General features: G+C 36.5%; 2 protein-coding genes and 1 pseudogene across 2 annotated transcripts; 1 reads left to right on the forward strand and 2 right to left on the reverse strand.

Annotated features, from left to right (window-relative positions):
• LOC115991217 overlaps positions 1-2,375 on the reverse strand; it is a 5,474-nt pseudogene extending 3,099 nt beyond the window's left edge.
• A 19,092-nt stretch (positions 2,376-21,467) lies between these two features.
• Positions 21,468-24,125, forward strand: LOC115988503 (F-box protein CPR1-like). Its single transcript, XM_031112078.1, has 2 exons — positions 21,468-22,638; positions 23,822-24,125. Exon 1 carries the CDS (start codon positions 21,471-21,473, stop codon positions 22,596-22,598), a length of 1,128 nt encoding a protein of 375 aa, XP_030967938.1. The 5' UTR covers positions 21,468-21,470; the 3' UTR covers positions 22,599-22,638; positions 23,822-24,125.
• A 4,589-nt stretch (positions 24,126-28,714) lies between these two features.
• On the reverse strand, positions 28,715-47,203 carry LOC115991219 (G-type lectin S-receptor-like serine/threonine-protein kinase RKS1). Its single transcript, XM_031114958.1, has 14 exons — positions 47,091-47,203; positions 45,724-47,006; positions 43,661-43,854; positions 42,930-43,140; positions 42,529-42,766; positions 42,243-42,330; positions 42,100-42,159; positions 34,003-35,341; positions 33,703-33,828; positions 30,865-31,064; positions 30,443-30,653; positions 30,108-30,345; positions 29,250-29,400; positions 28,715-29,170 (listed from the first exon to the last, which is right to left on the reverse strand). The coding sequence occupies exons 1-14, from the start codon at positions 47,201-47,203 to the stop codon at positions 28,868-28,870; spliced, it is 4,755 nt and encodes a 1,584-aa protein (XP_030970818.1). The 3' UTR covers positions 28,715-28,867.
• Between the last annotated feature and the right edge of the window lie 24,886 nt (positions 47,204-72,089).

Raw genomic sequence — 72,089 nt, forward strand, 5'->3', positions numbered from 1 at the left:
TGCACATGGATGATCTCTTAAATTGTTACATCATGGTCATGGGTTGAAGCAAAATAGCTCCAAACATGTTTGGCGCCAAACTTTTTCCTTTCAAAATTGCCTTGGTTGCTTCTTTATACCATCTACTTAGATGCAATACACTAGGTTTCCAATTAAATTCAAACACATGATTGCATTAACTAATAAAACACAAACAATGCTATCTTTTCCAAGAACATCTAATTTTAATGCAGCTATATGTTTGGATTTAATTGGGGAGTCCAATGTACATTATCTAAGTTTTCCCCCAGAAGTTCTACTAAGAAAAAAAAAAGAAAAAGAAAAAGGAATCATCCAAAATTGGAATTTATAGCTGGTTCATTAGATTCATCGCTGCTTCTTGTAAAAATTTGAAGAATTCAATACAAAAATGGAATTTATATAATCATTTAAGTGTGTTTCTCTGTTATTAAGAGTGCTATGTGGTCTGTTAGTTGACACTTTGAAAGATGTTTATACTTTGTACAACTTTATCTGGCTTATGTTTTGATTTGCATTGTTGCATTGATGGTCTGTATTGTTCTGTTTTTTGCAATGCAAAACGCTCCTTCATAAATAATTAGTACAACTTTATCTAGCTTATGTTTTGATTTGCATTGATGGTATGTATTGTTCTATTTTTTGCAATGCAAAACACTCCTTCATAAATAATTAAAAAACAGAAGAATATTAAAGCCCATGTAATAATGCATTTTGTAGCTTTCAAGGGAAAAGAATGTTTTTATAATTTCAGTGATGTTTGTTAAATATTCTTTGTAGTAGACTATATGAAGACATTTTCCTTAACTTTTTCAAATACCCAGGTACACCAACCTCTCGCTCTCTCTCCCTCTAGAATGCTCATTCCATTACATTATCTCCTAAGTGTTTTAGAACACTTATTCCTTTAATGAAATGGAAATAATATATTGATATTATCTATATCTTGAAAAAAGCAAACAAAAGATAAAGCATATTCATACTAGTAAAATTTTAAATTTCTTTCTATTTTTTCATTCATTCTTTTACAAACTCTTATACTGAAGGAAAAAAAAAAACACAAACTAGCATCAGGCATTATTGCTGGGGTAGGTATTTGGCAATGTCACATATTTGGTAAATTCAAAAACATTATATGAAGTCAAAAGGACCAAAAGATGAAGCTTTGTAAAAGAATAAAATATACCTAGTACAACAGCATCCACTCATATGTATAAATCTTGTCCTACATTAGAAAATGTTCTTGTATCCACCAACTCCCCATGCCATCTCAAGCATCCAATCCCTTCACTCTCACATGTGCTCGAGTAAGCCGTACACGAACAATTCCTCAAGCACTCTCGCTCACACTCTTCCAAACTTAAACTCATGTTTGCAAGTGCTTTTGAAGTGTCAGGCACCTTCACATGTGCCAACTTTACGAATCCTTCTCCATTATTGCAAGTGGACACTCCTTGCTTCCTCACGCACCCATGTGACCCATCTCTTAAGAACCAATCACGGGGCGACTTGGGTTCAAACCCAGGTAAGCACATGCACACAAACTTGTCGACATTATAAGGGTCACAGTAACCATTTGGACCACAAAACAAATACTTATCACATAATGCGACTGTGAAAAGGATCCCCAGCCATCTACTCTCAGACCAGGTGAGGAATTGCAATGTTCCTAATTCATGCAAAACAAATCTAGTTTTAACAAATCTAGTTTTAGGGAGAGCTTTGAGATCAGTTATATTATACATGAGGGTGATCTCATCTTGATAATTCACAAAGATAAAATTGAAGGTGAAATTAAAAAATTTAGGTGTCAATTCGGGTACACTGCCCAATCCTTGGCCGGTCCAAGATCTGATTTGCCATAATGGAACCCGATCCATGTAGAAGAAAAACTGGGGATACCCACTTGGATCCAACCCAAACGAGTAATTTCTGGTTCCCATGTCATCTTTGGATTTCCATGATGTTAGGTACTTGTTTAGCCCGATCCTCCGGTTCAACCCCAATTTCATAAGTGGAAGCATAGTATTGGTGCGATAATCGAAGCTTTGCCATAATTTCACCCTTTGGTTGTCTTGTTGAACCAAAACAAGGTTTCCTGAATCTAAGAGCTGAACCATAGAATTATTTGTGGGTGAGACTGAAACAGAAACATTACCGAACCAAATGGGAATGATTTAGTTTTGGAAGTGGAGTACAAGGTTTCCCTGATCGTTGATGGAGAGAACTCCAGAGGTATCATTTAGAGGATTTTCTTTGTTTGCAACCCACACAATAGTTTGTTCGGTAATTTGGTAATACCAAATTCCAATGTAGCGGTGGTTGGAATTGTCAAGGCTGAAAAATCCAAGTGCAAAGGTTTTTTGGTTTGAGAGTAGAGTTTAACCATCCTTGAAGTTACATGCACACACATTCACATGCCCTCCTTTCGGACTTTCATGTTCTATATAGTATATGAGTAATATTAATTGGAAAAACCATGATCAAAACAAGTTATTTAATCGTGTTTAGACTTGCTCAAAATTGTGTAATTTATGTAAAGTTGGATTTAAGTTGTTCCAGAATTAATAGTGCAATTTGGCTTAGTTCTATTGATCGAAGCTTAGGTTCGATCAATCAAAATTCGGGCAAAATGTGTTTTTCTGTAGAATTCCAACTCAGCCCTAGTTCATTTAAAATGTTTAGGGTTTTGTGTTTTTGCCCTAGGTATATAAGGCAAACCCTAGCCACGTTTTAGTGTGGCTCAAATTGTTATTTGTGTAAATCTTTTGCGAAATCTGTGAGCTTTCTTTTACACAAGCTTAGAATTATCAAGAGGAGATTCGTTCATGAACTTGATGATAATTCAATTGCTGCCATAAGAACTTAAAGAAACACAAGCGGGTGTTCTTGTACTTGCTGGAGAATCCAAGAAAGAAGGAGTCTGTGGTCTTAGAGCTTGCACGTGGTCGTGTCAATAAGTTTCTACTTGTGGGTAGCAATAGGATGTTAGCGGTCTAAGTCCTATTGTAAAACTTTGATTCTTTCATAGTGAATTTAGGTTTACCTTAAGGATAGCTAGGTTAAATCTTCCCCAGGTTTTTACCGGTTTGGTTTCCTGGGTGATCATATCATTGTGTTATTTATCTTTCCGCTGTTTTATATGATATGATTGTTTGATTGTGATAACCTAGATTTGGAATTTGGACTAAGTAATAACTTGGCTAATTAACTAGGTTAATCCAATTATGTTTTAAAGGGTCTAAAAACTATCAAGTGGTATCAGAGCAGGTTGCTCTCTTGTTGTTAATTTTTTGATCTCTGAGCTGATCCTTGACCCATATTGTCATGGAACACGGACATTCTCTTGTTATTTCTCCTCACTTTGATGAGAATAATTATGCTTATTGGAAAGTAAGGATGAAAGCATTCCTGAAATCAATTGATGAGAAAGTCTGGAACTCCATCGAATACGGATAGGAGAAGCCCACTTCTCCTGTTAGTGAGTGGCAAACTTCTCAAAAAGAAGCAGCTGCGTTCAATAACAAAGTTATGAATGCTATTTTTAACGTTGTTTCTATGGAGAAATTTAAGAGAATCTCTACTGTTGAGGTTGCTTATATTGCTTGGAATATCCTCCAAACTGTGCATAAAGGCATAAAGGCTGTCAAAATCAATAAATTGCAGTAGTTAACTTCTAAATTTTAAAGCATTAGGATGTCTGATGATGAATCTTTTGATGAATTCTATACTAAACTTAATGATATTGTAAATTCTGCATATAACTTGGGTGAAATCTATGATCAACCTAAAATTGTTAGGAAAATTCTTAGATCTTTAACTGAAGATTTTAGACCCAAGGTGACTGCCATCACTGAGAGCAAGGATGTGGACTCCTCCCTATTGATGAACTTGTAGGATCTCTTCAATCCTATGAGTTGGACCTACCTAAGACTAGCAAATCCAAATCAATGACTCTTAAGTCAGTTGATGATGTTGATGTTGGTGGATTTGATGATGAGTTCTCTGCTACAGAGATTGCTTACTTTGCCAAGAACTTTAGGAATTTCCTTAGAAACAACAACAGAAGGGCAAGAGATAAGAACACTACTGAACTTAGAAACTTTAGGAAGAATGATCCCAATAAGGTTAACAACACTGATAAACCTAGAGAAAAAGTAGGTCAATCTTCTAATAATTCTATGGGTCCTTAGTGTTTTGGATGTTAAGGGTACGGTCACATGAAATTTGAATGTCCTACTTACTTGATGTCTTACTTACTTGATGTCTAAGGGTAAGGCTACGGCTGTAACCCTTAGTGATGGTGAAGTTTCTGATGATGAGTCTGGTTGTGACGAGGATGGAAACTTCATTGCTTTCACTGCTACTGCTGTAGTCAATGAAAGTGTATTTGCTGAAGAGAACCCTTCTGATGGGGAACTCTCTGAGGATGTAGATCTTTAAGAAGCCTACAATAAACTTTGCAAAGTTGCTACAAAGGATGCTATGAATGTTGAATTAGGCTTGAAGAAAATTGCATCTCTTGAGCTTGATAAGAAAATTTTGCTTGTTAAACTGTTTGATGCTACTGAACTTTTGAATAATGTGAAGACTAAGAAGATGCTTTTACTTAATAAAGTTAAGAATTTGGAACATAAGCTTTCTATTGCTAGAGAACAATCTAATAGGTCTGCTAGTTCCAAACTTGATCATATGCTTAGTGTTCAAAAGTCTCCTTCTAACAAAACTAGGCTAGGTTTTGTAGAAAGCATCAATGTATCTGCACCTAATTCCACTATCTTTGTTCCTTCATCTTCTTCTGAACCTCCTTTGAGTGAGGTTGTGAGTGAGGTTGTCAAACCCTTATAAGTTATACCTCCTAGGAAGATTAGGGTTGATTTGAAAGAGTCTAAACCTAAGCAGCCTACCCTTTCTAAGGACAAGTCACATGATAAGCCTGCATCGGTTTGTCATTTTTGTGAAAAGTCTGGACACATTAGTCCAAATTGTTACAAGCTACAAGCTGCTAAGAAAGCAAACAAACCAAAAGTACTTATGCCTCAAACACAAGATCCTATGGTACTCATTGGTGAATTGGTAAAGGCTCTAAACCTTTATTCCAATCCTGGAGTTGGAAATCATACACATGTGAATAAGAACTCCAATGCTAGTGGTGCATCTAAAAAGTTTTGGATGCAAAAGGTTCAATCTAATTGAGTCCTTCTGACATGGTCTTTGTGCTTCATTGCTATTCTTTATGACCATTGTTCTTTGGTTTTTCGTTTTCTCTATTTCTAGGACTTGCATTGCATAACATTCATACATTTCATTCTAGGTTGTTTTTGTTTATTTTTTTCAAAATAAAGAAAAAAGAAGAAAAAGGAAGCAAGTTGTGTTTTGCACTATTTTCTTGGTTTTTGAAAACAAGGTTGGTCAACTTATTTTCACATAACATGTCTTTTGTACTTTGTTTAGCTTTGATGAGCTTACTTATTGCACTTTACTAGTTGAAGCTTTGTAGTGCATGTTGTGTGAAAAAGATGTTTATGGTTTTGATCACTTTGTCTTGATCTTGAAGTCACATGTCTTTGACTGTCAAACTTGAACCTTTAGAGAAATGCATAAATAACTATCTCACCACTATTCACTAGCCAATAATGAACACCTTAATGCATATCGTAAGATTTTGTGCTCGAGAAAGTATAGCACATGCACAAAAAGATCATAAGGTGTAGCCTCGGTTTAATTGCTAAAATTGGTGTGTACATTATTGGACTTAAAGCTAAATCAAATAATTGCTAAAATTGGTTTATACATTATCCCAGCTATTTTAATAAGTTTCTGAATAATTTAAAATTTGTGTGTACAATATGAGGCAAAATCAAGAAACTTACATGATTGCAAGCTTATGATCTAGAAGATGTGGGAGTTATATGATGTAACTCTTTTGGTAATAGTCTCTTTCAAATTCTATGTAATGAATTTTGTAAACTTTGTGTTTAAATTGCTATACACATATCACCTCACATGTATCTCAAACTTTTGCTAGTTGCACACATTACACAAGTTACTCTTTGCTAAACATTGTACATGTTATTGTGTGTGTCTTTGGTCTGACCAACCAAGTTTGCAAATACCTTAAGCTTTTTTGCAAAACAGATTTGATGCTTGAGAATTTATGGTAAATGCTTGAAAATCTTAATTTTGGGAAACTGGGTTTAAAACTTTGTTTTCGAAAATACATTTCATCACATACTCATGCATTTTGTTCATCTATTTCAATGCTTTGAGGTGTTTCTGAAATGTGTCTTTATTATTTTCAAAAACTGTGTTTTTTCTCAAAAAAAATTGTGAGTCTCTGTCTGTTTCAATTGATCCATTCTGTTTTTCGATCAATCGAAATTGTTTTAAAATTGTTTAAGGAAGTCTCTTTTTGCTTCGATTGATCCAAACTGATTTTTGATCAATCGAAATTGTTTTGAAATTATTTAAATTTTTAAAGAAGCCTCTGTCTGTTTCAATCAATTGAAATTGAAACTGATTTTCGATCAATCAAAAATCATGAATCAGGTTTTTAAAAAATCAGATTTGACTTGTTCAAACTTACTTTTCAAAAGGGGTTTTCAAACTTTTCTCTCTCTCCAAATTGGACAAGGCTGGCCCACAAATTTTTTGTCGTTTTCCTTCGGATTTTTTGCAAGGTTTTCCTCTCTATAAGCCGGTAAGTCCTTTATGCCCTTCCTTTTACATTTTATTTCATGTTTTCATGCATTTCATTAGGTATTTTCGACACTTTTCAAATTGGGATTTTTGATGTTTCAAGCCTCTTTTTCTGAAATTGATCATAGGGTTTTGTTCCTATAATGATATAATCATGATCTATGATGCTTAATTTGATCAATTTGTTGTTTTGTGAGAAATGAAAATTCTAGGGTTTGTATTTATCCGAATTTGGGGATTTTGTTCAAATTTATTTCAATTGATGAAATTGGCTTGTTGAATTGATGTAATTGATCATTATTTTATATAATCTATCTTGTGTGATGATCAATTGGTCAATTTTTTACAAATTGAACAAGTGGTTTTTCAAAATTTTGGGGTTTTTTGTTAGAAACTCTATGCTCAAGCCAATTTTGTGAACTTGAATTTAATTTGAACTTAATTGCACTGCATTAGAGCATGCATCATGACATTTAAACTATTCATGCATCATATAGATTTTTGTTATATATTTTTTTTTGTGCTAACTTGCAGTCTGCCCTTGGTTTTTTGTTCTTTTTCTGCTTGGTGTCTTTGTCCTTTTCCTAGCACCATGCCTAGGAAGACTAGAGCCCATAGGACCCCCTCCACTTCCTCTGAGTCTCTCTCTAGGAGTGAGTTGTTTAGGAATGACAAAAGTAGTGAGGGCTATGAGAAACTGAACTGTAAGCAAAAGATTTAGGCTGAGCGTTTTGTTGTGTTAGATGAGGTAGATCCTGCCATTAGGGCAAACCTTGAGAGTAGAGGTTGGTTGTCCTTGTTAGAGGTAGATCATCCACCCCCGACCGCCCTGATTAAAGAGTTCTTCTCAAATCTCTCTTGCCACGTCTATGATTCCAACACCCTTATTAGGAGTTGAATATGAGGTGTTAAGTTCACCATTAACCCTCAGATAGTGGCTGAAGCTCTTGGGGTTCCGATCGTTAGGGAGCTTGTCTATCCTTATGAGGAGTCTCCACCCCTAGATGATGTTATGTCTTATATCACTGGGTCTTCTATCCAGTGGGGTTCTAATCCTCGGATCATGTCTGCTGAGCTTACTAAGACTACCTATCTTTTCTTTAGGATATCATGTCATTCTTTGTGGCCTATTTTTCATCTCCACACCATCCCTCTTAAGCGATGTATGTTTTTGTACGCTTTTGTTTCCGGTGTGTCTATTAGCTTTCCTCATTTGTTTCTTCGTTCTTTGAATGAAGTTCATAGGAGTTCTGCCATAGCTCATGCTCTTATCCATCTTATTTTTATTCATAGGATTTTGTTGTCATAGCTCCCATAGGTGCCACCTTCCTTAGGCAGAGGGCTGCTCACTTAAGGGTTGGCTCTACGTGTCTTAGAGGTGGGTCATCTGGTGTTGTTCCCCCTCCTCCCTCTTCTACAGGTGCTGATACGGCTAAGGCATCTGGTGGTGCTGCTACTGATGCTGATGTTCCTCCACCGACTACTTCGGATGATTCAGACATTTGACGTACGTTGGATCATGTCTTGACTGTTCAGGCAGCTCATGGATAGATTTTGGTGGATGTGCTTGATGAGGTTCGAGCTTTGCAGAGCTGGCACAGTTTCAATGATCCTCACCGTCACCTCCTTTTGATGATGGATTTTGATTGCCCTTTGGCATTTCGTCACAAAAAGGGGGAGTATATTTTGGTTATTTGAGCACTTGTAGAGTTTTTGTTTTCAGGGGGAGAGCATTTTTGTCTGTTGGAGCTTGTGGAGATTAGATTGTATCTAGGTGCTTCACTTTGTATTTACCTTTTTAGCTCGTTTTTGTTTTGATTGGGCTATTCATGATAGGGGGAGATACATTTATTGTTTTATATGTTTCTTATTTCAACTGCTTATTGATTTATATTTATGAGTTATTCATTGAACTATGTCTTTATTGTGTGGTGGTTGAAATCAAGAATTTATTTTGTTTACTTGTATTTTCCACACATGTAGTTATACATTTTGTTTAGTGTTTCAAGAAATATACAGGTTGATTCAATTAAGCTGCTGTCTACACTTGCAACTGATGGATAGTAGTTAGGATTGAATTTGTTTTTATGAGCATTTTTTTGTAAAGGACTTTTCTCGTAAACTTTGAGCTTTTAGTTGTGTTTTGTCACGGATTGCCAAAGGGGGAGTTTGTTAGGTTCTAAAGACTTAGGAACTTATGTATTTAGAACTCTAATGTGTATTGTTGGCAAACCATGATCAAAACAAGTTTTTTAGTCGTGTTTAGACTTGCTCAAAGTTGTGTCATTTATGTAAAGTTGGATTTAAGTTGTTGCAGAATTAATAGTGCAATTCGGCCTGGTTCGATCGATAGAAGCTTAGGCTCGATCAATTGAAATTCGGGCAGAATGCATTTTTCTACAGAATTCTAACTCAGCCCTAGTTCATTTAAAACATTTAGGGTTTTGTGTTTTTGCCCTATGTATATAAGGCAAACCCTAGCCACGTTTTAGTGTGGCTTATATTGCTGTTTGTGTAAACCTCTTGTGAGATCTGTGAGGAGCTTTCCTTTACACAAGCTTAGGATTATCAAGAGGAGATTCATTCAAGAACTTGATGATCATTTAGTTGCTGCCATAAGAACTTAAAGAAACACAAGCGAGTGTGCTTGTACTTGCTGGAGAATCCAAGAAAAAAGGAGTCCGTGGTCTCGGAGCTTGCACGTGGTTGTGTCAGTAAGTTTCTACTGGTGGGTAGCAATAGGATGTTAACGGTCTAAGTCCTATTGTAAAACTTCGATTCTTTCATAGTGGATTCAGGTTTACCTTGAAGATAGCTAGGTTAAATCCTCCCCAGGTTTTTAATTGTTTGGTTTCCTGGGTGATCATATCATTGTGTTATTTATCTTTCTGTTACTTTACATGATATGATTGTTTGATTGTGATAACCTAGATCTGGAATTTGGACTAAGCAATAACTTGGCTAATTAACTAGGTTAATCCAATTGTGTTTTAAGGGGTCTAAAAACCATCACGTATAATCGGTGATTTGATAACAAAAATGAAAAGAAATCTAATATGAGGAATTATTTTAGTGTTTACTAGGCAAGTATTGATTAGATAATATTTCAAAAGCCCTTGGATCCTCGCATTTTTGGCAGGTTGAAAGGAGTTGCAAGGGAGGGTGCTAGCAGAGGCCATTAGGGCGATAGTGTCGAAATTACATGAATTTTGGCAGGTTGAAAGGAAACTGCATTTTGATTCAAACTCAAGATGTGTCAAGTGTCACCTAAATTTAGGCAAATTCCTTCGTTAAGGCCCCGAAAACAGTGTTTTTACTATTTATAGTAATAATTGTTTTTCCTTAATAATTTTTATTTTAAAAGTCAAAATAAAGTCCCGTTTATTTTGGGACGGCCTTTTTTTTTTTTTTTTTTTGAGAAAGATTTTGGGACGACCCTTAATTTCAATAGTTTATGATTTTGAATTTAACTCAATTTAACTATTTTTGGTGAAATTCGATATTTTGCCACCTAATCTCGTAATTAGTGTGAATTAGGGTTTTTATCCTAACCTCCCTAGGGTTTCTTTTACTATATAAACATATTGTAGCCTTCAAGGCAATTCAGTTTTCAGATTTTGTAAAAATACAGACTTTGTCTATCTCTCTTTAGTGGATTCTAGAACCCTATCAATTTGTGGAAAGGGACCCCTCGTGGATTTGAGGTTCTTTTTTTTTTTCATTCAAAAAGCAACATGTTTATTTTCTTGTAGCTTTCATGACATCAGTCACCCATGATAAATGAATCCCGCGAACCTCCCACGACTGATGAAGAGAGAGAACAAAGAGGAGAGAGAGTGCTAGGTGCGAGAAGAGTGATTAAAAAATTAGAAAAAATAAATATCTATATATAGATCTTATTGTAGCAAGTTGTAAATTTTTTTAAATTTTCTATTATTGGATGTGGGGGGGTAATTTTGTGTGTTTGGAAATGTATTTTGCATTTAGTTGGGTTTTGGATTCCTGAATGGGATTGCTCTCAAGTCTTGGAGGTAGCCATGGTTTTTCAATTAGTAAGGTCAAACCGGGGACTTGGAAACAAAAACCTTGACAAATATGCACGACTTTCAACTTAACTAGTCACTAACCCGTGCATCGTGCGATGCACGGGAAAACTATTGGAAAATAATAAAGCATGCATATATTAAAAGACAATTTAAGTTCATGTATGCTTGCAAGGGATACATACCTAAATAGTTCTTGCGGTAGAAATAGAAGTCTTATCTTTAAGATAAAGAACCGATGTAATGCTAGTGAGATCCACTATATGGCCAAACCTATAATCCAAAACAAAGAAATGGCTAAATTTGAGACCAAAAGTTCATATAAAAGAAAAAAAAAGTTGAGACAAATCCCAGTTCTTTCAAAAGCGATTTAAAATCTACTATTGAGTATATAGAATATTATTGAAGTAGTGATCTCACAACTCATAGTGTCCGTAGCAATAAGCTCTTGATTATTTATTATCTATGAGTTTTATTGTTGAATTTTAATTGTTTAGTACTTGATAATTGATATCCAAACCTCAAGAATAAATAACAAAGAAGCAATTGAAACATACAATAGTCACTAACCCGTGCTATGCACGGGAACCTACCTATTTGTGAGGTAAACTAAAATAATTTTATAAAATCTTAAATTGATTAAGAAACTACACCATTGCATGATTTACTCTTTTATGACTTCAATTTGTGTTACAATTTGATGAAGAAGCCATTGATTGAACTTGTAATGGCTTACAAAAAATTTGTTTGTCAGACGGTTTCAGATACTGCAAAAAAATAACTCAAAAATTCAGATATTAAAACTTTTGAAAGACCAAAAAATATTTAAGAATTAAATGATTCACTGCTTAGAAATTATTGAAACAAAACAAAATATGTGTGACTAAATAATGGAGAAATATGAGAGAAAGATGGATTACATTAAAAAGAATAATCCATGACTATAACTATTGAAAGGAATCAAAAGATTCAAAGCCTATACACACACACACACACACACACACACACACACACACAACAGAGAAATATAAGAGAAAGATGTGTTACCATCAAAATAATAATTCAAATGTTAAAACTTTTAAAAGACTAAAAAATATTAAAGAATCATAAGATTTACTTCCTATAAATTTTTGAAACAAAAAAAAGTATATGATTACACAATAGAGAAATATAAAAGAAAAATTACCTTCAAAAGAATAATACATGATATAGTCATTGAAATCTGTTAAACATGTTCAAATATTGCAAAAACTAACACAAATTCAGATGTTAAACTTCCAAAATGTCAAAAAAAGATATATAATTAAAGAGTAAGTTATTGAAACAATTGAAAAGAGAAATATAAGAAAAAGAAAAAAGTATACAAACCCATAAAACAATAAGTTTTAAATTTTAATGGGTCTAAACTTTAAACGATGAAAAACCATAAAATAATTTTTTTATAAACAAAGTAGAGGAGAAGAAAATAAAAGAAGAAGAGCTCATACCAATACTCAGCTTTAAAAAAATATATATATTGGGGTTTGCACAGCTTTTATAGTGTTCATAATTAACCTTGTAAATTTGGAGATAAATGATCAACTTTTGAGTTTGAATTTAAGTTTGACTCTCTCTCTCTCTCTCTCTCTCTTATGTATTTGTGTATAAAAGAATACACAAATTTGTATGATTCAAGGAAAAGATGTAGATTACAAAGAAAGTATCAAATTATTCTCACAAAACCCAAACTCTAAAGAGCTCTTTCACCACAAGGAGAAACCTTAATTTTCCTAAAGTAAATTGCCTCAACTTGAACTCTATTACATTACAAAACCAATGTTGAGGCACAAAACATGTGTGTGTGTGTGTGTGTGTGTGTGTATCCGTGGAGCATAATTATGGAATCCAAGTAGGACTTTTTTGATAAGCATCCAATTAGGACTTGGATTGCTTAAGTCAGCAAAAGTATTTAATATGGATTTCTAATCTCTCTCTCTCTCTCTCTCTCTCTCTCTCTCTATATATATATATATATATATATATAACCAAAGCCGTATGATGCACCGTATAGTTAACAAATGTTAAATATTTTCACTTTATTCAATGTTACAATGAGTTAAAAAAAAAAAAAAAAATCAGAGGATCCAAAGTTAGAAATTAATGAAACAAAACAAAAATATATATAACCATACAATAGAAATATATAAAAGAAAGATGGGCTACCCTAAAAAAAAGTTACATGGCTATACTCTATAGTTGTTGAAATCTGCCAAATAGTTTTAGATATTGCAAAAAATAATCCAAAAATTTAAAAGTTTAAACTTTTGAAAGGCCAAAAAATTTAAAGATTCATAAGCAAATCTAAATATCGCCCAAAAGAATGTATTAATTCTCAAAAAGATGCCAACACCAGCAAAAAAAGGACAGAAACTTCAATTCGAAAAGGAATTTTAATTGGAAGAAATTTGTAATGATATGGGAGGAAATTATGGAAAATAAATAAAAGCCATATGCTAACCTCCATGACTATCATAGACACCAAAGAAAGGTGGAACTGTCCAAATTTGGATAAGCTGCATGCTACAAAAGAAAAAAGAAAAAAGAAAAAAAAAACACAGTAAAATAGCATAATCTATAGAAAATCATTGAGATTATGAGTCCTCTCAATAGACCCATTGAAAAGTCGATCCAAAGAAGTCATTGAAAAATACAAAACAGATTTTGGCAAGCAGTGTTTACGAAATAGAAGCAAAACAAACAAAATATAAAAAATTTCAAACTCAAGCACTTAACAATTGATCACAGTTATTTAGAAATTAGAACACCCAAAGTCCTTTTCATATAATCACAAAAATCAGTATCTATGTGAAGAGAGGCCAACCCCATCACCATGAATCTGAAAAGCACTGATTAAAAAGAGAAAATTATAGAGACATTGATTATCATTGTTGACTTATAAATACTTGTAATCATATTCATGGTTGAGTGTTAGTATGTAGAAAGCAATAAGACTGACCATGGGGAAAAGGCTAGGAGTTAAGGATGAATCCATATACCAAGCTTGATTAATTGTACAAAATAATGATTAAACCATATAATTGTTAACACATAGATTGAAGCCTTGAATCTCACGCAGACCATGTTAAAATTCACAGTTTTATGCGCCTTCTCTTGCTTCCCTGATGTATTTGGTTTATGGAACATTTGCAAAGCAGGATCCAAGTCATGGAATGCCAACAAAATTGATTGGGGAGAGAAGTTCAAAAGTATATATATTTCATGAATTGGTAAGTTAAACAATGTTTCTCAACCATTTAGCAATATCATGACTCATGTCTTACTTTGCTAGAGTTTTTCCCCTCACTTTGATGTTTGCTTTCTATGTTGCCTTAGTCCTTACGTTTAGGTTTAGGTTTTAAGAGATTTATATATAACTACTTAGTGGCTGAATTTCCCGTGCATTAGATTATTATTATTATTATTATTATTAATTTTTTTTTTTTTTCAGGAAACATCTTTGTTACTTGTTTGAATGAGTGACAGGGGTGGAACTGTGTGTATAACAGGGGGGCTATGGCCCCTACAAATATGTCTTTTTTTTTTATGAGTTGGTCCTCCATCAAGGAAATTGCTTGCCCCGCCTCCCTTACAGCATGGCCCTACCTGTCCATGTCCCTTTCAAACCTCAGAGATGTTATCTTATGAGATGGGCATATGCGCCTGTCTCACCCAAGATTTTTTCAAGCGTCAAAATTGCTTTCCCAAACACATATAGCCACTACACTTGGCTAGCAAATCAACACTTCCTTTTTATTTTTTATATTTTCTTTTTACTATCTTCTTTTTCATTCAACTCTAGTAATTAATTTCCATTTCTCAATACTTTACTTTTCAGCCATCAACCACTCAATTCTAAAAAAGTCTCATCTTGGTGCAATTTTTCTAGTCTCACTCTTCATTGACTTCAAACAATTTAGTAATCTCATAGTCACATTCTTATTCAATTACTTTCTGGTTTTTTTTTTAATAAATTTTTTTCTTAATTGAACTTAAGGGAAAATAGTTTTAAATCTTGAGAGGCACAAAAATTTTCTTATATTTTTATTATGATTTATATTTCAGTTCAATTTCCATTTATTTTATCTTGTAGCTTATGATTTTAGTTTTTTTTTTCTTTTTAATTTATAAAGCCAATTGATTATCCATTGATGAATACATTTTCTTGTTATATTGGTATGTTTAGTCATTCAATTATTTAAAGAGGAGCTAAATTTGATGCCAAATGTTTTACTCGTGTGGCATAATGCCATATTGCCACTTTAAGGTCAAGATGCTAAGCTCTTTTTTTGAATATTTTGTTAGGTTCTAAATGTTTAGAACAATTGGAAAATCGTGAACACAAACTTGTCTAGATATAGATCTTAGAGTCTATAGGTTTTATTAGACAATGCTCAATGTAATTCAAGTCAAGATTCAAGAACATACAAGCTGCAAAAAGAAGACTTCATATTCTACCTGGTTTGATCGATCGAAAGACAGGCTCAATCGATCGAAAGTCGTATCTGCAGAATTTTAATTAAGCCCAAACAGTAGTTCAAGCCCATTAAGGATTAGGGTTTCTAATCTACTTCTCCCAGTATATAAAGGAAACCCTAAGCACGTTTTTATGTGGCTTTTCAGAGAGAAAAGAGTGTGCCTCTTTTGTATTTAGGGTTTTGTTCCTAAAAAGCTCTCTTATGTCTTCTACCGGTGCTATTCCTTGAAGAATCTCAAGATCCGGTATTGTAGAAGTTGCTGCCTTCTCTTGTCATCAAAGGTGTTGATGATCTAAACCTTCAAGGGTGGTCTTGGAGTCACAAACAGGAGAGTTTGTATTGCTAAACCTTTGAGTGGGATCTCAAAGTCACAAACGGGGATGTTTGTGTTTTGCAAAGGCTAAAGAAAGAAGGAGTCCGTGGATTCGGAGCTTGCACGTGGTCGTGTTAGTAAGTTCTACTGGTTGGTAGCAATAAGAAGTCGAGCGTGGGGGCTTGTAAGTCTCATTGTATGAACTTCGATTCTTTCTAGTGGATTTGCTTTTTACCTTGAGGATAGATAGGTTAAATCATCCCCAGGTTTTTTACCGGTTTGGTTTTCCTGAGTTATCATATCGTTGTGTTATTTATTTTTCCGCTACTATACATTGATATGATATATTTGTGTTAACCTAGATCTGTTAATTTGACTAAGTAATCACTTGGCTAATTACCTAGGTTTAATCAATTGTTTAAGGGGTCTAAAAACCAACATATTTTTTATACTTGTGTATTGCAAACTAAAAAAAATTTGTATTATCGAAAGGATTTAGAAAGATATAATGCTCTTGTAGTGCTTTGAGTTTTTACTTGAATGTTGATTCAAAATAATAGTTTAGTCTTGTCCCCAAGCAAAAATTCCTAGTTCTGCCCCTGATGAGTGATTTGGTGTATTGGCTAAATTTTTCTTTTTTAGCTTTTTGCCTTTTTTTTTTTTTTTTTTTTGAGAGAGAGAGAGAGAGAGAGTTTTAACCTATGGTATTTGCTGTTGTGAAATTTTAAAGTACTCACAAGTGTACGAACCGTACCAAAGTATAGTTTGATAAGAACTAGGTTGAACCCACAAGGACTTGAATGAACGTAGGAAAATTAATTAAACCTTAACCAAATTAATCCTAATCTAGTTTAATAAAAATTGGTTGTTTTGAAATTAAATAAACTAAAGAAATAATTAAATTAAGCAAAGATATAATATAAGCAGTAAAGAGATGTAAACAACTAGAGACAGGAATTAAGGTTTTAGAATCTACCTTGTAAGTCATATCAGCGTATATTTATGATCATTAATTTTTCCCAATTGCTGTATGATAATCTAGAAATCAATCTTGCTATCATGAAAAATATTATCATTAAAACTTCTATTTAAATTTCTAAAGCATGCTCTTCTTCTTTTCCTAGGTATAAAATCAAATTATCAATTGTATCCGTAGCCAAACAAATCACAAGAGATATCCAATTTTAAAATCAAGAAATAATAAACTAAGCATTCAATTAACTAAGAAAAATCCTAAATCATGAGAAAAACATAATTAAACTCATATCTAGAATCTCATCTTAGTCAAATGATATGAAGCAAAAACAATTTAAATCATTAAAGAATAACTATTGCGGGGAAAACAAATCACATAAATATTACTGATAATCCTTAACAAGGTTTCATTCTCACCCTAATTATAAATTTAGCTACTGATGATAATTGAAATAAAATACAAAAATAAAATACTAAACATTAAACTAGAAAAATAATTAAAACTAACTGTCATGGAAGAGGTAACAGCTCTCTATATATTCGGCCGTCACAGTCTCTCTTACACAAATTGACCTAGAGGCTTTTTTTGAGAAGCAACCTAGAGGCTTATATATGAAAATAGTCTTCTTACCCAATATATATGCTATAATCCTAATACAATCAGAATAAGGAATTCATATTAATTTCCAAGCCACGCACATGCAAGGGACTTCGTGGCCTAGCTTTACACGCTGACTTGTATTTCTTTTGTGATACGGACACCTCATTGCTTGATTGTAAGAGTTTCTTTCTTAGCAAAATTCATCCATGTTGGATTGCATCTTGGGCTTCTTCTTGAATTCACACCTGGGCTGGATGCTCTACTTCTTTGAGCTGAATCTTTACTTCATTACAAGCTCTCTTCTCTTGAGTTGGCTTTATAATCGACCTAGCCCACCTCGCATTCAACTTCTGACTTGTTCAGCCTCTCAACGTGAATAGCCTTCTAACACAAAGGTATATCACAACTCCACTCAAAAGTGTGTGTTTGTTTCTAAAAAAAAAACATGAATAACCTTTATTTTCCATAATACAAATATAATATATAATTAGCCACAAAATAATATAAAAGTAAGGTTAACTATACAAATCTGATGGTACTTTATTGTATATATTTCATGCACATTGTTTGCTCCTAATGATAACTATTTATCATCAGATCAAAATACTAGTAATTTTTTGATGTAGGCAGGGATTGAACCCTAGATATCTTAATTAACCATTATAAACTTTACTGTTGAGCTAATTGGAATCCGAAATCTCTTAACTTTTTGAACATGGTTTGAAGTTAGTTGGTGAAATATAGAAAGTAGCACATTACCAAAGTTTAGAAATTTATTATTACTAGTCGCAAACCCGTGCTATGCACGAGAACCTACTTGTTTGTTTAATAGACTAAAATAATTATATAAAATTTAAAATTGATTATGAAACTATACTATTTCATGAATTTCTCCTGTTTCACTTCAATTTTTATTACGATTTGATAAAGAAGTCATTGTTTGAATGTACAATATCTTGTGAAAAATCTACCAATTGATTTCAGATATTAAAATTCTCGAAATGCCAAAAAATATTAAAGAATAAGAAGATTCACTGCCTAGAAAATTTTGAAACAAAAAATATATATTTATGACTATACAATAGAGAAATACAAGAGAAAAATAGGTTATCTTTAAAAGAATATATAATTCATGGTATAACCGTTGAAATCTGCTAAACATGTTCAGATATTGCAATAACTACTACAAAAATGCTTCTTTTTTTTTTTTAATTTTTTGTTGTTATCTAATATATAATAGCAAAAAATAAATAAATTAACGCATAATCAAAATATTTTGAAATAAAAAAAAATTATATTCTATAACGTAGAGTTCAAGAAGTTTGGTAGGGTTTTTAAAAAATTAATTAAATTTTTTTTTTGGGTTTATTGCAATAAAGCCGATACTTATCCTTTTATTGCAGTTTTTTATTTTTATTATTATTTTTTTTTTATAAATAATCATCTTTGTGGCATATGGTGATATATATTTAATTTTTTGTTGTTATCTAATATATATAATAGCAAAAAATAAATTAACACATAATCAAAAGATTTTGAAATAAACAAATTATATTCTATAACATAGGGTTCAAGAAGTTTGGTTGTAGGGTTTTTAAAAAATTAGTTAACTTTGTTTTTGGGTTTATTGCAATAAAGCAGATACTTATCCTTTTATTGCAGATTTTTTTTTTAAATAATAATCTTTAGATTAAAGTCAGCTTAAAATATCAGATTTTATCCGAAAAAAGAAAAATAAAAAAAGAAGATAAGTATCAGGTTTTGGAGAGAAAAATAGTGTTTTTAATTTAATTTTTTATTTTTTAAATATTGTGTTGTGTTGACGTGGAAAATTGTGGTGCCAGCAAATGTTTCAATTTTATATATATATATATATATATAGATTATTATTTTACTTAAAGGAATGCGAATTTTCCTAAAAAGAAAAATGAAATTTTTAAAAGTTTTTATCTGCCAAATTCCCATATAAAGTTTTGAGTTTTCTCTAAAGACGGATTTTTATATCATCATTTATAATACTCTTTCATTCTTCAATCGTTCCGATCATGGATGGTTTCTATTGGCTCACATTATATTCCAGAACAGTTGTATAATTTCTACTCCATATCATTCTTGTTAGGAGCCATTTGAGAATTTCATCCAAAAAAAGGTTTGTACTCTACACTGTAAAAACGATCGAGAACAATAATAAGAAAGGTTTTATAGGTATTAGTTTAGTCCCTCGGTTCAAAAAGAATACTTTAAAATTTAAGACAGCTTAGAAACATATAAATTCTATATTATTTTGAGAAATTACACTTTGTCATCCAGAATTATACCCAAAATTACGCTTTACATCATAAAATTCCAAAATGCGTAGCTAGCACCAAAAACTACAACTTATGTTACACTTTGCATCCGCTGTCAATTCTGCCTTTATTTTGGATCTCACATAAAAAGACTCAATGCCCTTCTTTACAATCTCTTAAAAATACAAAATTAAAATGCACAATGGCAATACTTGTGTATATTTGCACAAGTGCTGAAGCAAAAGTACATTTTGCACAACAGATGTATAAGTTGATGTTGGTGTCTTTTTGGATTGATTGGGCAAAATTTGGCACTTATGTTATTTTACAATGCATTATGCTAATGTCCTTACATAGTGGTTTTGTAAATTGTACATTATGTTATTCTAACGCATGTAATAGCTTTCTGGCCATTTGAACCATTTTAAGCCCAACTCACTTGACTTGTTTGTATATATATATGCGTAAAGTGACAATTCTACTTAGTAGTATTTTGTGAATTTCTTCAACTAGATGACACACTAAGTAACCAAATCCTAAGACCGATTGAAAGTTCATGGCCGTTCGATCTTTGGTCAAACAACTCGACCATGATAAAACCTTAATACTACAAAGCCCAAATGAAAGTCAATTGAAAAATTTTAGGAATAAAGTTTTGTTATTGTTCAAGAGAGAAACAACCAAATGTAATAAGTTCGCATAATATTTTTCCAAACCAAATATTAACGAATTTTAAAATCATTATTAACAAAAAAAGAAAAAAAAAAAAGTGTCATATGTCTCATGTCTTTTACACTTGCAAACCCAATTATAAATGTATTCCTTTCTCAGCCTGACGACCACGGTTGGGCTTATACACCAAGATTGGGCTTTTAAATGTCCCACCATACCATATATTGCATAAAGAAGGCCTGGGTATATATATAAACCAGAAAAACAGAATAATTGAAAAGAGAAATTGACCAGAGTTTTTGAGAGCTAGAAAATTGACCAGTGTTTTAATTTCATTAAAAACTTCTAATCAAACTAGATAAAAGGATTCTAATCTCATTAGAACCTATAACTTTTAATTAGATCTTTAATCTCATTAAAAAATTCTAATAAAAAATAAATCAAGCACTTTTAGTAGTACAAGTGTAGGGATGGCAATGGGGTGGGGCGGGGCCGAAGGATGAGGTTTTCGTCCCCGCCCCGCATGGTTTTATTTTGCCCCATCCCCGCCCCGCCCCGCATGACGGGGAATACTTTCTCACCCCAGCCCCGCCCCTTGAGGCCCCACGAAGCCCCGCCCCACCCCGTAAAACTCTACTTTTTGTTAATTTGCCCTACAACTAGTACAATTTTTTTAATGAAACCTATTTCATTAATAAAAATATACTTGAAATTACAACTAAATTTATCTCATCAAATCAAATCAATTTTTAGAAAAAATTGAATAATATATTCAAGTGTTTATCAAGACAATCATTAAAAAAAAAAAAATAAATAAAATCTCATAGTATAACACAACAAAATAAAGGCAGAAAATCACATTGGGTAGAATAAAATATGCTAATATTAATATGTTTGTTTAAATAGTAGGGTTTTAGGGTATGAAAATTTTACAATTATAACCTTTAGTAACGCGTGGCGGGGCGGGGACGGGGAGGGGTGGGGCGGGGTGGGTCTAAAAAGCCTAAACCCATCCCCGCCCCGCCCCGTGGTGCGGGGCTAAAATCTTGCCCCATCCCTGCCCCACCGCCTTTGCGGGGTGGGGAAAACCCGCACGGGACGAAGTAGGGAGGGGCGGGTTAAGCGGGGCGGGGAAAAATTGCCATCCCTATACAAGTGTACAACAATTCTACTTTAATTAGCCCTAAACAATTCAGGACTAAGAGTTTTATTTAAACTAAAAACCTTCAATCTCGCCTCATAGTTAGATAACAATTAATAAACGTCCTCGACTTTTAAGGACTTTTACCATATTCAATTTTCAATGCGGAAATCGGCCTTGGCTAGGTTACCACAATCCTCTCCGCGATGTCTAATCTTCCGCTTGATGTGATCGCTGAGATACTCTCTCGATTACCAGTGAAATTTCTCTCACGATATCTCTGCGTTTCCAAGCAATGGTACGCTCTAATCCACAGTCAAGCTTTCATCAATCTCCACCTCCGTCGCTCCATCGAGTCCAACACAGATCGCACCCTCATCCTTCACCAACAACATGCCACCGATCCATTTGATTACTTCTCCGTCCACTTCCAAAACAACGATCAGTTCGGCAAGCCCATGAAAATTCACCACCCACCACTACCACCCTGTGTAAACATGTCCACCCAACAAATCCACGGTTTGGTTTTCGTGCGTAGTAATACGGGCGAACTTGCTATCTGGAATCCACTGATACGTAGGTACAGGAAGTTGCCCACGTTAGAAAAACCTTTTCCTAGTATTACGATCGCTTTAGGATTCGGCTACGATACTCGTAACGATGATTATAAGGTATTGAGGGTCGTACACTTTTTAAATAGAGAGCTTGATGTTAAGATGTATAGTCTTAAATCAAAGTCGTGGAAAAATATTAAAGAGCAATGGCCTAAAAAGGGGTGGAAAAGATCTTCCAAGTCAGTGTCGGTGAATGGCGCTTTGCATTGGTTAGTAGCTGAGGATAAGCAGGGTCCGGTGATGATTCTTGCTTTCGATCTTGCCAATGAGAAATTCCGGGACTTTGCAACGCCGCGCCAACCACCCACCTATGGGGCGGAGAGGTTTTTGGAAGCGTGTTTGGAAGGGTTTTTGGAAGCGTGTTTGGAAGTATTGAATGGAAAGCTATGTTTTATTGTGAATCTTGATAAGAAGGATAATGAAGTTTGGTTGATGGAAGAATATGGGGAAGGGAGTTCTTGGACTCGGGTTTATAAAATTGAGTATGATGGAGTGTTTAAGAATGTCAAGTTTTTCAATCCTCTAATGTTTTCCAAGAATAGCAAGGAGATTCTCATGGAGAAGTGCCACTGGGATCGTACTTTTCTTATTTGGTTCGACAGAGAAATTAAAGAACACAGGAAGGTTAAGATTCGGAAGCTTCCCCATGTGTTTCAGACGGCAATTTGTACCGGGAGTCTTCTTCTACTTGATGGTGATAATGTGATTAGTCGATATTGAAGAACAATAATGTAATTGATCGATATAGAAAGAACAATAGGTAAAACAATGGATTATTTTTTGTTTCCTTAATTTTCTGTCTTAATATTGGTGTCTATCATTTTTGGTTGCATAAATCTTTCAAAGACCAGACTAGAATTCGAGTATTAGTAAAGTGGTGGTTGTGAATGATAGGGGACAACTCTGTGAAGTTTCGTGTAGGACTTGAGATCATTGTTTGAGTGATATGCATTTTATTTTAGATTTTATTTGCTTCTTCTCTTTTATAATATAAATCTTTGATCATGTAATTTTTTGGGATAATTTTTTACTTATAAAAAAATTTCATGCATTGCTAACATGTGTTAGTCTTTTAGTCTTTGTCTATGCTAGGAATGAAAGTACATTAGAAGGTCTTAATATGTTGGTGAAAGGAGTGATTGAATGATTAATAAATGAAAAGTAAGAAGGATAAAGAGGTGATTGTGGACTTTACTATATCTTTCAAAAATAATACACATACTGTTCTTTGATTTTGAGTTGGTTTTGTTAAATAGTCAAGTATGATCATTTCTACCTACATAGAAGAAAAGTTGGATTGTTCGTGCATTCTAGAATATTTAGCTGTTTCTTCATCTTGCCAATGTTATGAAACTTATGCACTTAATAGTCCCAGTATTGTTGCATATCTAATATGACTGTAATTTTTGGTGGACGAATATAGTTGGTTGGTTGTCTTTCTCTCTGACTAGGTCTTATATGGCTAGATGCTTAGTGCATCTACTATGACATATTAGTTGTTGTGGTGTTATCAAGCATCCATAAGGGCTCATGACTGCGTGCATATGAGAGTTTTCAAATTTCAATGCTGACATTTAAAAAAACAAAATTATTAAGGCTGTAAATGCTAATTATAGTTAGGAAATAACTTTTAGGCCATCATCTTTTTGGAAATGAGTTTGTAGAATATTTAGCTGTTTTCTCATCATGCCAATGTTATTAATTCCTTTCTAAAAAAGAATAAGATTAGGCCTTAGGGTGTTTTCCTTATTCATCATAAGGTGATTCTGAGGTCCTTAACTTCATAAGTCTTTTCAAAGACTGATTAGTATAGAAATGCCAGTAAATAAAATTATAAGTAAAGCCATGGGACTAGGGAATAGATTTGCTCTTTTCTAATTTGCACATCATTCTGGACATTCTTTTGAGATATATGGTGAACCTTTTACTCTTTGTTTTTACAGGGCCTGCAAACCTGCATGGTGGCTTTGTTTTCATGGCATTGTCATTGTCCTTTTTTTTTTTTCTTCACCATTTCAAAAGAAAGGAGAGAGGCAGGGGAGGGAGCATTTCAGTGACGATCTATCCATTTCATTTGTGGAAATTACTTACACACTTGATTAGGATGATACTTTTCTGGGGAAAGCATGTCATTTGTTTGGCAATCAATTTTATCTAGAAGGTTGTTTCTGTTCCTTCCTATTGATTGTATAGATTTCTCTCTTCCCTTGGAACCTTTATTTCTAATTTTAGAATCTAATCTATCTAGTAAAGCAATCCAATTTTGTAAGTTATTGAAGACTTGAGCAACATCAAAGGTTGGAGAACTTTCCAGTTGTTGGACTCATATTTGCCTATATATAAGAGAAGCTGGATTATTCATGTCTACTAGAATATTTATCTGTTTTCTCATTATGCCAATGTTTTTTATTTTATTTTATTATGAAATTTATGCACTTAATAATTCCAGTATTGTTGCATATCTAATATGACAAATATAGTTGTCCATTTTTATATTTTTAAGGAAAAAAGATAGGATTTTGGTTTGGCAATGCTCTTCAATTTCTAATAAATAGATCAGATTTAACTCAAATTCAACTGTGGCTACTCCAAAAGATAAATTGCGCAAAGATGAAGCAATAGCCGAAACATATTGTTCCTCTTGGCTTGTCTTTCTTGGCCAATATGGAAGGGAAGAAATGAAAAGATATTTGATAAAAGGATCCAAATTCTTGGATTGACAACTCAAAAAGCAAAGTCTCTGCATCTATATATTTATTAATTGGACGTAGATAGATACTAACTTATCAAATTATTATTTAATAGATAATGTGATAATTGATAATAGTGTATGAGACTGTGTGTATATTGAGTAAATAATGGTGGCTAAAATGGGTTATATTGTTTTGATGCTCAATATGAGTAAACCCGATGATAGGGTGGAGTGATCTTTCCTAGAGAACACAATGAGGAAGATGGGATTTGTAGGAAGGTGGATTAGATTATTGATGGACATTTATCTTTATCTTCTTCTTCATTATTATTATTTTTTTTGGGTGAAACAATGGACTGTTTATCTATTATGTTGTACTCCATCTTCTTACATGGTGAGCCAGCGCCCTAATAATTTTTCAATAATTATTGAGTTCCAATAATTTTTCAATGGCACCCTTGAGTTCCACCCACCCACCCCATCCAGTCCCATATTTTGAAGCTATTATTGTGTGCATAAAGCTTTATTTTCAGTTGCATAATGCCAAAGTCATTCTCCAAATAAAGCCTGATTGAAATGTGCTAAGCTTCTAATTCTCAATCAGCCAAGTTGAATTGATTCACACATTGTCTTTTGATTTACCAAATGAAATTTAAAAGCATTATCTAAATCGCCCCAGAGAAAATTCCTTTGTAATTTTTCTAGGCAACATGACATGCTAATAAGAAAGTGAAGCAGGGAGAGGAAATATGTTGTTAAGCTAAAGAGTACTCTTGATAAATAAAGTTTCTTCCAACCAGCTAATCTCCTTTCCAACCTCTCGATATTGAAGAACAATAATGTAATTGATCGATATAGAAAGAACAATAGGTAAAACAAATGAATTCTTTTTTGTTTCATTAATTGTCTGTCTTAGTATTGGTGTCTATCATTTTTTGTTGCATAAATCTTTCAAAGACCAGACTAGAATTCGAGTATTAGTAAAGTGGTGGTTGTGAATGATAGGGGACAACTCTGTGAAGTTTCGTGTAGGACTTGAGATCATTGTTTGAGTGATATGCATTTTATTGTAGATTTTATTTGCTCCTCTTTTATAAAATAAATCTTTGATCATGTAATTTTTTGGCATAAGTTTTTTACTTATAAAAAAATTTCATGCATTGCTAACATGTGTTAGTCTTAGTCTTTGTCTATGCTAGGAATGAAAGTACATTAGAGGGTCTTAATCTGTTGGTGAAAGGAGTGATTGAATGATTACTAAATGAAAAAGTAAGAAGGATAAAGAGGTGATTGTGGACTTTATTACTATATCTTTCAAAAATAATAAATATTGTTCTTTGATTTTGAGTTGGTTTTGTTAAATAGTCAAGTATGATCATTTCTACCTACATATAAGAAAAGTTAAATTATTCGTGCATTCTAGAATATTTAGCTATTTCTTCATCTTGCCAATGTTATGAAACTTATGCACTTAATAGTCCCAGTATTGTTGCATATCTAATATGACTGTAATTTTTGTTGGACGAATATAGTTGGTTGGTTGTCTTTCTCTCTGACTAGGTCTTATATGGCTAGATGCTTAGTGCATCTACAATGACATATTAGTTGTTGTGGTGTTATTACGCATCCTTAGGGGCTCATGACTGCGTGCATATGAGAGTTTTCAAATTTTAATGCTGACATTTTTTTTTTTAAATTATTAATGGTGTAAATACTAATTATAGTTAGGAAATAACTTTTAGGCCATCATCTTTTTGGAAATGAGTTTGTAGAATATTTAGCTGTTTTCTCATCATGCCAATGTTATTAATTCCTTAAAAAATAAAAAAAGATTAGGCCTTAGGGTGTTTTCCTTATTCATCATAAGGTGATTCTGAGGCCCTTAACTTCATAAGTCTTTTCAAAGACTGACTAGTATAGAAATGCTAGTAAATAAAATTATAAGTAAAGCCTTGGGACTAAGGAATGGATTTGCTCTTTTCTAATTTGCATATCATTCTGGACATTCTTTTGAGATATATGGTGAACCTTTTACTCTGTTTTTACAGGGCCTGCAAACCTGCTTGGTGGCTTTGTTTTCATGGCATCGTCGTTGTCCTTTTTTTTTTCTTCACCATTTCAAAAGAAAGGAGAGGGGCAGGGGAGGGAGCATTTCAGTGACGATCTATCCATTTCATTTGTGGAAATTACTGACACACTTGATTAGGATGATACTTTTCTGGGGAAAGCATGTCATTTGTTTGGCAATCAATTTTATCTAGAAGGTTGTTTCTGTTCCTTCCTATTGATTGTATAGATTTCTCTCTTCCCTTGGAACCTTTATTTCTAATTTTAGAATCTAATCTATCTAGTAAAGCAATCCAATTTTGTAAGTTATTGAAGATTTGAGCAACATCAAAGGTTGGAGAACTTTCCAGTTGTTGGACTCATTTCTACCTATGTATAAGAGAAGCTGGATTATTCATGTCTACTAGAATATTTATCTGTATTGTTGCATATCTAATATGACAAAATATAGTTGTCCATTTTATATTTTTATGGAAAAAAGATAGGATTTTGGTTTGGCAATGCTCTTCAATTTCTAATAAATAGATCAGATATAACTCAAATTCAACTGTGGCTACTCCAAAAGATAAATTGTGCAAAGATGAAACAACAGCCGAAACATATTGTTCCTCTTAGCTTGTCTTTCTTGGCCAATATGGAAGGGAAGAAATGAAAAGATATTTGATAAAAGGATCCAAATTCTTGGATTGACAACTCAAAAAGCAAAGTCTCTGCATCTGTATTTATTAATTGGACGTGGATAGATACTGACTTATCAAATTATTGTTTAACAGATAATGTGATAACTGATAATAGTGTATGAGACTGTGCGTATTGAGCCAATAATGGGCGGCTAAAATGGGTTATATTGTTTTGATGCTCGATAAGAGTAAACCCGATGATAGGTTGGAGTGATCTTTCCTAGAGAGCACAATGAGGAAGATGAGCTTTGTAGGAAGGTGGATTAGATTATTGATGGACCGTTTAGTTCCACCCACCCCATCCAGTCCCATATTTTGAAGCTAATTATTGTGTGCCTTAAATGGTGAGCCAGCGCCCTAATAATTTTTCAATAATTATTGAGTTCCAATAAATTTTCTAATAATTTTTCAATGGCACCCTTGAGTTCCACCGACCCCATCCAGTCCCATATTTTGAAGCTATCATTGTGTGCCATAAAGCTTTATTTTCAGTTGTATAATGCCAAAGTCATTTTCCAAATAAAGCCTGATTGAAATGTGCTAAGCTTCTAATTCTCAATCAGCCAAGTTGAATTGATTCACACATTGTCTTTTGATTTACCAAATGAAATTTAAAAGCATTATCTAAATCGCCCCAGAGAAAATTCCTTTGTAATTTTTCTAGGCAACATGACATGCTAATGAGAAAGTGAAGCAGGGAGAGGAAATATGTTGTTAAGCTAAAGAGTACTCTTGATAAATAAAGTTTCTTCCAACCAGCTAATCTCCTTTCCAACCTCTCTAAAATCGGATCTTCATGGCACTTTGCACTTATCTTTAGCCCCCAGTGGCGGTCTTAAATATTTCATAACCAGGTTAGATATCTTGCACTTAAGAATGTCCAAAAAAGTTTCAATCTTTGGGATCTCTCCAACAGAAACCATCTCAGACTTGATAGTCTAGATATGGATTCAAAACACAACAAAACACTTTTTAATTGGTTAAGTTGCCTTAGGTCATTTCCACATAAAATCAAAATACCATATGGTGGCCAAAATGGGGATATACCCCCTTTTGGTGAAATGGTCCAACAAAATACCTCATTTTTTAAACTATTTAGGGATATACCATTATTTTGAAACTCGAGTTATAGCCAAATTAAACTTTTTTTTTAAAAAAATTGTGGAACTCGAGTTCCACACTAAAACTCGATTTTGATAAAATCAAGTTTCAAAGCAGGTGCATATTTCTAAATAGTTCAGAAATTAGACATTTTGCTAGAACTTTTCACCAAAAGGAGTATATCCCAATTTTGTCCACCATATGGCAATAAAAGAGGTGAGATCATCATTGAGTCATTATTCTACCTGCATTGTAAACCCATTTATATATTGCTCATCTATCACCTTGGAGATCAATTTACTTTAAGCCTCCACCACTATCACAAATAAGAGAAGTGACAATGGATCACCATAATAATATCTTAATAAAAATTCATTAAAGAATACCACATTTCCTTCTAAGTCTTATCTTGCAATTGAAAATTACATTGCTCCAACCAACCTGGGGCTTTAGCGACCATCTATTCTGGTAATTGTTAAGTCATTTATTGAATTAGCTCCTTCACTAGTTGATCTATCTTTACTATTGTAAGTGTTCTTAAAAATATATGCAGGTTGTTTTGGAGACGGAAGAGGTGTGTCATTACCCAACATAAAAACAACTGTTGACATGGTTGGCCGATCTTCTGCATGTTCTTGCACACACAAAAGCCCAATTTGAATATATCTTGAAACTTCATTAGCGGGGTATGTCTCACCAAGTGATGAATCAATTAGTTCCATAGCTTTATCTTCTTTCCATTGGTCCCAAACCTACCAACATCATATTCAACGTATTAGGCTAAATAAAACAAAGCTAATATTTCAAGTCTTTGTTCACACATATACTTACATGTCCAATCAAATTTGAGGAAGGATCATCATGATAATAAGTACTGTTCTTTTTGCCGGTAATGATCTCTAGTAGCAACACCCCGAAGCTAAATACATCTGATTTTATTGAAAATAACCCTCGCATTGCATATTCTGGTGACATATAACCACTGTTTGCAGCAAAATGAACAATAAATGTTATGCCATCACATTATTCAATAAAAATGATCAAAGATAGCTCTATCTTTTTTCACCAACGTATCAAACAACCTTTGGAGTAACACAAGATGAAAAAGAATTATATAGCTTCACCTTTTATTCTTCTTTTTTATTCTTATTCTTTTTTATGGCTTTCAGGTTGCACTGTTTTGACAAACAAGGTGAAAAATTCTATGCATCACATGAGTTAATGGCTGGTGTTTATAATGCATGATTACAACATTGATAGTAAAGGCACATGGGATGTGTGTTATATGTTAATTTAGCATGTTGTGAAATTGGGAGTATTCGTAATATCATGATTTTTTAAAATATTTGTAATATCACTACAACATTGATAGCAGAGGCACTCAATTTTTAAAACGATTTAAAAATAGTTGAGAATGTACACAATGTAGTAGTAGTACTGTAAGCATAGGAGATAAAAGAAGTTAAACGAATAGAAGTAGGAGCTAGGAAGTAATTTTATTACATGAGGAGAAAATGAGTCAAGAAAAAAGAAACTAAAAAAGAAAGTGGGGGAGGAATATGGATTGGATATTAAATAGATGACAACAAAGAAGAGAAACCCCTTTTTTAATTCAAAAAATAGATAACAACTAAAGTCATGTAATAAGGTAGAAATTATTAGTATATATTCATTTTGTGGTCAACTTACTATGTTCCAACAACGCAATTTGTATTTGCTTCAATTTGATCTCCTCCAAAGATTTTAGCCATACCAAAATCTGAAATTTTTGGATTTAATGTAGTGTCAAGGAGAACATTGCTGGCCTTTAAATCTCTATGAATAATTCTTAATCTTGAGTCTTGATGAAGATATAAGATCCCTCGAGCAATCCCACAAATAATCTCACATCGTTTTCCCCAGTCTAACGATAACCTTTTTGTTTCATCTGAATGAAGAGTCAAGAACATAAATTTAGATCAAAAGTGTGCTTAAGTTTTATTTTACATTCTAGGAATTCATGTGAGATGAAAAAGAAGGCATACCAAAAATAAAAGAGTCCAAGCTTTTGTTTGGCAAGTACTCATAGATTAACATCTTCTCTTCTCCTTGAATGCAACAACCTAAAATTCTGACAAGATTTCTGTGTTGGAGTTTAGCAATTAGTGCAACTTCAGTTTTGAATTGTTCTATTCCTTGTCCTGAGGATTTTGATAGTCTTTTTACTGCTATCTCCATTCCATTATGTAGCGAACCCTGAAATTAATTCCAAATTTCATTTATTTATATTGCATATTCGTTGAAAGAAATTCAATAGTAAATTATCTAGGTAATGAGAATAGCCCAATTCCACCTACAACAGTCTTGCTATATTGAAACTTTTGAACATTCAGGATGGAATTGTTGATGCATTTAACACACATGAACTGAAGTTATGCATGTTTTAGGACTCTTTTGAGGTGACTACCTTATAAACTGACCCAAAACCACCTTCTCCAAGCTTGTTAGCTATAGAGAAGTTATCTGTAGCAGCAACAATGGTACTTAGCTCGAATAGTGGTAAATCTGAGTTTCTTCCAGTCCCATCCAGCTCCCTTCTACTTGGAGAGTCTTCATTGTATGGTGAAGTCATGGTAACGCTATAATTGTACATGCTTTGCCTCTTCTCTGTTCTCAAACACAGTAACAGATAATGCATAGTTACAATATTTATCCAATTACGATTTCCTAAACAAAAGTCCCATTTGATAAATTCATAATGAAAATAAAAGAAAAGGAAGAAATCAAGTTTATAATTTTCAAAGTTTATCCTAGATCATGGTTTTTAGACTCATTCAAAGAACCGTAAAGGGAAGAGTTTTAAGGTTTTTGATATTTGACCAAGCTCCAATTAAGCTACGACCATAATGATATAATAATTATTTTAAAGTTTTATTAATACAAAAATTAAATAGAGTACATGTAAAAAAATTCAATAATTTTAATTAAAATAATATTTGAAGAGGTTAAATTATATCTTAATTAAAGATAAGATGATATCTTTTGTAAATTATTACAAAGATTATAAAATGTCTCTTATTATTTAAAATATATTAGAAAATTTACCTTTTTTAGTCAAAAAAATATTTTAGAAAATTTATACAACGTAATATGATCTTTTACATACACACTAACATAATTATACAATAATAATATTAGGCGTGAGAGAAGGCAGTCAAAAGTTTAGGCATTATTCTTCTCAAAGAAAAATAAAATCAGGCGCACTTTTGGTCCCTACATTTTGGGTCATTTCTCGATTTAGTCCCTAAACTGATTTTACTCTTAGGTCAGTCCCTGACTTTTTAAAATCGTTTTTAAAATAGTCCCTACTGTCAACTCAGTTACGGAAAAAGTTGAGGTGGCAAACAGCGTGTCCTACTTGCTGACATGGTGATGACGTGGATATTTAAATATTATTAAAAAAATACCACGTCAGTATCCATGTCAGCATTTTAATGACAAGTCAGCATTTTAATTAATAAAAAAAAATTTAAAAATTAAACTAAAAAAATTCAAAATCAAAAACAAAAGAAGAAAAAACTTTTTCAGATCCTCTCTTTCTCTATCTCTTGGTGCGTATTTGTGTTTGTATCTTTCTTTGTTCAAGCTTTCAATCCCTCTCTCTCTCTTAATCTCTAACATTCTCTCTTTCTAAACCCGACTCTCTAATCTCTGGGTTTTTCTAATTTTCCGTGGGGTGGTCGGTAATGGAGGTGGAGATTGGTGGTTGGGGTGGTCTTGGATTATGGGTTTGGTTGGAGATGGAGATGGTTGGGTTTTTCTGGGTTTCAGTGGGGGTGGGCTATGGCCGTGGAGATCGGTGTGGCCGTGGAGATTGGTGTGGGTCTTGGATTTGTGTTTACATGTTTGGTTGTAGGTGGGGTTTTTCTGGGTTTTTGTAGTGGTGGGTGGTCGGTAGTGGAGGTGGAGATTGGTGTGGCCGTGGAGATCGGTGTGGCCATGTTTGTGTTTCGGAGATGGAGTTGTCTTGGTGAGTTTGGTTTCGTGTTTGTGGTTTTTTTTTTTATGCGGATTTGTATATTTATTTCTTGAATTTATTTGGTTTGATTTACTAGATGTTTATGGGTTTCATTTCTTAGATTTATTGGGTGGTTTATGAGTTTGAATTCTTGGATTTATTAGGTTTGATTTACTGGATGTTTATGGGTTTGATTTCTTGAATTTATTGGGTTTGATTTGGGGAAGAACATGAAGCATGAAGTTCATGTCCTGGGGAAGAAGAAGAACAATGTTCTTCCGAAAAAAAATGAAAAGCAAACCCATTTTTTAAACTGAAAAAGCTTTTTTTTTTCTTAATTTAATTGAATTAATGTTTATTTATTTATTTATTTTAAAATTTCTGACTTGGATTTTTGTTTTAATTTTTTATTAATTTAAATTTGACGTGGCATTTTAAAAATGCTAAATAAGTTTTTTTAATAATATTTTAATATCCACGTCAGCGACATGTCAGCAAGTAGGACATGCGGTTTGCCACCTCAACTTTTTCCGTAACTGAGTTGACGGTAATAACCATTTTAAAAACAATTTAAAAAGGTTAAGAACTGACCTAAGAGTAAAATCAATTTAAAAAGTTTTATTGTGAAAATATCATGACATAAACTTATCACAATATTTTCACTCCTATTGAAATATAAGTTCCTTATAGTTAAAAAGAAAAAAAAAAAAAAATGTCATACCGAGATCTACCTCTTTATAGTTGAAAATAAAGATATTATAAAAATATTTTGATATTTTGTTTTGTTTCTCTTCTTTTATTTTTTTTTAGTCAAATTTCATTATTCAAAATTCATTCCTTTCTAGAGCGAGCAAACCTTTATTTTTATTTTTATTTTTCTCACTGGACAAGCCCACCATCACCCCTCAATCAATAGTGATAGAACTACTTAATTAAAGATAATAAAATATCTCCACCATGCACCATACCCTCACTCTGTTTCAGTTTTCCTATCCTGAAAGAGAAACAGAGTACTCATAATCTGACTATGTCCTATCTTGTCATACTTATCAATTACAAAACTAATCTCTGTTTTTTTATTCCTTTAACTAGTTGATGTCCGACAATACTTTTACCCTGTCAACATTTGTTAACTAACCTTAGAACCTTAGAAATTTTGTTTTTAGTGAGAAGGACAAAACGAACTGCACCCACTAACCTTAGAAATTAAGAAAAACGTGAAGTGACATTTGTTCACTGGTAATGAAATATGTGAACAGGACAAAAGGGCGGAAAAGATTGCATTACCTTTTTTCTTTCTCATTATCAACCAATAAACAATGAACACCGCAATAAGCAACACCACTGCAACAGAAACCCCAATAGTTGCCCTTATCCCTTTGTTCCGAAGGCCATTTTTCTTAGCATATTGAGCTAGGGAAAAAAAGACAAAATAAATATTATTATTTGTTGCTATAAATCTGAAAACTTAGTTCTATGTATATAAAACGTTGGTGCAAAATAATATAAAAATAGTAAATACTGAAGAATTTCTTTTTATATCAATTATAAAAACAGAATAATTGTTGAAATTTGATAGAAGACTACCTAGAACATCTGCATCCACACGTAAATATAAATCTTGTCCATCATTGGTATATGATCTTGTGTCCACTAAGTTCCCATGCCATGTCAAGCACCCAATCCCTCCCATACTCACATTTGCACTTGTGTAACCTGTACAAGAACAATTCCTCAAGCACTCTTGCTCACATTCTTTCCAACTCATACTCATGTTTGCACGTGCCACTGAAGTATTTGGCACCTTTACACGTGCCAACTTCACAAACCCTTCTCCGCTATTACACGTGGACACTCCTTGTTTTCTCACACACCCACCAGACCCGTCTCTAAGGTACCAATCTTGAGACGACTTGGGTTCGAACCCAGGTAAGCATGTGCACTCGAACTTGTCTGCATTGGATGGGTCACAGTAACTATTTGGACCACAATGCAAATAATTATCACATGGCTCTTTTGGGGCGTGCCAAAACTGGAGCCATCTATCATTCCTCCACGTGTACCTTTCAACGGCTCCTGATTCATTTACCACCATTCTAGAGAAAATGCTGGGATCTTTTATACCATACATGATAAAGATCTCATCTTGATTATTCACAAAACTAATATTGAAGATGAAATTTTGTGTCATTTCGGGTACACCACTCAATCTTAGCCCATTCCAAGGTCCGGCCCGCCACGTTGGAGTCTGACCCATGTATAAGAACAACTGGGGGAACCCAATTGGATCAATCCGAAGTGAAGAGTTACCTGTTCCCGGGTCATCTTTGGTCTTCCAACATGTTAGGAACCGGTTCAACCCGGTTCTCCGGTCGAGCCCAAGTTTCATAAACGGAAGCAAAGTATTTGTGGGATGATCAAAGCTTTGCCATATAACACTTTTGTTGTCTTCTTGAACCAAAACAAGATTTCCTGAATCCAAGAGCTGAGCCATAGAATTGTTTGTGGATGAGACTGAAACAGAAACATTGGCGGACCAAATTGGAATGGTTTGGTTTTGGGTGTGAAGTACAAGGTTCCCCTGACCGTTGATTGATAGGATTCCTGTGCTATCATTGAGAGGATTGTCTCTATTTGCTACCCACACAATAGTTTGTTCAGGAACTTTGTTGTACCAAATTCCAACATAGCGCTTTGTGGAATTGCCGTGGCTGAAAAAACCAAGTGCAAAGGCTTTTTGGTTTGAGACTAGAGTTTGACCATCCTTGATGGCCTGGTTGGGTGTTATGGTGTCAAGGGAAACGCAAATTTGGAAAAAAAGGGAGAGGAGAAGCAATACTGAATACAAAAAAGGGAGAGAAGAAGCAGGATTCATTGTTTTTTCACGTTGTGAATGATTATAGTTTGTGACAAATGAGTTTGCTGGCTAGTCTTTGAAGTGAAATCTTGGATTTGGAAGTAGCTGAAAATTTTAATGAGTAGGGTCCACAAGGGAGGTAGAAATTAAATAAAAAAGCAAAGCACGATAAAGACGTAATACCTGTTACTTTAAATATTAGCACCTATATATATATATATATTTATTGTTTTTTTTTTTCTTCGTTTTGATAAGATATTTATTGGTTTCTTGTACGAAGCAATTTGAGTCACTCAGTTCCAAAAGATATTTTGCACCATAGAACTCCCACAAAATGGGAGTACATTTGTGTGACTTCAACTTATATTTAGTTATTACTGTTCCAAGGAAAAAGATAGAGGGAACAGTTGATTATAAATTGACATTGTCGATGTAAAGGTGCCTGCTTTCGTACCTTCAAATACTTTTTTTCTTTTTGATGGGAGGTACCTTCAAATACTTTGAACAAAGCAAATGTGCCATAATTGATTTCTACGTGATCTTAAATCTACAAAGTATAAGGGTTTGCTTGTTGTGTTCCCGTAGGAAATGGAGACTGGAGAGTTTCGGCTTGTTTTATGTTTGGGACCATTTGCCATACGGAGTAACTTTTTTTTTTTTTTTTTTTTTTTTTTTTTTTTTTTTTATGGTATACGGAGTAACTTATTAGTATTTTATATTGTACTGTCAATAATTTGTGAGTATGCTTAAAGTTTGTTTGTATTAAGCCCGGTGGGCTTCAGCCCATTTTACAATTGCTGCACTCTTATGAGGGATGGCATTTTTTTCCCGTCCCGCTTAAATCGTTCCTCCCCACTTCGCCCCGCGTGGGTTTTCTCCGCTCCGCAAAGGTGGTGGGGTGGGGATGGGGCAAGATTTTAGCTCCGCACTACGGGGCGGGGTGGGGATGAGTTTAGACTTTGTAGACCCGCCCTGCCCCTTCCCGTCCCCACCTTGTCCCACATTGCTAAGGGTTATAATTATAAATTTTTCATATCTTAAAACCCTACTATTTAAACAAACATATTAATATTAGCTTATTTTATTCTACCCAATGTGGTTCTCTGCCTTTATTTTGTCATATGTTATACTATGAGATTTTTTTTTTTTTTTTAATGATTGTCTTGTTAAACACTTGGATATATTATTCAATTTTTTCTAAAAATTAATTTGATTTGATGAGATAAATTTAGTTGTAATTTCAAGTATATTTTTATTAATGAAATATGTTTCATTTAAAAAATTGTACTAGTTGTAGGGAAAATTAACAAAAAATAGAATTTTACGGGGTGGGGCAGGGCTTCGCGGGGCCCCAAGGGGTGGAGATGGGGCAAGAAAATTTTCTCCGTCATGCAAGGCGAGGCGGGGATGGGGCTAGACAAAATCTTGCGGGGCGGGGGCGAAGACCCCATCCTTTGGACTTGCCCTGCCCCATTGCCATCCCTACAGTCCTCAACTGGTTTTAGATGTTTGTCTATAATAATAATAAAAACTGCATTGATTAGGAGAAAGAGTCATTATAATTTAGGCTAAAATACAAAACCCACCCCCTATGTTTCACCATAATTCATTTTAGTACTCTAACTCTGCTTTTGTTCAATTTAGTTCTTTGAGTTTTAAAATTATTCAATTAAGACCTTAGTTATTATTCCATTAAACTGTCTGTTAATTAACTCTCATTAAAATTGCATTTGTTTTAGTCTTTCACAATATTTAATTAATAACATTATTATTTTATTATTTCTTTTGAAAAAGAAGATAGAATTTTATATATAAAAGTAAGAAAAGACTGAACAAAGAAGCCTGGACCTAACAACTACAAATTGATAGATGATACCATAGGGTCATACTATGAATTCTCAATCCATTCCCCTAGTGCCAATAAGAGTTTGGAGCTATTATTAGAAGATACCAGTCAATAATCCAAGAACTTGAAAGTGATCTTGTTTGAAAATTGAATCGCAAAGGAATATACTTTCGAATTAGTGAATCTAATTTCTGCAATGACAAAAACTGAGTAGGCCTACATCCTTATTATTTCCTTCAACTTGCTAACAACTGCCTAAATAATTTGGATTGATTGGAGCTATATTGTTTGCATTGCCTTGTTGAAAGCAACCAATGCATTATTGAAGGTATCTATTAAAATATCTAAATTTCCACATTCACATGAATTGGTGTACTTTTTAAAACTTTGATGGAGACATGCCGTTTAGTGTAGTCAAATTGCATTTTCAAGTCTCAAGTAATAATTCATGAACAAGGATGATTGAATCTCAACAAAAATGTTTTAAAATTAGAAAACCCCTCTAAAAAGTTTGTTTCAACCATTGACTTCGGTGTTAAAATTGAACTAACCCAATCTAGAAAGTGTATCAAAAAATAAATAAGTTTTAACTTGTAACTTTAAGTGAGATTAAAATATGGGTAGACGTATAGGTATAAGCAATTTTATTTAAAAAAAAAAAAAGGAAATATTGGCATTTGTGTTTGTGAACAGTTAAAAGTCTTAAGTTTTAAAATTTTAGATAAGTTAAAACTTGACTTTTAAAGTTTAGTTAAGGAGTAACTGAGTAAGAGAGATTTCTAAACAATTTTAAAAGTTTTATTTTTTCAAAAAATAAAAGAAAATATAAGGATTAGAATGTGTATGTGGTGGTGGACATTTGTACTTGTATTTGTGTAGAAGTTTAGTATTTTAAATTTTAAATAGATGTGCTAAATTTTAGGAAAATGAGGTGAATTTTGTATTTTTAATTTTACAAAGAATTTTTTAAATGACTTTAATACCCTTATTTATTTATTAATTTAAAATAATGTTAGGTAAAGCTTAAGTGTGATTTTGAGAATTTAGAGAACAGGTAACTAACTTTGTGAATCCACAGCTTCCTTATTTAAGGTTAATTTGCCAATCATGCATAAGTCCTATAGAAGATATATATTCTATTACCGACAATTATCTAGAAGTCTACAGAAGACCCAAATCAATGATAATGACTATTTTCGGCAGAAGTCCAGGCGTAGAAGCTGGGAAGTAGCAAATCACGTCCACAATTGATTGATTTCTTTTTTAGTTATTTCCTTATTTGTATCTTAGCAAATCACGTCCTTAAGTCATTTAGCTACACCACGGGACCCCAACCTTCCTATGCATCATATGTAGTCCCAATGTCCATCCCACTCTATTAACATTTATAATTTAAAAAAAAAAAAAAAAGGAAAAAAACATTGTTTTATTCAGTGACAGGCAATTTTGAAGTGATCGACAATTTTGTCTTAACGAAAGGACTTTCTTCAATAGATGATGAGTGAAAGTGACCCTGTTTGCAAATTGAAACTTGGAGAAATATACAACATTTTTTTTTTCCCTTCAACTTGTAAAAAATGTTGTAAATAATATGGGTCGGTCATTGCATGCCTTATATTTCCACATTGAGGTGATTGTTGAAGAACACCGATCCACATTCATATTTTGATCCAACGTAGTTTGCACATCACAATAGAATACTTGTAGACAGGAGAAAAAATGCGCGTGAAAGACTTGAAGGAAAATGCAAAACTTGAATTAACATTTAGCGCATGAATGTAAAGCTTGGACTCTATTTCAACAATGACATAATATGGATTTAGTAGGCCTTTATTTATTGTATGCATTTCCTTGCTGAAAGCAACCAATGCATTATTAGAGGTAACTAAGAAAATTTCTAAATTTCCACATTCACGTGAATTGGTGTAATTTTAAACTTTGATGGAGACATGCCATTTGGGGATGGCAATTTTGCCCTGCCTTTCCCAGCTTCGTCCCACGCGGGTTTTCCCCTCCCCGCAAAGGTGGTGGGGCGGGGATGGGGCAAGATTTTAGCCCCACACCATGGGGCGGGGCTGGGCGGGGATGGGTTAGACTTTTTAGACCCACCCCGCCCTGTCCCTTCCCATCCTTGTCCCACCCCGCGTTGTTAAGGGTTATAATTGTAAATTTTTCATACCCTAAAACCCTACTATTTAAACAAACATATCGATATTAGCTTATTTTATTTTACCCAATATGGTTCTTTGCCTTTATTTTGTTATGTGTTATACTATGAGATTTTTTTTTTTGGTGATTGTCTTGTTAAACATTTGGATATATTATTCAATTTTTTTTTTTTTTCTAAAAATTGATTTGATTTGTTGGGATAAATTTATTTGTAATTTTAAGTATATTTTTATTAATTAAATAGGTTTCATTAAAAAAAATTGTACTAATTGTAGGGCAAATTAACAAAAAAAGTAGGGTTTTAACTTTTACGGGGTGGGGCGGGGCTTCGCGGGGCCCCAAGGGGCAGGGATGGGGTGAGAAAGTTTTCCCCGTCATGCGGGGCGGGGTGGGGATGGGGCAAGACAATACCATTCGGAGCGGGGACGAAGACCCCATCCTTCGACCCCGCCTGGCCCCATTGCCATCCCTAACTCCTATTGCTTGTATTGCATTCATATGATGCTAATATAGAAGGTCTCTTGTACAATTATACACATAAAAAATATACAAATTGTTTACATGTTTATTTCTTTTCAGTAGCTCTCTTTGTCCTTTGTTTTTTCATGGTATCAGAGTAATCATCTTGTGTTCTTTGATAGTGTTTGTCATTGGAATCCGTCATTCCTTAGCCATGACCACCACAATTGAGAGATATTGCCCAAATTAGTTTTTTGTGCCTAGATCGGCCCGTAGACCCAAACAAGGGTTGCTTCTATTCCACAATACTCTCTCTCACACATCGCGTGTAGGTTTTGCAAGTGGTCACACGCTCTTCACGCACTTTCACTCACCACTAATAGGGACAGAACTAGGATTCGAAGTCAAGGAAGGCAAATATAATTTTCTTGAGGGGGCAAATATAATTTTTTTTGGGCTTATTTTCTAAAATCTTAAATATATACCTACTATTTAATATTTTTAAAAAAATTGGGGGGGGGGGTGGGGGCCACAACCCCCCTCTGTCTGTATGTAGTTCCGTCCCTGACCACCAACCTTCTTCACATGTTCCTACATGCTAACATTTGCATTTTTCATACCTTTACGCACAATCATATGCACCACATGCCTTATCTCATCTTAGCTGTCACATGTCACAAAAATAATTTGCAATGTCAATGTCACATCATCATCCTTAGCCATGTCAACAAAATTAAATTAGAAGTAGAAACTAATTTCATTATATAAGTGTGAAATCTGATTTTCTTTTGCAAAGCCTAATTTTGACAATATTTATGATTGAAATAGAAACCGAAAGAGTAAGTAGAGCAAAGGACTACTCTATGAAAAAAATTGATAGGTTATTCATTATTGATCTCCTAATTATTACTAAGCAGTGGCATAAGTCTAAAATAGATGACGATTTTCGCAAAAAAAAAAAAAATAAAAAAGGGTGAAGGCACGAGGGAACGTTGGAAAATGATTTATGCCTTCACACACCCTTTTTTTTTTTTTTTTTTTTTTTAATACATATACACAATGCTAAGGCCCACACACCTTTTTTTTTGCTAGCACTACCATGGACACTCTAGCCACAACCTCCATTGATTTTTTAGGCCACAACCACCATCTCCTTTGGTACCACCACCACTTCTATCATCACTATCATTATCACTATAACTACATAACCTTCATTTTAGCGATTACCACCGACACTATGGTTGTATGAAATTTTAATGAAATTACTATTATTTTTTTTTGGATTACTTTCAAAATTACAACTAAACATAGAAAAAAAAAGTTATTATTTCAAAGAGAATTGTTTTTTACTAAAATATTTTTCTATAAAAGCTAAGCGTGGATATTTTCTTCTTTGTCAACAAAGGTGAAAGAAGATTCGAATGATTTTGTTGTTTGAGAAATACATAAAGCACTAGTAAAAGAAAACATTAAGAACTAGTGAAAGCAAGGATGATGAATTTATAATAAATAATTGAAAATGGGATAGAACTTTACTTCTAATTCTAAAATATAGTAAACTACAATATGATTTTTATATTAATTTTTTTTTTTTTTTACTCTGAAAATTTTTAGTAAATTGATATAATGAGGTGCTCACAAAAATTAATTTAGTAAATTGTCTCAACATTTCTCATGTCATCAAGTACTACATTACTCAAAATTTAAATTTTTAATAATACTAAAGTTGTTAAGTGATTGAGTGATTAAAAGAGATAGAAGAGAAAAATAGAAGTAAGACGTGGTTCGACCTAATGACTTATATCCATAAGGGAAAGTTTATGACAGCTACATCTTTACTATACAACTTCATTGTATTACAATGAACATAACATTGAATCTATATACTAGAGAACTATAAATTAAACCTAGCTAACCCTAATTCACTTAGGATTAGTGTGCTTACTCTACAAGTATATAAGCTAACTACAGATTTAGACCTTTCGTCCATAATATCTCAAACAAAAGATAAATTTGGAAATTTATAAAAATCTATAGTTCAACCAAGAACAAGCAATGTATTTCTTCAAGTATGAAAGTGTAGTTTAACTAATAAGTGCAGACCTCAACGAGCTTCAAGCACAGAAATGGTTACATCATTAAGTGACGTAGGTGCTCTTGTAGAACTTGATGAATCTTGTCCGTAATTTATAGTTCTTTTGTTGATAAACGCTGGCTTGCCAGGTTGGGGTAGAGTAGTTTCATTTCCTAACATGAATACAATTTCTGCCATGGTTGGCCGGTCTGCTGCTTGTTCTTGCACACATAAGAGTCCAATTTGAATACATCTTAAAACTTCACTAGTAGAATATACCTGAGCCAAAGATGAATCAACTATATCCAAGGCTTTTCCTTCCATCCATAAGTCCCAGACCTAAAAAAATTTAATAGTATATAACCTTAGAGCCATAGTGAAGTTCACTAATTCAAAATGAAGTGATAATATATTTTACTTACATGTCCTATCAAATTTAGGTAGGGGCTTCCAGCAAGATAGTGATTGTTTCTCTTGCCACTAATTATCTCAAGTGTTAAGACACCAAAACTAAAGACATCTGATTTGATAGAATATAACCCTTCCATTGCATACTCTGGTGACATATATCCACTGCAATAAAACAAATTCTTAAGAATAATATGCTTGTCTAACTTTTGATTTTAGCATTTGAAGTAAGTGAGAGAGAGAGAGAGAGAGAGAGAGAGAGAGAGAGAGAGAGAGAGAGAGAGAGAGAGAGAGGGTTACTATGTGCCAACAACTCTATTTGTATTCGCTTCAATTTGGTCATCTTCGAACAATCTAGCCAAACCAAAATCTGAAATTTTTGGCTTCATTGTAGCATCTAGTAGCACGTTGCTTGCTTTTAGATCTCTATGGATGATTTTTTCTCTAGAATCTTGATGAAGATATAAGACTCCTCGAGCAATATCAGAAATAATTTCAAATCGCTTCCTCCAATCCATGATTTTTCCTTTTATTTCATCTGGACCAAAGCATGAAAACTTCCATCAACAATATACAAACTATAGTTAATTTTAAATTATCATAATTTGCTTTTATATTTTAACTATATTTAAGTAATAATGCTTGAAAACAAGAACTAGTTGCATAGTTGGAAGCTATATGTGATGGAAGAAATGGCATACCAAATATGAAAAGGTCTAAACTTTTGTTTGGCATGTATTCATAGATTAACATCTTCTCTTCTTTATGAATGCAACAACCAAAAAGCCTCACAAGATTCCTATGTTGGAGTTTCGCTATTAGCATAACTTCATTCTTAAATTCTTCTGTGCCCTGCCTTGAACTTCTTGAGAGTGTTTTTATTGCTATTTCTTGTCCATTGGCTAGTTGACCCTGCAATTATAATTGAGACATAAAATTGATTAACAAATTATAATAATTTTTTTCTCCATTATACATTTATACTATGCATGTGCCATTTGCAATCCCTGCCCTTCACTTCCACCAAAATCATCCTAGTAATGTGGGTGGGTGATTAGAAATTAAGAGTTTGGTTGGATACCATTTATTGCTGAAAACTGAAAACATTATAGCAAAATAATTTTTAAATGTGTGAATAATGCCATGAGACCCATTTTCAATGAAAGTTTTGTTAAAAAAAAAGGTTTGTGGGTCCAGTGAATAGTGCACGGGATCCACTGTGAGACACTGGACGCAGCTAAAAAATCATTTCAGTTGTATCCAAACGTTCATTAAAATAACATATTGTGAGAACTTCAGCCCAATAATTTGTGCATTTGTGATCTTAGCTTATCCATCGCAACCTTGGCCCTAGATATATAAAATTGTTGTGGAACATAAATAAGGATTGATTCACATTTAATAGATGCTTATCATTAGCAAGGTGAAGTACCTTATAGACGGGGCCAAATCCACCTTGTCCAAGTCTTTTAGCAAAAGAGAAGTTGTCTGTGGCAGCAAGTATGGTGCTTATGTCGAAAAATGGTAAATCTAGATTTTCTATACCTTCATCTAGCTTCTGAGAATCATGAAGGGTTGTTGAACTTGCAGTAACATCACTGTTCAATGTGGGTTGTCTTCCCCTCCCTGTCCTCATGCAAGCATGGTTACCAGTGACGCTTGTAATCATTTTAATCAATTGTGTAATATTAAGAACATATGCATTATACTACATAGGATTTACAAACCGGTGTGCCAACTTTTAAAAACAACATAAGAAGGTAATTAAAAAAGTTATTGCGTGTTCTTTAAAAAAAAAGGGGGGGGGGAGGGGGGAGGTTGTGTGTGTAATCATTGTCCCATGTCGCATAGTACATTGTCACTAAGGTTTTTTTTTTAATTTTTAATTTTTATTTCATGTAAGCCCATGGGCACTAGTAGTGTACAGTAGGGCATGTCATTACTCGATCATATTACCATGATTTTTGCATATTAGAAAATATGGATTAGTACCAGTACTCAAACTCATAATCTTTTGGCACTTGGTTCGAAGTGATAGATCTTTCCCAGGGCTTGCAACCATTGCACTACACTTGCTGGTGGTGATTGTGTTCTCAATGTGACACTAATCACATTAATTGCAACACCATTTTGTAAACCTTTAGTATTAAATTTAAACCACTACGTACCCTTGGTGCGATAGTCATTCTACAAATATGAGTATTTCTGGGGTGAGAAAAGTAAGGGTTAGGAGGGAATTTCACACACATGTACACTTGATTCGGCTAGATTAGGTTAGAATAGAATTTCTATCTTGTATAAAAAAAAAAAAATAGTAAATTTGAAAGTAGTTTTAATGTTATTATATTGTTCTATGTTTAAACACGAAAAAATCAATTTATAAGGCTTTTGTGGTCAACTTTGCTCCTAAATGATGCTTATAATTCACACATGCAACTTTAGATCGAAAAAGAATATCAATAGGAAACTTGCTTACCCTTCCTTTTCCTCTTAATTAGGAAATGCGAAAATAGGAAAATGAGTAATGAAGTAATAACAAGTAGGCCCACTACTAGAATTGCCAGCCTCCTCTTGTTGGCAAAGAAGCCCATGGAATGACCTGATCGAAAAGAATAAAATTTCTCCAGTCATGTATGTAACAGAAGCGGTGCACACTACGCAAATTATTTTCATTCATAATTATTTTTTCAATGTTGTTAAGTAAATAAGTTGTGATAGAAGTAGATTCTCAAAAAAAAAAAAAAAAAAGTTGTGATAGAAGTAAGATAATTTTATATAAGGAAAATGTTTAATATACTAATAATTTTAGCATTAAATTCTTGAAACTGACCAATATCAATAAATGTAATTGGTGCCACTTCAATAATATAAGAAATAAATATAAGAAGTGTTACATAACACTTCACAAGGAATGTAATTCATTATAAAAGTATTGTGAATATAACATTTCTCAATATATATATATATATATATATTAATTGACAACATCAATCAGTGACGTTTATGTAATAAAATTTATAATATTTCTAACATCACTCTTCAAATTAACATATCAGTCATGCCACTTTTGTTACATATGAATCTATAATATGTAGTATAAGTTAATTGAAACCTATGACTTTTTTGTTGATTCATCTTTTGTTGCTGCATAAATTTTTGAGATCTCACAATTTTATATATCATTATTTTAAATATATATTTTTAATCAAAATTTAATTCTATTCTATATTTAAGTCCAATCTTGGCGAATCATATTTTCATTAAATTGTATAATAGATAGTTCCATTTACAATTTCAATTGCAATAAAAGCTTATATATAATCATCATAATTATCAAATTTTTATATTTAAGCAAAAAAAATATCATATTTTTTTAGACTATCTCACCTATTGCGTAGGTTATTGACTAGTTAATTACAAAAAGGTTAACTTAATAACTATTATAAAATATTTTCTCTTTTGACATTGTATGCAAGCATGGTAGGAAAAAATTGCCTGAAATACCAGAGAATTGTTGAGTACCTAACTCAAGTGCATCTACACGTACATACAGATTTTGGTCCCCATTCAACACTCTTGTATCTATCAACTCCCCATACCATCTCAAACACCCGACTTCCTCCTTCGCATCCACACCTCCATACGCCGCGCAGGAACAATTTTCCAAGCATTGTTGCTCACACTCTTTCAAACTCAGCTTCTCATCAACTCGTGCAAATGAACTATCCGGAAGCTTCACATTTTCCACCTTCACAAACCCATCACCACTCTTGCATATAGATGCCTGTCCACGCTTTCTTACACACCCACTGGATGCATTTCTCGAAGACCATTCCCTTGGTGACCTGGGTTGGAACCCAGGTAGACAGGTGCATTCAAATTCAGTATCATTTTGCAGTTGACATTTACCAAATGCACCACACTTGCCGTAGTTGTCACATCGGTCCAATGGTGCTGACCCTAGAGAAAACCATCCTTGATCTCCCTCTCTACTCAGAAAGCGTTGAATAGACCCCGATTCATCTACTACTAATCTTGAGAATATTTCTGGTAGAAGTTCAACCCAGCTCGTAGTAGTCTCAGTCTGGTTGTTCACAATACTAAAATTGAAGAGATAGTTAGGATGTGACAATGGCGGTACCCCACTCCATCCAAAGCCATTCCAATGACCAGAACGCCACCACAAAATGCTGCCCTTGTATAAAAACAATTCTGGGGAGGAGCTATTGGTGTTGAGCAAATAGGAACAATTTCCAGTTCCTGGATCATCTTTGGACTTCCAAGATGTTAGGATTCGGTTCAGACTAGTTGTTCTGTCCAGCCCAAGTTTCATGTTTGGAAGAGTTGTATCAGTTGGATAATCAAAGCTTTGCCACAGTACCTCACTTGTTTTGTTAAGAACCAAGATTAGATTTCCTGAATCCAAGAGCTGAGCATGAGTACTATTGTTGCTTGATTGTGTGACAATATTTGTGGACCAGATGGGTTGGTTTCGATCTTCGACATGGAGTAACAGGTTCCCTTGAAAATCAATTGAGAGAACACCAGAAGTATCATTGATAGGATTGTCTCTGTTTGCAACCCACACCACGGGTTGTTCTGGAGCTCTATAATACCGAATTCCAACATAGCGGTTGGTGGACACTCCAGGACTGAAGAAACCAAGTGCAAAGTTTTCTCCTTTAGAGACTAAAACGTCACCATCTCTAATGGGTTTGCTGATAGTTATGGTGTCTTGCGAAAAAACAAACTGGAGAAGGAATAGAAGCAACGTTTGTGGAAGGAGAAAGAGAAACCCTTTAGCAAAATACATGATAATGACAAGTGAAGTTGTAGATAGCTAGGTCATTTTTCTAAGTAAAAAAAGGAGGTTTGAGTGGACGAGTCTTGATATTTGATGCATGAAGTTGGCAGTGCGGTTGTTGATATTAGGTTGCGGCACTGATAGGGATATTGTTCTAATACATTGATTCATGAACAGTTATAGACATTTGTTTTAAGAACAACCATAGATGTTAGGCATTAATATATTGAATACAAATCCTCTATAGTTATAAACTTCTAGTATTCTTTTATGGTGTATTTAGATGTCTGAATTTGAGTATATGGATTTAGATTTTGGAAATTAAAATCTAAATACCTTACTTGGATAGTTTACAAAGCATCAAGGATTTGGATTTACTAAATCTGCCAAAAATTTTAAACCTTAAAATCATTAAATTTGAAATAAATTCTTAGCCTATGGCCTTATAGAATTTTAGAAATGACATACTTAAATATTTATAGATTTGAAAATAAGGCATTTCAAATCCATCACTTTAAAATTTAAATTCAAATGTGCAAATGCAACCTTAATTTTTTTTTTTTTTAAATTATAAAATAACCAAAGTTTAAAATTTTAAAAAGCTAAATAAATAGTATACCGTATACCACAATTGGTGTTAGTATTAATGGGAATACAAAAGGTAGGACAATTTATTTGCATTCAATTTAAAACTTGCCAAGTGTTTTCTTTTTATTTTCCCTATAAAATGACCAAAGTTTAAAAGGAAAAACAATTCAAACAAATGGCATATCACAATTGGTAAAGTATAAAGTGAAAAACAAAAAATAGAATAGATGATTTGTATTCTTTTTTTTGTGTGTGTGTGTGTGTGTAGGTAAAAGAGGAATATCATTCAAATTAAACTATAATATAAAAGATGTGTTCAAGTTATACCTGGTGAAACTCTAATGGGTTACACAATTTATGAACCATTGGATTTAAGTAGATTCAATGGTTAAAAGAAGATACTCATTAATTCTAATATTTTTATTGATCTCATTTATTATCCTTTATTTATGTCATTCCATACTTATCTCTAAACCCAAAAAAAAGTATATCTATCTCTCTCTCTCTCTCTCTCTCTCTCTCTCTCTCCACTACAGTACGTCTCTCTCTAGCTCTCTCCTCCTCTTCTCTAGGGTTCCACCTCGAGGGCCAAATTGTCGATAGCAACATACGTATACTCTACCAAGTGATATGCTGATGTGATGATTGTATATTCCATCAATTGAAAGACGAGTAGAGGCAACACTACTCTACCAATCAATATCCAAATGGGAGACAATCATGCATAAATTTAAATGATAATTTGCAACCTTTTTTTTTTTATTAAAAATAAATAGAAACAGAGATACACAATAGATGCTAAGTTTGGTGGTAACTTTTTTATCAAAAAAAATGCAAAAAAAATTCTTTTACCGATTAGCCAAGAAGTCCTAACAAATCCAATAAGTGTGAATGGCTCATAAGATTCAACCGTAAACATATTCTCTCAAAATAACCTTTCCTAAGTCCTAACAGATCCAAGAAGTACGAATGCCTTGAAAACTTTAGCAGTAAACACTCTCTCTCAAAATAACCTCTCTTAAGTCACAAGAAATCGATCCTCGTAAGGTTTAATAGTAAGCATACTCTCTCAAAATATGGTTTAAGTACATGGTTTTTTTTTTTTTTTTTGCTCTCCTGTAACAAGGACATCATATCCAATCATGACTGGTTTTCCTTCAACTTTATTAAGGTTTTCACTAGTAAAACATCATGTGATAAAGTACCTATTACTTGTACTCAAATGCATAGACTTATACAATTTAAATATACACACATGCATCCCACCATGTAAAATGCAAGATGTCCGATACTCTCATACCTACTACCATTCAAAATAATAATTATTCTCATTTTAGAATCCAATTTTTAAAATGCTTTTATTTATTTATTTAAATTTTGTGATTCAAATTGTAGTATTTAAATGGCATGGAAATTGGATAAAATTTTATATTGGAGAAGCAATCTATTAGAAGAATGATAAAAATGTTTTGGAGGAAGTCTATTAACAATTTTGCCAAAACGTTGTCTCCAAGGATGGCTTTCAATTAAACATTGTCAACATGTTGTTTTATAATGCATTCGCAGCCTACCTATTACCTTGATTTAGGACTCTTTTGCTTATAGAAATCGATCAACAAAATTGTATTTTCATCCAAAGATAAAATACACATGTCAAAAAAAGAAAAAAAAAAAAAAGAAAAAGAAAAGAGGACAAGAGTGCAAAATGATTTGAGAAGAATGAAATGCAACTGGTGGTTGTGGCTTTTTTTTTTTTTTTTTTTTTTGAGAGAGAGAGAGAGAGAGTGAGACACACTGTAGTGGAGGAGAATACATATACCTTTTTTTGGGTTTAGAGATAAGTATGGAATGACATAAATAAAGAATATTAGCATTAATGTGTATCTTTTTTTAACTGTTAGATCTACTTAAATCTAATAGTTTAGAAAATGTGTAACTTTAAAGAATTACACCAGGTGTAACTTGAATCCATCTCATAATATAATACTAGTAACTTGTTAATAGCAATGCCTCCCTCTTAACTCGAATATGTTGAACTTGGTTAATCTGGATAATCGAGTTGCAACTTATCTAACTTCACTAAATTGAAAGGAAATCCTCCAAGATGATTTTGAAAACCATGACTAGTTGAAACACATAAGTTAAGGATATCGTCATCAATATTTTCTTCCTTACCAAAAAAGACTTATCCTCTACACTCGTTACATTGATTGATAAAACTTAGATTAGAAGAGGTGGGAAAAGAAGGCATATGAGAAAGAATGAGTATTTTTTGACAACCCAATGTTCCCTTTTCGCCGTGTGTAAGGACTCAATTTGTAACGACCCCAAGATGGTATTGGATTCGTACGTTAAAGGCCCAAACAATATAATTTGTAGAGCGTGGGCTTGAAAGGCTAGGCCTTGGTCACCGGACAGTGGTTAGTTGTGGTACTCATGGTGGACGCATAGAGGTGAGCTAAGGTTATCCGTGGATCTTGTCCATGAAGCTTAATGTTCCTATTCTTCCTTTCCCTATTTTGGGTCTCTGGTTTCAGCCCCCCACTCTTTTTGGCGCATAAACCTTCACATTATATAGCCCTTCTCGGTTGATCCTAACCTTCCATCTGTTGATCAGGCAGGTACCTACTCGAGTACTTGTCTCATCAGCCGCCTCCCCCTACTTTCTGTTAGTTGCAATAACCCAAACCACACTGTTCAGAAGTCTTTTCCCATTAATATAGCTAGGATGTTTGTGGGTGCATTCAATGTGGAGGTGACGTCTTTACCTTGAACCACCCCCACTCCGTACTCCTATGTGAGTCCCATTCTACTCGCCTTTTCTTCTGGGGGTGCTTTGGAGGCTGCCTTTGATGACATGTCGCTCTTTCCTTTGAAGTCTTGGGGTGCCGAGGATAGGGTCATCCTCGGCTGCATCTCTAGGTTATTTGGTCTTTCACTACTTGTCCTCGGCAACTATTCTCCTCGGCACGGGCCCTGGGTCCTAATGGAAAGTGGACCGGGTCATAAGTTCTCTGGCCCCATAATAGCCCCTCAAAATCCTGCTGTCTGGATCCTCGGATGGATAGGAGGGTTTTGATGACATCAGGCCTCTGTCAAAGCTTGTCAATCCTTGTCACCTATCGGTTCTCGAGACTCTTCATCTGCCCGAGACATGTTCTTGGAGCCTTTGGAAGGTGAAATGTGTCTTCATTAAATGCGGGCGGCTCTGTGCATCCCACGTTCAACGGCGCAATGATGATCTAACGGTGGAGATTTCCTTACCTTTATGGGCGGGAAAATTCATGCAGTTACTTTCGATGGGAGGTATAAATGATTTTTGGAACTGATTTGTCTCTTCACTTTTGCACTTAAGAGTTCTAACGCATATATCCTGGGTTTATCCAAACTTTCATCCAAATTCAAGTCTATCTCCAGCACAAAAAGCCTGTCCGAGGCATCTTTCCTCTTTTCTGTAAGTTCTCTGCTTTCACTAACTCGTGCTTTTTCTTTTCTAGGTTTATTTTTCTCTTATTCCTCTCCTTCTCCCGTCATCCACTGAGTTTGTTTAGTAGCTCTTAGAGATGGTTAAATTGAGAAAATTGGTTGATACTGAAGAGGCGATGGAAAAGTTCATCGCCGATTATAGGATTCCCTCCAATGTAAATTTGAGGCATTGTAAGATAGGGGAGTGGCATCTTCTGAGAAGGATGGGCGAGGTGATAATTCCCATTCTCGCCTTCGTAGAGGGGGGTATGAGAATCCCCATGGGGCCGGTAATGAAGAGTTACCTTAGGCATTTCTGATTAGCTCCCACCCAGTGCGCTGCCAATATGTTTAGGATTCTAGGTTGTGTGAATGCCTTAAACGAAAAAATGGGGCTAAGACTAACCCATCATGACGTAAATTGGTGCTACAATCTCCAAAATTGGGCAAATCCTACTACATGAAGATGAGAGACGATAGGGTTCGGCTAATCCAGTGCCTCCCCGACTCCAACAAGGGGTTGAGCAAGGACTTTCTTATCGTATCTGGGGAATGGCATGATGGCCTTCCATGCCCAATGGTGGAGGGAGAACTAGGTGGGGTATAGAGAGTAAAAGGGTGCCAATCCTTTGCGCCATTTTAATTTGATGTGGTTTGGTTACTAACCATGTACATGCCTCTTTTTGCAGATCCAAACGCCTTTCACCGACACTTTCATCTGGTTAACCGGGTTGACTTAGAGACTGTTCTTCAAGTGGCAGTTTTTGTAAATGATGAGGATGGTCAAGTCAGAGCCGCTCACAAAATCTTAGGGTATGCTCCCATTCAGAAGTCATTTGCTGACCCAAAGCATGTGATCAGTGCTAACCATCCTCGGCTTCCGAAAATTACCGTAGTCGAACAAGGGTTTTTGATCTCCGAAAGATCTTCTGTCCCAGAGGGCATCCCATTGGTGGACTCCTCCCCATCTCATCAGGTAGCGGAGGACGAAAGTGAGTTGGGTCTGTTCGAGGAGGGATTTGGGGCATTTGACCAAGCCGACCTATCCGAGGATCCTTCTGGTGATCTAGGTGACCCAAACTTGTCCGAAACGAAACTGTTATCAGTGGGAGCATCCTCTCGAGCCGAGATGAGTCTTAAGAGAAAGCCCCCGACCAGCTTATTTGACCTCATCGAGGGTCAACCGGGGAAGGGTGCACAGGGAAAACCGCAATCCAGTGTTCCAACTCCCCCGTCTCAGCCTCAGCCTGTCCAGACTAGGTCCTCGTCTACTAAGTCACAGCCACAATCTCCCCACCCCAAACTTCTTGCTCTTCCTCAATCAGTTCTGCCTCCTCGGCCAGAGCCCGCTGACTCAAAGAGAAAGCGGAGTCCCAAGAGGAAGGAACCCATGGATGGGGGAAAATCCCAATCCTCTCAAGAGAGGAATGAAACCCCGCGAGCTCAAAAACAGTTAAAGATTGGGCACCAAAGCAAAGGGAAAGGGATCGAAGCCCAATCCGCGCCGAGTGCTTGGCTTCCCGCCCCAATACTCCATGGAGAGCCATTGCTGGAGAACGCGTCCATGAGGGACCTTGGAGACGGCGATGGCGGTTATGTGGTCGACGAGTTAGGGAGGACCATGCTGCTTCCTATTGATATGGAAGAGTTGAAGAATATGGGGATGCAGGAGGTTTTCCTCAGCGCGAAGAGGTACCTGGGTATGGTAAGACTCTTGAAACCTAAGACTTTATCAATTCTTGCTCTCAGATTTTCATTCACAATATACTTGTCTCAATTGGCAGGCTATCTAGGCCACCTATAGGATGAAGGAAGAAGTTAAGGGGCAGAGTAAGGCCGTCGAGGTTGAGTGCACCAAACGCATAGATGCTGCGCGGACCCTCAAAACTTCCGAGATTGACCTCGCGAAGGCTAGGGAGGACTTAAAGGAGGCTGCCCGAGCCAGGGATAGTGCCGCGGCAGGTTTGACTGGTGCCCAAAAACAGGCCGAGGAACAGACAAAGCACCTACTTGCTGCTGAAGAGCAATTGCAGATTGCTAAAGAGCAGATCAGCGATTTAAAGAAGCAACTGATCTAGGCAAATAATGCTAAAGGCGTGGCGGAATTTGCCAAGGACGAAGCCGTGAGGGCCAAGCAGGAGGCTGAGTTTACTAGAACTGAGGCCGAGGTTGCTAGGGATAAAGCCGAGGAGGAAGGTTACGAGGCGGGGGTGGTTGAAACCCAAGCCTCCCTTAAATCTCAAATTCCTGGAGTATGCAGGCTATACTGCTCCCAGGTTTGGGAAGAGACCCTCAAACGAGCTGGGGTGGAAGCTTCGTCTGACTTGTGGAAGGCGGAGAGCATATTTTACCTTCCAGCCATCCGTGAGACTGCCTCCACCAACTCCGAGGCTATGAGCAATCCACACAAGGCAGGGGTTGCTCAGTCAGAAGCTGCACAGATCATCGTCCCTCCTGGCGAGTCGACTGAAGGAGGAGAGCCTCATGATGCGATGGAAGCATCTGGAGGTCTGAATCCCGAGATGCCTAAAGAGGGTGCCGAGCCTATGGTCAGTGCTCAGATCTCTGGTGTCGAGGAGCCAGCCATCTTTGTTCAGCCCCTACAGGCCATTTCCCCTACTAATGTCCCCAAGAGCATCGAAATTGATCCTGCTCAGCCTTCCCAAGAAGGGGATGTCTCCTAGGGCCCCGAAACTAGTCTTGCTCAGCCTTCCCAGGATGTGGATTGTGGCCAAAATGAAATTGAAGAAGTAGAAGTCCTGGCCAACCTTTATATTTGTTTCTAGTTTAATTATTTACTAGTTTCCCTTTTGTTTTGAAAACTTTATAGTTTGCTTGTAGTTGAACTTATTGACCATATATATGAAATTCTTTTCTCTTTAAATTACATGTTAGTTGCCCTTGCCGATACTTACTATTGTTGTGGATCTCATGATTTTTGAACTAGTTATCTTAACATGTATGAATGGTTATGCATATGATATATTTGGGATCATATCTCGGAATTCTAACTTACCCGTGTCCATAGGGCGTTGAACTTATGTCTGAACATACTTCTGGGGAGATATAGGCATCATCCGAGATGTCATGTGTATTGTTAGGCCGAGCCTGGTATCTAGATTTCCTTTAAGTAGTCGGTTTCCCCATAGGCTTGAGTCCGAGGACTAAACAATACCTTGGTTCTATCCAAAACTTAGATTCCTTTTAAGTAGTTGGTTTCCCCATTGGTTTGTGTCCAAGGACCATGCAATACCTTGGTTCTGTCCAAAACTTAGATTCCTTTTAAGTAGTTGGTTTCCCCATAGGTTTGAGTCCGAGAACCATGCAATACCTTGGTACTGTCCAAAACTTAGATTTCTTTTAAGTAGTTGGTTTCCCCCATAGGTTTGAGTTCGAAGACCATGCAATACCTTGATTCTGTCCAAAACTTAGATTTCTTTTAAGTAGTTGGTTTCCCCATAGGTTTGAGTCCGAGGACCATGCAATACCTTGGTTTTGTCCAAAACTTAGATTTCTTTTAAATAGTTTACCTTGGTTTTGTCCAAAACTTAGATTTCTTTTAAGTAGTTGGTTTCCCCACAGGTTTGAGTCCGAGGACCATACAATACCTTGGTTCTGTCCAAAACTTAGAATTTTCTTTTAAGTAGTTGGTTTCCCCATAGGTTTGAGTCTGAGGACCATACAATATCTTGGTTCTGTCCAAAACTTAGATTTCTTTTAAGTAGTTGGTTTCCTCATAGGTTTGAGTCTGAGGACCATACAATACCTTGGTTCTGTTCAAAACTTAGAATTTTCTTTAAGTTTGGGGGGATTAGCCCCTCGGCCAAGGTGTGGGACGTTGATCTGATGTTGGAAGCCCCTAGAACCGTCCGCGCTACTGATGCTTCGAAGCGTAGCCCCTAGTGGAACTTTATGTTAGGGCACAACAACGGGCTACTGGAAGTGATGGAGGGACTTTCTCGATCCACCGCCTGTGCCAACGCACAAGCCTTCCCCACAGATGGCGCCAATTGTAAGGACTCAATTTGTAACGACCCCAAGATGGTATTGGATTCGTACGTTAAAGGCCCAAACAATATAATTTGTAGAGCGTGGGCTTGAAAGGCTAGGCCTTAGTCACCGGACAACGGTTAGTCGTGGTACTCATGGTGGATGCATAGATGTGAGCTAAGGGATCTTGTCCATGAAGCTTAATGTTCCTATTCTTCCTTTCCCTATTTTGGGTCTCTGGTTTCAGCCCCCCCTCTTTTTGGCGCATAAGCCTTCACATTATATAACCCTTCTCGATTGATCCTGATCCTCCATCTGTTGATCAGGCAGGTACCTACTCGAGTACCTGTCTCATCAGGCAAGTACCTACTCGAGTACCTGTCCCATCAGCCGCCTCCTCCTACTTTCTGTTAGTTGCAATAACCGAAGCCACACTGTTCAGGAGTCTTTTCCCATTAATATGGCTAGGAAGTTTGTGGGCGCATTCAATGCGGAGGTGACGTCTTTTCCTTGAACCACCCCCACTCCGTACCCCCATATGAGTCCCATTTTACTCGCATTTTCTTCTAGGGGCGCTTTGAAGGCTGCCTTTGACGACATGTCGCTCTTCCCTTTGAAGTCTTGGGTTGCCGAGGACAGGGTCATCCTCGGCTGCATCTCTAGGCTATTTGGTCTTTCACTACTTGTCCTCGGCAACTACTCTCCTCGGCACGGGCCCTGGGTCCTAATGGAAAGTGGGTCGGGTCATAAGTTCTCTGGCCCCACACCATGTAATAAGAAAAAGCTTTGTAAAAATAAAAGTTCTTCAAATGGCACTTATACTTCATTATAGGCCACCACTTTACAAGTACAATCCTTTGGGCCACTCATTATATTATACTCGATATTCCATCAATTGTGGCATGCAATATATTTGATTTTTTCTTTCTATTTCAATATTTAATTATGGGAAAATTAGACTTAATCTACTTGTGATTAGACCGGTTTTTATAATGCCTACTAGTGTTTTGGAGTTTCTCACTTTATATGGCCTCCATCTTGTTGAAGAAGACAAACAAAACGACATAATTTGATTAAAACAGAGTTTAAGTGTACCTGATGAAAATGCACAGTTCCATTAAAAGTTCAGACTCAAACTTATAGTTTTGGTTAATTGAGCAACGGTTTTGAATCAAGTCTCAAACGGCGTCGTGTTGATGAATTAAGAATCAATTACAAAAGGCAAGAAAGTTAGATACGCTCTGTTTGTTTTAGCAATGGTGTTTTCTAGAAAATGAGTCATTTTTCAAAAAGCATTTTCTATAAAACTATCTTATTTTCCAATGTTTGGTAGCAACTTTAAATGAGTTGAAAATAACCTTTTAACTTCCCTTATTTAGCTTGCTGAGAGATAGAGTTGTTTTCCAAAAAAATTTAATGGAAAACAATCTCTAAAAATAAGACATACTTTTTATATTGACCAAAGATAGTTTTCTTTTGACTCTTTTTTATTTTTTTTTATTTTTTTTATGCTACCAAACAATGGAAAACACGAAAAACTATTTTTTTTAAAGGTTTTCTATTGAAACAAACGGAGCGTTAGTATAATCCCTGTTATTAGTTTTAACTAATACCACCTTTCACGGATCAATTCTGTATTTCCAGGAGTTGTTTGTTAGATTGATTTGGTGTATGAATAATGACCCTATGATCATAATGTTAATCAAGCAAGATCAATTTCATTCTTCTAGAATTTTCTCTCTCTCTCTCTCTCTCTCTCTCTCTCTCTCTCTCTCTCTCTCTCTCTCTCTCTCTCTCTCTCTCTCTCTCTCTCTCTCTCTCTCTCTGTGCTTTGCTCTATATTAGTTTTTGTCCTTTGAATCTTGCTAAACATACAAGAACTCTCATTGTTAGAGTTTTATTCATGGTATCAGAGCAATTGATCCCTGCAAATGTGATGAATCAACCTCTGATTCTCTTGTCTAACATGGGAAATATGATGACAGTCAGGTTGGATAACACTAATTACATAGTGTGGAAGCACCAGATCACAATGATCTTGGAAACTTATTCAATGTTTGAACTTTTGGAGGAACCACAGCTTATTCTAGAGAAGTATCTTAAGGATCTTTCTGGTTCATTCATCCCAATTTTGAATCTAGATTATTTGAATTGGAGGTCTAAAGAGAAGGCTTTGCTCACCTTCATGAGTTCTACACTCTCTTCTACTATCTTAGCCTTAACATTTGGTTGTTCTATTGCAATGGTGGTGTGGAAGGTCCTGGAAAATAGATTCTCTTCCTTTTCTAGATCACATGTCATGAATCTCAAAGGAGAGTTGCATAACATCAAGAAAGGATCATATTTTGTGGATCTTTATCTGCAGAAGATCAAGGTGATTCGAGACAAGTTGTTGGCTGTTGGTGTAATTGTGGATGGTGAAGAATCGCTACACATAGCAATCAAAGGGCTACCTAAAGATTACAATGCTTTTAGGTTAGCCATAAGGACTAGAAGTACTCAACTTAGCTTTAATGAACTAGCTACTATGCTAAAATGTTGAAGAGGAGTCTCTAAATGAAGGGTTCGAGGTCAAAAATCCTATCTTTGCTATGGCTTTTGCTTCAAATTCTAGGCCTAATACCAACAATGGTTTCAATCAATATTTCAATCAGTCTTACAACAATAGAGGAAGAGGCAGAGATAATTACAATAATAGAGGGGGTCGAGAAGGAAGAGGCTCTAATAATTCATCCAATCAATTCAATCAGTTTTCACCAAACCAGTCTAACAATACAAGATCAGAGAGACATACATGTCAAATATGTGGCAAGCTTGGGCATTTGGCTATTGATTGCTACCATAGGATGAATTATGCTTATCAAGGAAAGCATCTACCTACAAAGCTTGTTGTTATGGCCATAGCATCAAATGCTTGTTGGCTTAAGAACAGTCTTGGCTTGCAGATAGTGGTTACCTCTGATCTATGAATACTAACAAATAGACCCAAATTTATAAAACAAAAAAAGTCATATGAGAGAACCTTGTGATAGCCCAAACCCAAGACGATTGTGTGGTTCTCAAATTGTACCCTTCGCACCTCCACCTCCTCCTTAAGCCTTGCACCGCCGATGTCACCTTCCAACATCTCTCTCTCTCTCTATTATTTTCTATGTTTTTTTGGTTGCCAAGAAAATCAAGGAAACTAAAACCAAAATTCAAAATAGAGAAAGATAAACCAACAAACCACCTATGGGCCTATGGCCACCTCACTCTTGACCCATCACCACAAAAATCAAAGCCCACCACTCCTCCTACACCAACAACTCTACCCACTGGGTTCATCCTCTCTGAGCGCAAGTCCTTATGGTTTGAACCCAAGTCCCTCTAGTCTGAACCCAAGCTCCAACTTGCTAACATCATCAACTCATGGTTGGCCTCGACAACCTCAACACCACTGATAGTTTAATTTTCTTCAAAAACCTTAATATTGAAAAGATTTGCCAAAATTTTTGGAAGGGATTTATGAATTTAGTGATTTTGGTGTTTCTAGGGATGAAATTTGGATAGAAGGCTTACAAATTTTGTGCTAAATCTTGTGTTAATGAATCCAATGAAAATGGTAAGAGAAAATTTTTATTGAGAGGTGTTTGATTTGTTTTCTTTTATGTTTCTATGTTAAAATGTGTTTTTCTAATGTCAAGGGAGAGGTGGGTAATAGTTGTCTAACGGAGACTACCTTAAGCAAGTAAAGTGACAATTTTCAAACCACAAATGGCAAAGATAAAATGGGTATCAAACTAAAATTATTAAGGAGTGGATAAAATGTTTTGCTAATCACCAATACCCAAATGAAATTTTGAATTTGCTCAGGATGGGTTTAACGGATGGGACTAATGGGTGTTAAAATGTGTGGGTGTGTTGGTATGACATGGCAATTAGGTTGATTTCATCCACTTTTATTGATGTGGCCCTTTTCTATTGGTTGGGATTACAAGGTCAACAGTCCCAGACTAAAGAATTTCTCCATTATGGATGGCTCACTCATACACTACCATTAATTTGGTACACCCTCATTAACCTTTAATTTCTTTAGCCTCCCTGAACAACCAAAATCAACCTATTTAATGGGTTCTAGTTAACTTAACTAGTAAATTCTCTAATGATTGAATAAGAGATCTAAGGTTCAATCTTCACCTACACCAAAAACCGATTGGTGTCTATGTCTGATAATAAAGCGTTATCATTAAAAGCGGACGCCAAAAGTTGAAACTCTCTAAAAAAAATCAGCTTATTTACTGATATTAATGAGCCTTAAAAAAAAAAAAAGACGAGCTTGTGTGAGTTGGCAAAGATAATAATAATTTTTTATTTTATTATTATTATTTTTTTTTTGAAGATAATAATCTATTGTGTTGGAGTGATCTTAGCTGATCCATAATCCATTCACTATAAAACGTAACCGCTAACCAATGAAACATTAGGATTAGAAGCATAAATGATAAGAAATTCCAAAGAACATAAATATGGACCAAATTACCCTAAAATTAAAAAAAAAAAAAATAAAGGTAATTTTTTCATTTAAAAATAAAGGCACTACCACCACCAGCAATTGGGCTGTGAAAATAGAACCTTATTTTTTAACATGTGACTTTTGCTTTGGCCGCTTATCAACTTCAAAAAGAGAACTGATAAAAATATAAAAATACCTTCCAAAAATATATATATATATATATATATATTTTTTTTTTTTTAAAAATTGAGAGAGAGAGTACCCATCCATGTGAGAAGGATGGTAATGAAGTGTCAGAGATTCAACCAATATCAACTTTTTGTCTTGTTTTCCTTGTTATAGTGTATATGGGCCGTTTGGATTGAACGGGAAGAGAGAGGGAGTGGAGGGAGTAAAGGAGAGTTGGCAGAAAATAAACTAATTTTAGACAAATTCTACTCTACTCCTCCTTAATCTAAATAGACCATAAAAGTACAAAAAGGAAAAATTGAATTAGAATAAGACACTAGGAGTAGTTATTTTTTTAGTGGAAGTTAAAGAGCACTTAACCTTTAAAGGTGAATTGTGGAATTAAAAGCCTAAAATTTAGAACCCTTTTCCTGAAATTTTAAAAAATAGCAATATAAGAAGTCAAGAGTAGGGTGTTTTTTTTTTTTTTTTTTTTTGGTGGAAGTTAAAGAGCACTTGCCAGTTAAACGTGGGGGTTGGAATTAAAAACCTAAAATTTAGGTCTTTCCCCCCTAAATTTTTTTTAAGAAAATAGCAATTTAAAATTGAGTAATTTTACTTAGTTAACCCTACTATTAAATCATTTTTAATAAGTGAATATGGGGCATTTTTGAACCACCGAGACGAGGAATGCAAACAGGAAAAGTTCCTTAAATAGGTGTATAGATGAAAAAACCGTTGGAACTAACTAACGTCCTTCTTATGAATATTGGTCATTATCAATAAACATACAAGGAAGAGGCTATATAAGACAGCCGATCAAAAACTCACGACAAACCCTGTAAATAGATTAAAATTTTGATTTTCTGCAAGCCAAAGCACCAATGAGCCAAGACAGAACAATGAGTCTGAAAACACAAGAGTAAACTTCGAACCCACTTTTTTACCATTTAATACCCCAGCCAGGAAAGAGCCAGCCAAAGCAAAAAAGTTGTTTGGCACCAAAATTAACTTGGAGTAACCAAAAACGGTGGGTCTTTTGTGATTTCAATTGAGTAATCATATATATGATAACATACTAAGCTTTGATCATCACATCCACTCTTTTGCTTCACAACCTAAGAGGAGGAGAGTTCAGATATGATTTTCTTTGAAAGTTGAAATAAATTAAATAATTTAAAATCTGATATTTTAATTTGCTTTTCTTTAATAGGTGATGTAGCATCATCATTATTTGAAGGTTTTTGTTAGTGGATTATGACATGGTATAATCTCAACAATTTATTTTAAAACGAAATGTTTAACATTAAAAGAAATCAATTTGGTAAACTATCTTAGGAACTTTAAAGGACCTTGATCTAAAATAGAGAGGATTCTATTACGAAAAGCTCAACATTTGCCTTCTAAATTAAAATTTGTAATTAATTTAAGAAAACGACATCATTTTGCACAGAAAGAGAAAAAATTAAATTGGGACTACCTACCTCCCAAAAAATTATCTTTATAAACTTATTTATAAACATATACAATTTAATCTAAAATTTATATAAGTATATGTTTATACATATTTAGATATAAGTATATATTATTATATACTTAAATCTAAGGCACGTAAGCTTTAACAATACGATGTTGATGAATCTATTTTTTTTTTTTTAATAAGATCTTAAAAGAAATCATTATATCTAATTATTTCAATAAATTTAATTATAGAAAGAATTTAGTTATTAATTATTAGTATAGATTTGTATATTTGTTTATTCACATATATTTATGAGAGCAATCAGTTCATTTTATCATTTTCTAATTTTCAGGTGAAGGAGACGAGAAATAAACTTATGAAACATGGTTTAATGTTGCAGAACCAAGAGGTAAATATTTGTGAAGAGCAAGAGATTCTTAAGGCCACTACAAAATTTGAAGTAAAAAATGACATCATTTGGACTTGATATTAAAATTAAAATCAGGCCTAAAATGTAGCTGTTTAATTGTATAGAATATCAGAAAAAAAAATTATATATAATTATATATATATAATTTATAAACTTTAATTATATAATATATATATATATATAATCTATTTATATATTTATTTTTCCTATTTCCTTTTGTTTGTTGGACTTAGCTGCTTTCGGATTATTTCACCAAAAATGGAACCTACTCTTTTATAGCAAATAGAAATCTCAAAAGATTGGACCTTGAGAATTAATATTTTAGGGTCACAACTTAGAGCCCAGGCCCAATAAGTATGGGGTTCTGGTCCAAGGAGCCCGGAAACAATGAATTTGTAGAGAGTGGGCTATAGAACTAGGCCATAACGAAGTATATTCTAGCTAAGGTTGGGCCATACAACAATTGAAAGTAAGAAAACCTCATTCACATCCATAGATTCTCAGACCGAGGAGACGCGGGGAATGTATACGGGTCCCTGTTCAAAGACTATGGTTCCTTCACTGTTCTTCTGTTCTAATTTCCTTTTTTCTTCGTCCCCTTCTTCATAGGGACTCACCTTTCTTATATAGTCCTTTTGAAGCCATAAGGACCTTACACTTGTTGATTATCTAGACCCTCACTTGAGTGCTTGTCCCATCGGACATCCCCCCCATCTTTCTATGAGTGGTGGTAGCCAAGGTCGCACTGTTCACAGGTCCCCTCCACATTAATGCGGCCAGAAAAGTAGCTGCAATGCATTTAATGTGGCAGCTGCAGCCTCTCTTTGGACACCCTACGCTTCCTTCCTTCCTAAGGGCCTATGGGACTCATCCTTGTTATTAATGTCTGTTGGGGTGGGTCCTTCTAGTAGGCAGAATGCATGTTTGAGCCATATTTGTTACGTCCGAGGAGACATTCCTCCTCGGACCGCCTTCTAAACATCTTCAGGTCCACAAAAACTGGGCCGGGAGCCCTTTTGGCATCTACACCCTCTCCTCGGACATGGTTGACCATTTCGTATGGGGTCCAAGGCCCATTGTATGATTTTGGGCCTTGGGCCTTTGCTCCTACAATAGCCCCTCAAAATTCCGGTTTTTCCCTCTTTATCCGAGGAGAAAAGATGGGATTTTGATACTTATTGGGTAAATTATTACAATTTCTTGACTCACATGTGTGAGGGTACAGCCTCTTGTGCTTCATTATTGCCTCTGGCGTTTCGTAGCCCACGAGGCGCTATTAATTGCACCAGGCGGCTTCATGTCTCCCACATCCAACGGTGGGGCATTCAATCAACGGTAGATATTCCCCAAATTCTTTGGGCGGGAGTAATCCCGTTCAGTTTCTCCTTGCTATATAAGGTTCCTGGGGGGAAATACAACCAAGCGTTCTAGAGCACTTCAACACTTCCTCTCACAAAACACTCAAAAGTCCATAGCCACTTTCGCGAGGATTTCGGGCGGATTCTTTGAAAGCTCGGGAGGTTTAGGATCTGCGCTCCCGTAAGTGTTAATTTCCCCGTATTCCTTAACTTTTCTTCTCTGTTGTTCTTCTTGGCTTCCTTCCATTAGTAAACCTTCTTCGTACCGCCTAGGGTTAGTAGGATGGGTAAGCTTTAGAAATTGGTAGATTCTCCGGCCGATATGGAAGGTTTCAGGGCCGAATACCGTATCCCGCCAGGAGTGGGTCTAGAATACTGCTCCTCAGACCAGATCCTAACCAAGAGAGAGACGGGGAAAGTCGCCATTCCTATGATCGCTTTCATAGAAGGAGGAATGACGATCCCCATGGGGAGGGTAACTAGGGATTACTTGTGCGGTTATAGGCTGGCCCCCCACCAGTGCGCCGCTAACATGTTCCAGATCCTAGGGTGTGTAGATGCTCTAAACGAACAGATGAACCTCGGCCTCTCATAGCACGATGTAGTTCACTTGTACGAGTGCCATTGCCTCAATGAGTCGTATTACCTGAAATCCAGGTCCGACGAGGTGAGGCTGATATCTTGCCTTCCCAAGTCCAACAAAGGCTTGAGAACGACCATTTAATTGTCTCCGGAGTATGGCACGACGGTCTTCGCTGCCCAGTTAGGGTGGGAGTACCAGGTGGGGCACTATAGGGTCAGATCCCTTGGCAGGGATCTTAGTTTTGAGCTTTCCTTTCACTTATTTCGGTTTCAGTTTTGATTATTTACCTTCTCGGACTGACATAACCCTTATTTTGGGTATTTTGCAGACAAAGAACACATAGCTCCGAAGATAAGTTTGGTCAACGTCCGAGCCCTTAACTATCTTCTAAGGTCCGAGATCTTTGTGAGTGAGGACGGGCAACTGCGTGCTGCTCACCTTATCTTGGACTACGAGCCCTTTTCTCGCGCTTTTATGGACGTGGGTCAAGCAATAAGGGTTGGGAGTCCCTGATTAGCCCGTATTGACGTCTCTAAACTGGGCTTCCTTGCTCGGAGAGACCTACCACCAGTCCAGCCGCCCGTTCAGTGCGTTCTCCAAGAGGTAGCCGTTCCAGGAGAGAGAATTGACTCCTCGCATTCATCTCTCGAGGCTGAAATTGACCATTTCCATTTCACCGAGGAGGGCGAGGTGTCAACAAGGCCTGTAGAGCTTTCAGATTCTGGCTTGAATCTTGATCGCTTCTCGGCAACTCACTCTCCTAGCCTGGTAATTGCTCGGATTGACATGAGCCAGGAAATCGAAGATGAGGGTATGGATTTGAAGTTGAGGTCCGGGCTTAGGGGGCTCATGTCCAACAGGAATAAGGGGCAGTCCTCCAAGGATGCCCCTAAGGAGTAGGTTCCAGCTAAACTTCCTTCTCCTCTTCCTCCTTCCACTGACCCCGCGCTACAACCTATTCCCAATTTGAGGAGGAAGAGGCTAGTGGAAGAATTGGAGGAAAGTGAGGTCGGCCCTCAAAACGCCAAACAACAGAAAAAAGGCAAAGAGCTAAAGGACAAGAGGACTAAGTTCGTTGATAGTCGAGAGGAGGCGGCTATCAGGAGGGAGCAGTGCACGTGGTCTCCTCGTCTGGAGTTGGATGGCGCCCCTATCCCATGGGATGTAACCCTTTGGGAGTCCCAACGGGGGCAGGCATCCTACCTTGCCGAGGCCTTGCAGCAGCCCCTCTTCTTGCCTCGTGACATGGATGGGCTCCGAGCCACCAGGAAACCGGACCTCTTCATGTCGCTGAAGAGAGATCTTGCCATGGTAAAACGAAGATTCTTCCTTGCTCAAGTTCTTTATTCCATGCCCATCTATCTATCATTCTTGTTTTAATGATTTTTCCGTTATTTTTGTGCAGGTCACTTAACAGATCTTCGTTGTCGAGGAGTGGGCGAAGAACTCTCGAGAAGAGCTGAACGCTGAGGGGTTCAGTCCCGCCTCGCCGCAGAGAAGGTTGCGGGTGCTCTCAAGCTGGACAAAGAGCGCTTGAACAAGGAGATTAAAGAGGCATTCAAGGCCCGGGACAGTGCCGAGGCGGGCTTTAAGACTACAACGAAGCAGGCCGAGGACATGCGCCAGTAGCTTTACACAATAGAAATAAACCTTGTGACCGAGAGGCAAATGGTCTTGGACCTCAAGGCGCAGTTGCTACAGGTGAAGGAGGCGGCTGAGGCTGCGGTGGCAGCCTTCTATGAGCATGAAGTGGCGGATACTAAAGCCAGGCTGATTGAGGAGGCGGCTGTGGTTTGCAGGGACTACGTCACTGAGTCCTGGGGAGTAGCCTTGGACCGGGCAGCAGTTCCTGCGGACTCCGACCTTAGGAGGATCGAGAATATCTTCTTCCCTGCGGATATTCGCGAGGTTCCAGGTTTGGGTACCCCTGATGAGCCCCCTTCCGCCCCGACCACTGTTCCCGATCCCATTATACCTGAAGGGAAAAGGGGGAATGAGGAGGTACAACCACCAACCAAGGATAAGTTGCCTGAGGACGCCCTCACTATAAGGGACGCTGTTGCGCAAGCCAAGGAGGCCGGACCCAAACCTACAGCGGGAGGTGACCGTCTTGAGGCTGAGGACCCTGCAAAAAGATCAATCCAGGATAAAGCCTAGGACATTAGTGTAGGACTTCTCTCGTAGTTATTTTGTTTTGTTTTTCATTTCCTTAGCTTTTGTTAATGTTTGTAAGATGACGCATCTCGGAGCTTAATGAATGATATAATTTCTTTTTGAACTTCATTTTACTGCTTCCCTTTTGTCTTCATTGTGAATGAATTTTGACTGTGTTACTAGACCTCTAAGGATAATCCAATACTCGTAGTTTAAGTAATACGTCTAAGTATGAATGAGAGGATAGTGACTAATTTCCCCCAAGCTCGTGGTCTGAGGAGCCACGCAGGACTTGGGTTTTGTTTAACACTTGGATAAAATGGTACAGTGATTAATTTCTCCTAAGCCTGTGGTCCGAGGAGCCACGCAGGACTTGGGTTCTGTTTAACACTTGGATAAAAACTGCGTAGTGGTTAATTTCCCCCAAACGTGTGGTTCGAGGAGCTACGCAGGACTTGGGTTTTGTTTAACACTTGGATAAAAACTGCGTAGTGGTTAATTTCCCCTAAGCCTGTGGTCCGAGGAGCCACGCAGGACTTGGGTTTTGTTTAACACTTGGATAAAAACTACATAATTGTTAATTTCCCCCAAGCTGGTGGTCCGAGGAGCCACGTAGGACTTGGGTTCCGTTTTAACACTTGGATAAAAACTGCGTAGTGGTTAATTTCTCCCAAGCCTATGGTCTGAAGAGCCATGCAGGACTTGGGTTCTGTTTAACACTTGGATAAAAACTGCGTAGTGGTTAATTTCCCCCAAGTCTGTAGTCCGAGGAGCCACGTAGGACTTGGGTTCTGTTTAACACTTGGATAAAAACTGCGTAGTGATTAATTTCCCCCAAGCCTGTGGTCTGAGGAGCCACGCAGGACTTGGGTTCTGTTTAACACTTGGATAAAAACTGCATAATTGTTAATATCCCCCAAGCTGGTGGTCCGAGGAGCCACGCAGGACTTGGGTTCTGTTTAACACTTAGATAAAATGGCGTGGTGGGTAATACCAAGAGTACGAATTTTCATTAATAATAATACCTTTTCAGATTATTTACATTCTAAGGACGTGGCACTACATGCTCATCCAAATCTTCTAAAATGTAGGCCCCTATGCCGGCCACCGAGGTGATACGATATGGCCTTCCCAATTTGGTCTGAGCTTTCCCCACGCGAGATTTTTTGCAGTGCCCAGAACTTTTCTTAATACCAGATCCCCAGGTGCTAGTGGCCTTAGTTTCACCTTGGCTTCATAACCCTGCTTAAGTTTGTGTTGGTAGTAGGCAAGTTGGACCACTGCTCTTTCCCTTCTTTCCTCGATGAGATCTAAAATTTTTTCCAGCAAGTCGTTGTTGACATTAGGACAAAATGTACTGGTCTTCAGCGTTGGAAAATTTGTTTCTAGGGGGATGACACCTCGGTTCCATAGGTCATCAAAAAGGGGGTCTCCCCTGTGGATCTACACGGTGTGGTGCAGTACGTCCACAGAACATGGGGCAGTTCTTCCACCCATCTCCCCTTCGCGTCATCTAACCTCTTCTTTATCCCATTTACGATGACCTTGTTGACGGCCTCAGCTTGCCCATTCCCCTGGGGGTAAGCCGGTGTGGAGTATCTATTGACAATTCCTAACTCACTACAGTACCTTCTGAAGGCTTTACTATCGATCTGAAGGCCGTTTTCCAAGACTGGAGTATGAGGGACTCCGAACCTAGTGATGATGTTCTTCCAAATAAATTTCTTGGCATCTACGTCTCTAATGTTTTCCAGTGGCTCGGCTTCTACCCTTTTTGTGAAATAATCAGTGCTAACGAGAAAGAAGCTTTTATTCCCCACTGCTTTAGGAAATGGTCCTAGGATATCTAGGCCCCATTGTGCAAACGGCCAAGGGCTGGACAGCGGATTGAGGGTCTCGCCTGGTTGATGTTTATTTGGGGCGAACCACTGGCATTGATCGCACTTTTTCACGTATTCGTGTGCCTCTTTCTGCATGCTCGGCCACCAGTAACCTTGGGTTATGGCTCTATGGGACAGGGACCTACCCCCCGTATGACTCCCATAAATTCCTTCGTGCAATTCCTCCAGGATAAGTTCCGTGGCATCAGGGTGTACGCATAGCAAATACGGTCCTGAAAATGAGCGCTTATACAGTTTCAAGTCCTCGGACAGCCAGAATCGAGGAGCCTTCCTTCTAATCTTGTCAACCTCACTCTTCTCTTCAGGTAGGACGTCCTCCTTTAAAAACAATATCAAAGGATCCATCTAGCTAGGCCCTGCCCTGACGCTGTGAACATGCATCAACTCGACCTTCACCACCAAAGGTCTCTGTAGATCTTCCATGAGTATAACTCGAGGTAGGCATTGCGCCGAGGAGGTGGCTAGCGTGGCAAGAGAATCGGCATGGGTGTTTCCACTCCTGGATACATGCATTAGCCTAAAAGAGTTAAAACGCACCCGCAATCACTTAGCCTGGGCCAGGTACTCTTGCATTCTTTCATCCCTTGCCTCCAATTCCCCATTTACTTGTCCTACACCAAGTCTTGAGTCCGAGAACATGTTTATGGATTTCCCACCCAGTTTCCCGACCATGGACATTCCTTCCAACAGGGCCTCATATTCTGCCTCGTTATTCATGGTCAAAAAGCCCAACCTTAGTGATTTCTCGATAGTAATCCCCTTGGGGGAAATCAGGACGAGCCCCACCCCAGAGCCCCTTTGATTTGTCGTGCCGTTAACATATGCTTTCCAATAGGTGGGCCCTTGCTGAGAGACTGCGCCGACCACTTTTTCGTTTGTGCTTGGTATCCCTCCCCCTTCTTCTGATGAGGGTTCTGTAAACTCAACTACCAGATCCGCGAGGACTTGGCCCTTCACAGCACTGCGAGGCATGTACCTAATGTCGAAGGCACCAAGAATGGTCCCCCACTTAGCTACTCTCCCTGTGTAATCAGCACTTCGGAGTATTATCCTGAGTGAGAGTTGGGTTAATACAACAACAATGTGTGCCTGGAAATAGTGGGGGAGCTTTCGTGTGGCTTGTACGATCGCCAGGATAGCCTTTTCCATGGGGAGGTAACGGATCTCTGCCTCATGCAACGACTTGCTCACGTAGTAGACAAGCCGTTGTATGCCATTGTCCATCCGGATCAGCACCAGGCTCACTGCGTGAGGGGCCACGGCAATGTAGGCGAATAAAACCTCGTCGGCTTCAGGATTGGACATGATCAGTGGTCGAGACAGATACTCTTTAAGCTACTGGAAGGCTAGGGCGCATTCTTCAGTCCACTCGAACCCTTTCCACTTGTTTAATAAGAGAAAGAAAGGCCTACATCTATCTGCCGAATGAGAGATAAAGCAGTTCAAGGTGGCAATCATGCCAGTGAGCTTTTGGACCTCCTTGGGGTTCTGAGGAGGCTGCATGCTGTGGATAGCTCTAATTTGGTTGGGGCTGACTTCAATGCCCCTGTGGGTCACCATATAACCTAAGAATTTCCATGTTCCCACTCCGAACGAACATTTATACGCGTTCAGGCGCAGCCTGTACTTTCTCAGGATTTTAAAGATATCGCCGAGGTCCCTCATGTGCTCGGACACCACTTTACTCTTTACCACCATGTCGTCTATATAGACTTCGATGCTTTTGCCCATCTGCAGTTCAAACATCCTGGTCATCATCCTCTAGTAGGTGGACTAGACGTTCTTCAAGCCGAAAGGCATCACCTTATAGTGGTAGTTTCCAATGGGGATGACAAAAGCCGTCTTTTCTTGGTCGTCGGCGACCAGGGGTATTTGATGGTATCCTTGAAAGACATCTAAGAAGCTCATTCGAGGGTGTCCCACGATTGAATCCACCAATCGATCTATCTGTGGCATAGGAAAAGGATCCTTCAGGCAAGCCTTATTCAAGTCCGTGAAGTCCACGCAGACTCGCCATTTCCCACTCTTCTTCTTCACCACAACCATATTGGCCAGCCACTCGAGGTAGAAAACTTCTTTGATAGCCCCTGCTTTCTTTAGTTTCATCACCTCCTCCCTCACCGCATCAGCATGTTCTTTCGATGGTCGCCAAGGAGGTTGTTTCTTAGGCGTAATAGCTGGACTAACATTAAGATGATGGCATATGAAATTTGGATCGACCCCCGGAGCCTCGTAGGCGTCCCATGCAAACACGTCCACGTTCTCTTTGAGAAAGTTAATCAACTTTTCCTTCTCTTGGGGTGGTAGTTCCGAGTCGACCTGAAAGAATCTTTCAGTATCGAAGCCCACAAGAACTTTTTCCAAATCCTCACAACTTGCCTCCTCGGCAAGTCCCTCACCACCCAGGGCTAGGGCTGGGGCTGTTAATTGCTATAAGCCGTTCTCAGTAGAGGTTGAGGGCTCGGCATTCGGCCGTCGCGAGATGGCGGACACCATGCATTGTCGGGCCATGGCTTGGTTCCCTATCACTTACCCTCCGACGGGTACTTCAACTGTTGGTGTAAGGTTGAGGATATAGCCCCTAGGGCATGAAGCCAAGGTCTGGCTACAATGGCAGTGTAGGGCGAATATGTGTCCACCACTATGAAGTCCACCTCCACTATGTCCGAGCCTGTTTGTATAGGCAACCTAATCTGGCCTTTCGGAGTAACAATTTTCCCCTCGAAACTTACCAAAGGAGAGTCGTATGCTGTCAGGTCTTCCGGTCTCAGCTTCAGCCCCTTGTACAGATCGGGGTACATTACTTCCAAGGCACTGCCCTGATCGACTAGCACTCTCTTCATGTCATATCCCCCAATTCTGAGTGTGACAACTAGAGCATCGTCGTGGAGCTAGATGGTTCCAACTTTATCCTCATCAGAGAATTCGAGTATGGGCGAGGCCATCCCTTTAGCCCTCTTAGACTCACAGTCATCATCTTCAGCTGGAAGTTGGGCCACCGACATCACCCTGAAAGGATGGGAGCTGGTTCTTCTTGGAGCGACAAGAATGACATTTATCGTGCCAATAGGAGGTCTCAAGGTGCTTTGCCTTGCCTTGACGCTCGTCTGCTCTTGTTGTCCAACGAGATGATGCAAGAGATGTCTTAGCTTTCCCTCTCAAACCAGCCGATTCAAGTGGTTTTTTAGGTTTCTGCAGTCATCAGTTGTGTGCCCCGGTTCCTGGTGGTATTCACAATATAGGCTCTGGTTATGTTTCGCAGGGTCGCCTGCCATCCTATTTGGCTATTGAAAGAACGGTTCATTCTTGACTTTCTGTAAGATTTTATGTAATGGTTCTCGGAACACAGCGTGGACTGCCTGTGCCCCGGTAGATCCAGACTACTCCGAGTAATCCCTTCTCGGCCGGTTGTTGTTGTTAAATTAGTCAGACCTAAAGTCCCTCCTCTCCTGAGGGACAACCTTCGCTTTACCCTTTCCCGTTTGTTGGTCCTCTTCGTCCCTCTTATACTTGTCGATTCGGTCCATGAGCTGGCACACGCTGGTGACCGGTGTCCCAGTCAGGGACTTCCTTAAACTGTGCTTTGTTGGCAGGCCTCTCTTGAAGGTGTTGATGGCGACGTCATCATAATTTCCCTCTATTTTATTATACATCTCCCAGTACCTATCCGAGTAGGCCTTTAGGGTCTCTCCTTCTCGCATGGACAAGGATAGGAGGGAATCTAAGGGCCAAGGAACCCTACTGCTCGTTATGAAGTGAAAACCAAAAGCCTGGGTTAGCTGCTTAAACGAATTTATGGAGTTTGGCTTGAGGCTGTCAAACCACCTCATCGCTATGGGTCCCAAACTAGACGGAAACACTTTGCACATCAAAGCTTCCTCTCTGGAATGGACGGCCATCCTTTGGTTAAACTGGCTTACGTGCTCTACAAGGTCCGTCCGACTATTATATATAGCGAAAGTGGGTTGGTGGAACTGTCAAGGAAGTTCAGCCCCCTCTATCTTATGCGTGAAGGGTGACTGAGAGATGCGGTCCAGGGCCTTACTCATGGCGTCGTTTGCTAGGCCCTTGTAAGATGGACTTTTATGGCCGCGTTTGTGAGGTTTCTCTTACTCATAGGAGAAGGTTTCACTTGGTGGGGTTCTCGACCTTCGCCTGTACTCATTATCCTCTTCATCGCTGGTGTCCAGACTGGGGGAAGGACGCCTTCGCTGCGCTTGGCGCAACTTCCTCTTTAGGTCGTCGATTTCTTGCTGTAGAGCCCTATAATCGTCCCACTTTTGGGATGCATGACCTTTCCCTTTCGAGTGACTTCTGCTCGTGTGGGAGGTATTTATGCTATCCTCTCGTCGCTTGTCTTGATCTCTTTCCCGTTCGAGGTTCAGAAAGTTATCCTGCCGTTGGGAGTTTACGGGTCTCGTTTGGCACAAACCTGATCCTTCCATTTCTAACGGTCGCACTTGCTG

This window comes from Quercus lobata, chromosome 5, assembly GCF_001633185.2.
Source record: "Quercus lobata isolate SW786 chromosome 5, ValleyOak3.0 Primary Assembly, whole genome shotgun sequence".
In the NCBI taxonomy this organism is placed as follows: Eukaryota; Viridiplantae; Streptophyta; class Magnoliopsida; order Fagales; family Fagaceae; genus Quercus; species Quercus lobata.

Bases quoted from the DNA above. Each gene is read 5' to 3' on its own strand.
- LOC115991219 (XM_031114958.1), bottom strand. From the start codon at position 47,203: ATGAATCAATGTATTAGAACAATATCCCTATCAGTGCCGCAACCTAAT. The intron at 42,331-42,528 runs GTAACCCTCTCT...AGATGTCTTTAG, and splicing joins AATAGAGTTGTTGGCACATA to TTTTGGTGTCTTAACACTTG. The intron at 33,829-34,002 runs GTAGTCTTCTAT...TTTTTTCCCTAG, and splicing joins TGTGGATGCAGATGTTCTAG to CTCAATATGCTAAGAAAAAT.
- LOC115988503 (XM_031112078.1), top strand. From the start codon at position 21,471: ATGTCTAATCTTCCGCTTGATGTGATCGCTGAGATACTCTCTCGATTA.